Raw genomic sequence first — 72,089 nt, 5'->3', positions numbered from 1 at the left:
GAGCTCTCGCAGCGCTGTATGTACTCCACCTCTCCGAGAGGAATAGCTTGCAGCGCTGCGATTACACTGATTACACTGGCGCTTTACAGTGCTATACTCGCTGCGCTCGGGGGGGGGGGGGGCGTTTTCACACCCCTGAGCGCAGCAAGTTGCAGCGCTGTACAGCGCCAGTGTAGCCAAGGCCTTAGTCTCTGAGGTGTATGGCTCTTAAAAGCTGACATTAAGATACAATCCTAGCGCCTTCTCAGTGCGCTTACAATACTGAATGAGATATAGAGTCACAGATGTTAAGGCCAGAAGGGACCATTATGACTTTCAAGCCATAGATTTTCACCCAGTAATTCCTGCATAAATCCCTTAACCTCTGTTTGTGTGATAGTATCTCTTTGATAAAGAAATCTGGGCACTTTCAAAAATCTCACCCTCTATCTTGATTTAAAGACTAAGTAATGGAGTATCCATCACATCCCTATACAAGTTATTCCAGGAGTTAATTATCTTTAATAATTATTAAAAAATTGCTAGAGTTTATCCAGCTTCAGCTACTAACCTTTAGATCTTTTATGTCTTTGTCTATTAATTAAAAGTCCTTTACTCTCTGAAATCTTCTCTCCATGTAGGAACTTCAACACTTTTCTTGCATAAGCTAAATAGATTAAGCTTCCTAACTATTTCACTGAAAGGCTGGCTTCCCAGACCTTGAATACTTCTTGTGGCACCCTTCTGAACCCTTTTCAGTTTTTCAATATCCTTCAAAAAGCATACATTCCAGAACTGGACACAGTATTGTATGAATGGTGTCACTAATACAAAGATAACACCTGCTTCTCTATGCCTGTTTGATATTCCCCTGTTTATACCTCCAATAATCAAGTTAATTAGTTCAGTCACGGCATTGCAGTGGGAGTTCATATTCAATTCATTATCCATTGTGACTTACATTTTTTCAGTCACTACTTTCCAGGATACAGTCCCCCATCCTGAAAATATGACCTACATTCTTTGTTCCTAGATGTATGGCCTTGCATTTGCCTTTGCTAAAACACACTTGAATTAGTCCAGTTTACCCAGATATAACTGTTCTATCCTTATTATTTCCCACTTCACCAGTATAGGTCATCTACCAAATTTAACAGTGATTTGTATTCTCTTCCAGATCGTTCATAGATATTTTGAACACCAATGAACCAAGAGCAGATCCCAAAGGGACTCTTCTAGAAATACCTTCATTGGATGATGATTTGCCATTAACTATTACATTTTTAGATATATCAGTTAACCAGGTTTAATCCATTTTATGTACTACACTGATTTTGTTTAGTGCTGATTGTTTAATCAGAATATCTAAGGAACTAAGTCCAATATCTTCAAGATATCGAAGCATAGTATCCGAAGAAGTGGGCTGTAGCCCACGAAAGCTTATGCTCTAATAAATGTGTTAGTCTCTAAGGTGCCACAAGTACTCCTGTTCTTTTTGCGGATACAGACTAACACGGCTGCTACTCTGAAACCTGTCAGTATGTCAACAGTTATCTTTATCAACCAAACTTAGCTCATCAAAAAATAATAAATGAATGCAATGAGACCAATTTTCTATAAAACCATGTTGACTGGTACTAATTACCCTACCATCCTTTTTTTTTTACATATATAATTGAATGAATCATATTTCAACCACTCCATGATTTTGCACAGGATCAAGGTCAGGCTAACTGGCCTATAGTTACCAGAGTCATCCACTTACTGATTTAAAATACAAACATATTAGCTGGGGCCCTGAGCATGGCCTATAGTGAATGTGCCTTAGTGCAGCCCTGGAGCTACCCTCTCACAGTGACCAGTATAAGCACTTCGCTGCTGTTCAGTGTCTTTTGCTCAGTTAATAGGTGCTTCCCTTAGACCAGGGGAGGCCAACCTGAGCCGGAGAAGGAGCCAGAATTTACCAATGTACATTGCCAAAGAGCCACAGTAATACGTCAGCAGCCCCCCCATCAGCTCCCAGCCCGGCTCCCAGCGCCTCCCGCACATCAGCGCCTCCCCCTCCCTCCCCGCACCGCCCGATCAGCTCGTGCAGGATGCTCGGGGAGGGGGGTGGGAGGAGCGAGGGCACGGCAGGCTCAGGGGAGGGGGCAGGAAGGGATGGAGTGGGGGCAGGGCCTGTGGCAGAGCCGGGGGTTGAGCAGTGAGCACCCCTCAGCACACTAGAAAGTTGACGCCTGTAGCTCCAGCCCCGGAGTCGGTGCCTATACAAGGAGCCGTATATTAACTTCTGAAGAGCCGCATGTGGCTCCGGAGCCACAGGTTGGCCACCCCTGCCTTAGACAGTCGTAGAGTGAATGTGACACCTGCATTTTACCCCTTGGGCTGGGATAAGTCTTGTCCTGCAGGCTCCTCATTCCGGTCTGCAGATACAAGAGGGGAGCTTAGTGCACGGGGTGATGTTGGAGGGGGAAATTCTGTCACCTTAGGTTCCACTTCCTTACTCAGAGAAAATTCCTGTAAGGCCTAGTGTCCACTCAGGAACTGACCTGATTCACCCTTGGTGGCCAGGAATTCAGATGAACCTGGGCGGATTCCTGAGTGCAGGAATTGGCACCAATGAGCTAATCAGGGTTTACCCATAACAGACAGGAGTGCACCATTTATATGGAGTTTGGGCAGAGCTATCTAGTACAGTAAGGCACACCCAGGCCATATTGATGAACTAAGAACATTTATTCAGGTTGCCATGGGTTAAGGGGCATTTCAGCACAGGTAGGGAGCTGCCCAGAGCCAGCTGGGTTGAACTCGTCTTTTTGACCTACATTTTCTTCTCACTTTGTGCACATCTTTGGATCAGACGTGAATTTTCATCTCTGAACCAAATCTGCATATTTCACACCCAAGCAACATGTCCCTGTTCTCCTGAGCTGCTATCAATGTCGCACCTCAAGTCACTGTCACCAGTTTTTTGATCAGCAACCAGGCCAATCAGACATATGAAGATGATCTCGAAGGCTCAGTTCATCTGGCTGTGAGTGCTCTGGATCCAGTGTAAGGGTAAAACCGAGGGGAAATGGATTAAGACTACAATGATCCACTGAAAAAAATAATAATCTAGACATGTTCTATATCAAACCCCAAACATTCAGGGAGTGACACTGACTTCTGAACATTTTTGTCCTATTTTAAACTACAGCTTTTTTTTAAAAAAAGAGTTTGAGAAAGTTATGATCAGTTGACAAAGGCGTGGAGGGCCTGGAACTTAACATTAGCATTACAGCCCAGCGACGAGTTATAACCATGTACCGGGGCTAGCGTCGATTTCTTGAGCGTTGCACTGTGGGTAGCTATCCCATAGTTCCCGCAGTCTCCCCTGCCCATTGGAATTCTGGGTTGAGATCCCAGTGCCTGATGGGACAAAAAACATTGTTGCAGGTGGTTCTGGGTACAGCCTCACCCCTCCCTCCCTGCATGAAAGCAACAGACGGCAGACAACCATTTCGCGCCTTTTTTCCTGGGTGAACACTGCAGACTCCATACCACGGCAAGCATGGAGCCCGCTCAGCTCCAGACAGCAGTCATGAACATTGTAAACACCTTGCGCGTTCTCGTGGAGTTTATGCTGAGCCAGGACCAGAAAAACGAGGCGAGGAGGCGGTGGCAGCGCGAGCGCAGCGACAAGCGTGATGAGGACATGGACATGGACATGGACACGGACACAGAATTCTCTCAAACTGCGGGCCCCGGTGCTTTGGAGATCATGTTGTTAATGGGGCAGGTTCTATCCATGGAACGCCGATTCTGGGCAAGGGAAACAAGCACAGACTGGTGGGACCGCATAGTGTTGCAGGTGTGGGATGATTCCCAGTGGCTGCGGAACTTTCGCATGCGTAAGGGGACTTTCATGGAACTTTGTGACTTGCTGTCCCCTGCCCTGAAACGCCAGAATACCAAGATGAGAGCAGCCCTCACAGTTGAGAAGCGAGTGGCGATAGCCCTGTGGAAGCTTGCAACGCCAGACAGCTACCGGTCAGTCGGGAATCAATTTGGAGTGGCCAAATCTACTGTGGGGGCTGCTGTGATGCAAGTAGCCAAAGCAATCATTGAGGTGCTGCTACGAAAGGTAGTGACTCTGGGAAATGTGCAGGTCATAGTGGATGGCTTTGCTGCAATGGGATTCCCTAACTGTGGTGGGAAGATAGATGGAACCCATATCCCTATTTTGGCACCGGAGCACCAGGGTAGCCAGTACATAAACCGCAAGGGGTACTTTTCAATGGTGCCACAAGTACTCCTGTTCTTTTTGCGTGTTACTGTAGTGCCCTCTCATGGTGATACAGAGAAATACAAAACCCTCCCTGCTCACCTCAGTTTTCTTCATTCAGGGAAGCAGCTGCCTCCCCTGCAGTTTGGCAGGACCAGTACAGCTGCTGCCCTGTCAAAAGGAAACTGGGGTCTGAGAGACATCAGGGTTCTCACACCACAGTCCAGTTCTTGCTCATCATTTCCACCGCTTCCCCACCTCCACCTCAGTGAGATACGGCAGTGGAACGCCGCGTGTTTCTACAAAGCCTAATCGGTTCAGTTACACGGGTGTAAATCTACAGAGAGCTCATTATAGTTGTGCTGGCATAAATCTGGAGTAACTAAGGGAAGGAAGCAGCCCATATAGCTTGCCTACACATGAAAATTAAATCCAGAATAAGGCAGGGTGTGAATTTAAAAGCTATTAACTATTCCTGATGAAGTCCATATTTCGACGCTCTTATTCCAGAATAAATTAATTTGGACTAAGGCACTCTTAAAACAGTGGATTAAGCTACTTCAGAATAAGACACTCTTTTTCTGGAATAAAAGCATTCACACATGGAGCTAATCAGGAATAATGATTCCAAAATAACTCCCCTTGCAGCAAGCCCTAAATCTCTGTTATTAGAATGAACTTGCTCTGAAACAATTGAAATAAAAATACAATCCTAGCTCTTTATAAAATGGCTGTGGCACAGACTGCATTATAGCATAAGAACGTCAGAGCATAAGAACGGCCATACTGGGTCAGACCAAAGGTCCATCTAGCCCAGTATCCTGTCTACCGACAGTGGCCAATGCCAGGTGCCCCAGAGGGAATGAACAGAACAGGTAATTATCAAGTGACCCATCTCCTGTCGCCCATTCCCAGCTTCTGGCAAACAGAGGCTTGGAACACCATTCCTGCCCATCCTGGCTAATAGCCATTGATTGACCTATCTTCCATGAACTTATCTAGTTCTTTTTTTAACCCTGTTATAGTCTGAAGTTTTGTTATTTTGTTTTATTTCATGACATGTCAGTAGTAATATTGCATATTACGTGCTACAGTAATAAATAATAATCTCCTATATGCAAGGGCAGCCCTAAAGGGTGTGGTGCTAGACAAGGGGGATGGCACGTATCCACTGGGATTTTCTCTGCCTAGAGAGAATGTCTGAGGTCACAATCTTCTTCCAAGTTCTTCTTTTTTTAAAAAAAACAAATTCCTTCTTCCCCACCACACCTTCACAAAGAGTTTATTTAAATGACTCAGCCACTTCCAGCGCTAGAGAGCCCAGTGCATTCCCCAGTGCATATCTTTCAGCTTCCAAGCTCTCTCTCTCTGTGATACCCCATGCAGTACCATGCACATTGGAGCTTGTCCTGATTTCTGCTGGTTCCAGGCTATAGCATGTATGTCACTGAGTCGATAGACTCTCCTGGAAGGCACTTAGATATACTGCAGGGATGAGTACACTAAGAACTTCGACAGAATCGGCCTCTCTCTAAGCAGAGAGAGTAAACACTGTACATTAGCATTCAAGACCCACAGCCATGCAGGATATTAAAAGCCAGCATCCAAACAAAAATGATGAGCTGAAAAGAAAAGGAGAAACAGGCACATCTCTTTCTTTGTACAGTGCCTAGCTTGATGGGGCTTTATCCCGATTGGGGCTTTTGGGTGCTAACACAGTAGAAGTAATGAATAATAAAAACAACAAATCACATTTCAACACAAAGGAAGCGAGCTCCCCAGCCTGCCAGGCTGACCATGGCCCCCCTTCCTCTTCCCTTTTGGTGCACGTTGTCACGTCATAAACTAATTTTCATCTCTGAACCACAATTTGTATATTTCACACCCAAGTGACATCCCCATGTCGCTCTGAGCTGTTTAAATGTTCCATGCCACTGGCTATGGCTTGTTGATCAGCATCGGGCTACTCAGACGTATCAAGATGGTTTCACAGGCTCAGCTCATCTGTCTGTTAGTGCTCTGGATCCAGGGTAAGGCTCAAACCAAGGGGCAATTGGATGAATTTAAAGTAAATCATCCTTGAAAGAAAAAGCTCTAGGATTTTTATCTCTCGGACCCTAAATATTCCTAAGCGTTGCAGTAACTTTGAGTGTCTTTGTCACATTTATCTGCGCTTAGAGAAAGGGCATAAGGCCCTAAACCAAAACCCACTGAAGTTGATGGGAATCTTTCCATTCATTTAAATTGCCTTTGGATCAGCCCTAAGAGAGCAATTGTAAAAGGAGCTAGAATGAAAAAGCCATCTGAATCTCACCATTCACATCGCTGCCAGGTGACCAGCTAGGACAACTATGGAAAGATACACATGGGAATATTCATACAGGCACATTATTGTTTCATTTATCAACTGTGTGTGCGTGTGTGTAGATATATATATATTAACTCACATTTTATTTGTAAATTCATTCAGACTCCCAGGGGCAGATTGTGATGACTCAGACTCCAGAATCCCTGGCAGTGTTTCCAGGAGACAGAGTCACCATCAACTGCAAAGCCAGTTCAAGCCTTACAGATGATGTTTTTGGCATTGAGGATACTGGCATTGAGGATATTAGCATTGACTACTTAGCCTGGTACCAGCAGAAAACAGGGCAAGCTCCTAAGCTTCTCATTCATTGGGCTTCCACCCGGGAATCTGGAGTTCCAGCCCGGTTCAGTGGCAGTGGGTCTGGAACTGATTTCACTCTCACAATCAGCAGTGTTGAAGCTGAAGATGCTGGAGATTATTACTGTCAACAAGGCTCTGAAACCCCTCTCACAGTGATACAGACCAATACAAAAACCTCCTGTGCTGTTCAGTTCAGTGTCAGAGCTGCTCTGTAAACAGAGTCATCGTCTCAGGGCTTCTGCACTTGGAAAAAAGGGAGATGACCTGGAAGACCGTTTTAGTTGCTGGGTTTTGGATGAACTGAAAGGGGGTAGGTGAGTGTTCGGAAGGCCAAAGAGGGAAGAAGGAGATAGTAATTAAGAGCAGAGCCTTTCAGGGCAGAGACAAGCATTTTTCCCCACTGGACAGGGAGAATGGGAAGAACCAGAAGGATTTAGATTTGGCCCAAAGATGAAGGGAGGAAAGAATGGGGGAGCAGAACATGGTCACCAGTTGGGGGGGCTTGTTTAGTGAGGGGATGACAATACTGTCAATGGCAAAAAAGAATGGGGAATGTGGAGAGGACTTAGGAAGGAAAATAAGGAACTTGGTTCTAATCATGTAATGCTCAAGCTGTTGACAACAGGACCACCAAGACATTTTGTGACAGGCTGCACCATAGGTCTGGACTGAGGGGGACAGGTCAGGTGAGGATAAGATTTGAGAGTCATTCAGCATAAAATAGCTGGATCTCTGTAAGCAGATGAGGTTGCCCAGCAATGAGGCATACAGGAAGAAGAGGAAGGCACCCAGGACAGAGCCCATGGGACTCCGCAGAGCGAAGCAGCAGCAACCAAAGAGACCCTGAGGGAGATCAGAGCCCCAAAAGTCAGGTGAGAACAGGAATGCCAAGGAGAAGAGAATGATCAGGATTGAAAGCTGCAGAACATTCATGGAGGATGAGGCTGGAGTAAAGGCCTGGAGACTGGCCAGGAAGAGGCTGTCTGAGACCTTGGTGAGAAGAGTCTCAGGAGAGTGGAAAAGGCAGAACCCATTTTGGAGTGGATACAGGCATGATACAGAGGGAGGGAGTCAAGACAACAGTTCAAAATGAGGTGAATGGGAGAAGGGGGATGGGTTGGTTGCTGGAGACAGAGGTGGGGTCAAGGATGGGCTTTTTGAGAATGCCATTCCTGAACAATGTGGGGAAGGAACCATACGAGTGGGAGAGGCAGAGGAAAGGGCAGAGAAAGGAGTCCAGCAGATAGGAGGGGAGTAGGTGAGAGAACCCATGGTTGGTGACCTGAGAGAAGTGTTGGAAGAAAGACGGGTGAAGAGGAGAAAGGAGTGAATTAGGCAGGTGGAGAAGGGTCACATCTGATGGACTCCTTCAGCCAAAAGATTCAGCCTATGAGATCCCAGGCAGAGTGAGAGGAGACATGGAGTGGAAGGTGGCGAGTAGGAGATGGGCCCCTGAAACCAGGGGCCTCAATGAGAGTGAGAAGTACAGTTGATTAGTAAGGAAGGGGGCAGCTCTGAGGAGGGGGAAGAGGATTAATTCCTGGTGGAGGAAGTCCCCATGGTTCTTGGATTTCCCCACCGGGGTGTCAGCAAGTGGGAATAAGAAAGGAGGACATGGAGGTTGGGTTCAAGTTATGGATAGGGGCTGTGGGGCAGAGACTAAAGGAGTCTAGGGTGGGGAGAATGTGGAGAAAAGGGACAGTCACAAGAGGAGAGGACGGGCAGAAAGGGGGAACAGCTGGAGAGAAGGCAGAGATTTTGCTGACTCGGCAGCTTCTATGGAGACTTGAATGCAACTGAAAGCTGCCCACCTGCGGCAGGAGCCAAAAGGAGAAGGGAGACAGCAACACAACCTGCCCTCTCTTGAAAGAAATCAAGACCTGGGACTTTAAGGTAGAAAGGTTTTTTAGCTCTGTATTTGGCACTGGTGCAACCGCTGCTGGGATACTGTGTGCAGTTCTGATGCCCACAATGCAAGACGGATGTTGATAAACTGGAGACGGCTAAGAGAACAGCCAAGAGAATGATTAAAGGATTAGAAAACCAGCCTTACAGTGACAGACTCAAGGAGCTCCATCTATTTAGCTTAACATACCCTGCAAAGACTCAGAATCCCTGCCGGGGTCGCCAGCAGACAATCACCATCAGCTGCAACTTTTTTAGGCAGAATCTCTGGGGAGAGGCCTATGAAGGCAGCTCAGAGATGTGGGGAAGGGAACCAGTCCCCTTTCTGCTGGGCCTATGAGTAAAATCCAGTGGGAACCTATTAAATGCATCATGTACTTGCTCAGTAGAAATATTTCTGCTCCGTGAGTTTCTCAGGGTTATCTGAGATGTGCTGGCAGTGTCCTTGGGGCTGGACAGGTTACTACAATAAAGACAGGACCTGCCCCAAAGAATATTCAGCCTAACTGATAGACATGGATTACAGGAAGCATTGGGAGGAGCAGGGTTGGGATAACGTAGGACTTTTTCCATCAGGGAAGTCCCTCGTAATAATTATACAGAGGGCCATTCCTCCTGTGGGTATCATGCAGGAAGTGGCATTTAGCAGGGCGAGGTTGGTGACTGGGTTAAATGGGATAGAGTGGAGTACATGCATAGATGAAAAGCTTCAACTTGGTTCAGAAGCAAGGGGGAGCCAATGGAAGGATTCAAAGAGAAAAGTGACAAACAGTGTCCAATATTGCGATTTTATCAGCAGAAAAAGGTGACTTTCAAAAACACGCACCACAAACATAACCAGAGGAAAAGGCAGAGCACAACGGAGACCAGAGTGGGGACGAATTTTCTAGTGGTATTTTAGGTGTCTATGAAGAATGTTTAATACAGAAGAACCCACTGATGAGAGGAACTGATGTAATGAAAGTAGGTCTTTAAAGTTTTAAAATGCTTCTGACCATTTGTCATAATTAAATGGGCTATTTCTAATAAATACCCATTAGGGGAATCAACTTATTAGTAAATAAAGCACCAGGCAGCTGCAAATAGCAAAATCAAAATATAGTTAACCTTTAAATATACATATTTCTGTGCACAGATCAACCTGATACAATGAGAGATCAATCTACTGTTTGGATAACAAAAAGTGACCTGGTTAGCAGGTGTCTAAGGGTATCTGAGTCTGTTCTTAAAGCTCTTTTAAATAAATCTGTGTATGTTCACATTCAATGTACAGAAACAAACCAATCCAGTAACAAGGCCGAACTTCCAAATAACAGCCACCAAATGGCAACACTTAAATATATTGATGTACAGTAGACTTGGGGTAAGGAGGTGATACAATATGCATTTGAATACAGCTAAATGTAAATGAATCCACCTAGGAACAAAGAATGCCAGCTGTGTGTACAGGTTGGGGGACTCTATCCTGGGAAGCAGTGACTCTGAAAAAGATTTGGGGGTCGTGGTGGATAATCAGCTGAATGTGAGCTTCCAGTGTGAAGCTGTGGCTAAAGGAGCGAATGCGATCATGGGATGCATAAACAAGGGAATCTTGAGCAGGGGTAGAGAGGTCATTTTACCTCTGTATTTGGCACTGGTGTGATTAGTGCTAGATACGGTGTCCAGGTCTGGTGCCCACAATTCAAGCAAGATGTTGAAAAATTGGAGAGGGTTCAGAGAAGAGCCATGAGAATGATTAAAGTATAGAAAACCTGCCTTATAATGACAGACTCAGGGAGCTCAATCTATTTAGCTTCATAAAGAGAAGGTTAAGGGGTGACTCAATTAGAGTCTAAGTACCTACATTGAACAGCTATGAAATATTTGTCCGGTTTGGCAGAGAAAGAGATAACACAATCGAATGGCTGGAAATTCAGACTAGAAATAAGGTCTACATTTTTAACAGTGAGCGTAATTAAGCATTGGAACAATTTACACCAAGGGACGTGGTGGATTCTCCATCACTGACAATTTTGAAATCAAGATTGGATGTTTTTTCTAAAAGATCTGCTGGAGGAATTATTTTGGGGAAGTTCTGTGGCCTGTGTTATACAGGAGGTCAGACGAGATGGTCACAATGGTCCTTTCTGGCCTTGGAATCTATGAAAGCTAATACAGCAGTAAGATCACTATCCACATTCTGAAATAGGGCAAATAAATCAATTCTATGGGTTCCGTTTTCCCCTTGCAGGATGTGACTAACTCACTGAGAGTCGCTGATGGCTCATGAGGGAGAATCGGTCCTTATGTCTAAAAGCTGGGCCTATATTTCAGAGATAAACGTGAGAGTCTTGGCATAGTCATAACTAACTGATCTCTCCCTGCTGCTCTCTGCAGATATAAATGTCCCTCTGCCATTTAGGTTGGCCAAACCTGACTGTCTCTATGCAATAGAATAAATGGACACTAATCAGACATCAAGAATTATTACATTCAAAAACCAGTCGGAGAACACTTCAATTTCCCTGGACACTCAATAACAGACTTAAAAGTGGCAATTTTTCAACAAAAAAACTTCAAAAACAGACTCCAACGAGAAACTGCAGAACTGGAATTAATTTGAAAACTTGACACTATAAAAACTACTCTCTCCATACTAATTTCCCCCTACTGTTATTCACACCTTCTTGTCAATTGTTTGAAATGGGCCATCCTGATTACATTGCCCTCATTACCACTTCAAAAGTGATTTTTCCTCCCTTGGTATTCTTCTCTTGAGATTAGCCCACTTCCACTTTAATTGAATTGTCTCGTTACACTGACCCCTGACTTGGTAAGGCAACTCCCATCTTTTCATGTACTGTGTGTGTGTGTATATATACACACACACACACGCACACCTGCCTACTGTATTTTCCACACCATGCATCTGATGAAGTGGGTTTTACTCCACGAAAGCTTATGCCCAAATAAATTTGTTAGTCTCTAAGGTGCCACAAGTACTCCTCGTTGTTCTTATAAGTTCAGTTCATCTGGCTGTTTGTGCTCTGAATCTAGAGTAAGAATCAAACCAAGCAGGTAATAACTTCAAAAAGCAAAGTGTCGCCATATACAGCTTGACTTTACAATGAGACCAGTGACTTTTCTTATCTCCAGTTTTAAATTTATTCACATTAAGATGACAATATTGATTAAAATGTGACTATAAACAGTGAATGGAAACAGAGTAGAGTGAGTTTGTTTTTGCCTGAGGTGCATCTTTATTTGTACTTTCTATGCACATTCAGATTCCAGAATCCCTGCCAGTGTCTCCAGGAGACAGAGTCCCTATCGACTGCAAAGCCTGTACCAGCCTCAGCTTTGATGGAACTGACCATTTATCCCGCTACCATAAGAAATCGGGACAAGTTCCTGAACTCCTTCTCTATCATGCTTCTACCCAGCAATCTGGGGTCCCAGCCCAGTTCCGTGGCAGTGGGTCTGGAACGGATTTCACTCTCATAATCAGCATTAAATGCTGAAGATGCTGGAGATTATTATTGCCAGCAAGCTGCTCGCTCCCCTCTTTCAGTGATACAGACCAACATAAGAACCTCTCTATGCTGTGCAGTTCAATCTAACAGCTGCTTCCTAAACACAGTCACCCTCTCAGTGCAACCGCTACTCTGGCCCCGGGGATCCAGTGTTGAACAGCCTTTCGGTGCTTCACTGCCTGGGCCAGTGCTTCATTCCCCTGTGCTCCTCCTACTTCCCTTACTTGCAAAGCAAATAAAAATCAGGAGCTGGTCAAGCCAAGTTTGCTGCTAGAGAAGTTTCCTTCCTTACCAAAGGGACTGGACTTCATTTGAGCTGCAGGATCTTTTTTTTCCGGGCTTAAATGGTTTTACACCTTGATCCCCAAAACAGATTTCTTCCTGGCTGCCCAGAAGACTGTCAGAGCATTGCAGGGTTCAGAGAGAAACGGTCAGCCCAAAGCCTGGGAGGGCTGCGGAGGCCTGAATCTTCAATTCCAGAAGGGAAGGAAGCTCTGCAGCGACCCACACTGGAAGATACGTGGCACAGCCTCAATAGGCTGCCCAAGGAACTGCATCCCACCAATCTTCCTCTGCTAGCGGGAAGGTGGATGAAATCGGTGTCCTCTGAGGGGAGAGACCGGGTAAACACTGGTCAGGCCCCAGAGAAGGGTTCAGTGGGAAAACGGCAGATGCAACATTTTTCGATTGCATCACATCCACAGGGCAGCTCAGAGACATGGTGCAAGGATCTGGTCCTCTTTCTACTGGGACTATGAGCAAAACGCAATGGGAACCTGCTAAATGCCACATGTGGCTGCATAAAGGAACAGGGTCTTGGATTTTCAACAACTCTGACTTCCACCAGACTTTCTAGTGTCCTTCATGGATGGGGCTAGACACTAGAGCAGAGGACAGCAGCAGGGCAGACGATTAACCAATCACAAACACGTGGTGGTTCAACATCTCTCTCTCTCTCTCGCTCGCTCCTGACATTGTAAAGTCTTTGTTTGGGGGGAGGGGAGGCCTTCTGGGGGTTCGGTTTTACACCCGCTGTTGACTGCTTTGCCGGGTTTCCTTTCCTCCACCCCACTACGCTCTCAGCAGCCAGATCCCTCCAGAGCGATTCAGATGCCGAGACCTGTGGTAGAGCCAGAGGTTGAGCAGTGAGCACCCTCCGGCACACTGGAAAGTTGACTCCTGTAGCTCCAGCCCCGGAGTCGGTGCCTATACAAGGAGCCGTATATTAACTTCTGAAGAGCCGCATGTGGCTCCGGAGGCACAGGTTGGCCACCCCTGCCTTAGACAGTCGTAGAGTGAATGTGACACCTGCATTTTACCCCTTGGGCTGGGATAAGTCTTGTCCTGCAGGCTCCTCATTCCGGTCTGCAGATACAAGAGGGGAGCTTAGTGCACGGGGTGATGTTGGAGGGGGAAATTCTGTCACCTTAGGTTCCACTTCCTTACTCAGAGAAAATTCCTGTAAGGCCTAGTGTCCACTCAGGAACTGACCTGATTCACCCTTGGTGGCCAGGAATTCAGATGAACCTGGGCTGATTCCTGAGTGCAGGCATTGGCACCAATGAGCTAATCAGGGTTTACCCATAACAGACAGGAGCGCACCATTTATATGGAGTTTGGGCAGAGCTATCTAGTACAGTAAGGCACACCCAGGCCATACTGATGAACTAAGAACATTTATTCAGGTTGCCCTGGGTTAAGGGGCATTTCAGCACAGGTAGGGAGCTGCCCAGGGCCAGCTGGGTTGAACTCGTCTTTTTGACCTACATTTTCTTCTCACTTTGTGCACATTTTTGGATCAGACGTGAATTTTCATCTCTGAACCAACTCTGCATATTTCACACCCAAGCAACATGTCCCTGTTCTCCTGAGCTGCTATCAATGTCCCACCTCAAGTCACTGTCACCAGTTTTTTGATCAGCAACCAGGCCAATCAGACATATGAAGATGATCTCGAAGGCTCAGTTCATCTGGCTGTGAGTGCTCTGGATCCAGTGTAAGGGTAAAACCGAGGGGAAATGGATTAAGACTACAATGATCCACTGAAAAAAATAATAATCTAGACACATTCTATATCAAACCCCAAACATTCAGGGAGTGACACTGACTTCTGAACATTTTTGTCCTATTTTAAACTACAGCTTTTTTTAAAAAGGGTTTGAGAACGTTATGATCAGGTGACAAAGGCGTGGAGGGCCTGGAACTTAACATTAGCATTACAGCCCAGCGACGAGTTATAACCAGTACGGGAGGAGGCAGATGGAAATCTTACCACCACTGAAGATTATTTAGTTTAACTGACAATCCATACACAGTGGAGTCATTTATATTCTGCTGTTTCAGAGGACTCCAGGGAGAGGTTGTGGTGACTCAAGATTCCAGGATCCTTCTCTGTGTACCCAGGAGAGACAGCCACTACCAACTGCAAAGTCAGTTCTGATACTGGAAACTCCGTGGCCCGGTATGAACTGAAATCAGGACAAGTCCCTAAGCCCCTTCTCCCTGGTGTTTCCAAACGTCCCTCTGCAGAGGGTCTGGCATTAATTTCACTTTTACAGTCAGCAGGGTTGAAGGTGATCATACTGAAAATTATTATTGGAGACAAGTGCGCCCAATGATACAGACCAGGATAAAACCTGCCTGCTCTGAGCCATTTCTGCTCTCCAGTGTAACAGCTGCTTCCTGTACGAGGAAACATTAGTGCACCTGCTGTCCTCTCAGAAGGTAACGAATGGTCTGCCAGTCACAAGACTTCTCAGCCCACTGTCCAGTCCTCTCATTTCCAGTGTCCCCGAACTATCGGCAGAGTTGAAGCTGAAGATGCTGGAGATTATTATTGTCAACAGGAGAAGAGCTTCCCTCTCACAGTGATACAGACCAGTACAAAAACCTGCCTGTGCTGTTCTGTTCAATGTCACAGCTACTTCCCTCAACAGAATCACCTCCTCACTGGAACTGCTACACTGGAGGTTTGATCAGCCTTTCCGCATCTCAGAATTTGGGCCAGAGAATCCCCTGGGCTCTTATTACTCCCCCAATTGCAGGGCAAGTTTACGCCGATTGCCAAAAATAGTTCCCACCGGCTGCACTATGGAGACTGAGCATTTCAGAATGAAAATGTCCTGGTGGTGTATAGGCAGCACTACCATGTGAGGGACAGAACTGAGGGCTGGTTCAGAGATTCTCCATGGAAAGTATTTTTGATGAACGATGTCTTTTTGAACCATATGAACATTTTCATAACCCTTTTTTTATTCTGTTCTAATTTTTTTCTGAATTTTCAGAGAATCACAGAAATGTGGGGCTGGAAGGGACCTCGAGAGGTCACCTGCTCCAGCCCCCTGCACTGAGGCAGGACCAAGAACCAAGTATACCTAGATCAGCCTGACAGGTGTTTGTCAAATCTGTTCTTAAAAAACCTCCAATGACGGGGATTCCACAATCTCCCTTGACAACCTATTCCAGTGCTTAATTATCCTTATTGTTAGACATGTTTTTCTTCTACCTAACCTAAATCTCCCTTGCAGATTAAACCCATTATTTCTTGTCCTACCTTCAGTGGACATGGAGAAATATTGATCACTATCTTCTCTATAACAGCCCTTAACATGTCTGAAGACTTATCAGGTCTCCCCAAAGTCATCTTTTCTCAAGACTAAATGTGTCCATTTTTAAAAAAAATCTTTCCTTGTGGGTCATGGGTTCTAAATCTTATTTTTGTTGCTCTCCTCTGGACTCTCTCCAATTTGTCCATATTTTTCTTACAGTGTGGCACCCAGAACTGGACACAGTTCTCCAGCTGAAGCCTCACCAGTGCCAAATTGAGTGGGACAGTTACCTGGGATGGGGCAGAGGTGGGAAAAGGGGGGCGGGGTTTGGGGTGGAATGGGGGCGAGGAGGGGCAGGGGCGTGGCCGAGGCGGGAAGAGGGGCGTGGCCTTGGGCGAAGGGGTGGAGTGGGACAACCCCTCCTCCTCCGGCCCATGCCCCGCACCTCCCTAAGGACGGCCCTGATGACTTTAGCCTTTTTCACAACTGCATCCCATTATTGATTCATTCAATTTGTGATCCACTATAACCCCCCAAATCTTTCAGCATTATTTCCAGAGCGGGAAAAGGGGAAACAAAAATAGCATTGATAGATTTCTAGATGTGTGGCCAGAAGGCCGCATGATGACAAAATAGTCCAGTGGGTCTCAATCTTTTGGGGCATAGGACCCATCTGTAAACCCTGACAGCCTGTTGTGACCCAGTAAATAGATTTAATGCACTAAATATCTGGCTTAATAAATATTTCTTACCCACAATATATAGTATACACATTAACAGAATAAGTACTAAATGCTGCAAATACTAAAATATAGTACTTACCGTATTTGTTGTATAAATAGTAGGTTTGACTTAATAAGCAACCTGAGCTTGCTTCTTTTTGATGCGTTTATCTAAGTTTGTTGTAATTGTAGCCAGCACAATCCGAAGGTCATGCTCAGCATTCAGTCTGTTCCTGCTTTCATTTTTCAGCTGACAACCCTGTTTCACACAAGTATGTAGTACTGAATGGTAAAATAACTCATAGCATGGCTACCAAGAGTGGGATATTCACCTGCAGCGTGGCACTAGAACTGGAAAGGACTCGTTTCAGTACATTTTCTCTGTAGACTGCTACTGCAAGACAGCTCAGACTGCTGAGATTCTTCCCACATAGGCAGCTGTGTTTTCCAGCACTACTCCAAATGGATCATCTTTGAGTTGCTGATCTGGAAAGTAATCACAGAATCTAGTGTGTAATTTAGTTAAGTGATTACAGATCATTTTCTTCAGCGCTTTCCAGCAAGATATTAGGAAACGTGTCCATCCTACCTTTTGAAATGTTTGTTCCACAAAGTACATTGTTTTTTAATGCCACAATTTTGCCTGTTTTCTCAAAGCCATCATGCCTTCAGTTCTTTAAGGACAGATTCAGATCATTCAGTCCAACAAATATATCTTCCAGATATGCAACGTGAGTACGTCATGTCTCATTATTGAAGTGTTCTGCCAGCTGGGAATTTTTCTTCAAGAAAAGCGGCAAACTCTTTTGCCAGTTGGTATACAGAAGACAAGATTTTGCCAAAGAACAAAATTGAAAAGCAGGTGGACATGCTCACTACCCATTTCCTGACAGAAAACCTGAAAGCATCAGGAATTCTTGCCATTGTGTTTGATATAAATTACAATTTTCACAACTTCTATAAGAGCTTTGTGAAGCTCAGATATCATGTCTTTAGCGGATTACGCCTCCATGTGCAGGAAATTGTGGTTCCACGTTGCACTGGGTGTTTTTAAATGAATGCTTTGCACAGCTCTGGAATGTTTCCCCATCACTGAAGCAGCTCCGTTAGCTGTAACACCAACACACTTTGTCCAGCTCAATCCCACCGACTGCATGTGTAGTGACCCTCACCCTGGTACTAGCACCTGGATTCTTTTGTTCCTAATATACTTAAACTCCTCCATATTGTCCCTTAACTTTGCTGGCCATAAATTTCTCCTTTAGTCCTTTTTACTCCCCTTATCAATTGTCTACAATTCTTAACATCTCATTTATTTTCATTTTTGTTAGCTTCCCCTCTTCCTATTTGTTATATATTTTTACATTATTTATTGCGGCTTTCACTTCTCCACCGAGCCAGTCATTTTTTTAATCCAGTATAACCTTCATTCTTGATTGTGGCCTTTGGGCATATAGCAAAGTGTTCTTAAACTATTACCAATTATCATTCAAAAATTACCATGTTTGTCTTCATACATGGGAGCAGATTCTATCTGAGATTCATAAAGAAAAGTTAGATGCAAAGAACGACCTCCATATAACATTATGTTTCCGAAGCATTGTGTTTGAGAATTGAGTGAGCAGCTCCCAGGAAATTTGGGCTCAAAGTTCTCATTACATTATACGCATTCCAATAGAGTCTCTAGGTGAGAACTAATATAAAGGAGCAGCTGGGGAGAAGACAGCATTCAGCTACAGCTCCCCTAACAAAGGAAGATCACTGAACACTGATATCTTAGCAGTGATTTCTAGTAAAATAGTGATACTAACTAACATTCACTCAATAATCTTGTGGACACTTCACCTTCAACTACGATGACAACTGCATTTTCTGCTCTAGGTGAGGGAGCTCCCAAGGTCCAGTCAGATTAAATCTGACTCTATCCCTTTTAGAATCCATTTTGGATCAGAAGGGAATTTTCATCTGACCAAAATTTGCATATTTCACACCCAAGTGACATTTCTCCTGCTGCTCTGAGTGATAATAAGTGTGCTGTGTCACACAATAAGTCTGCTGAATCAACATCAGGCCAGCCGGACGTATCAAGGTGATCTCACTGGCTTAACTAATCAGGTTGTTAGTGTCTTTGATCCAGAGTAAGGATCAAAATAAGAGGGAAATGCCTTTATATAAATTCATCCCTTGAAGAGAAATGAAAAGATTTAGGAATTTTGACTCCTCAGAGAGTTGCACTAACTTCTGGGTGTCTGTCACATTTTGACTGCAATTAAGGGATATATCTTATTTGGAAACCATAGTCTTGATCCAAAGCCCACTGAAGTGAAGTGAGTCAGTGGGCTTTGGGTCATGCCCAACTGAAAAATGAGTTAGAATGGAAGAGCCACCTGAGGCCGAACGTCAGCATCACAGCCAGGAGATGAACTGTGGGAAAGATGCACGTGGGAATATTTGTAAAGATACAGTAACATTTAGTTTGACTGAAATCCATTTTGCTTGCATATTCAGACTCCAGTGGGCAGACTGTGCTGCCTCACATGCCACAATCCCTGTCAGTGTCCCTAGGACTCGGAGACGAGTCACCATCAACTGCAAAGCCAGTTCAAGCCTCACCTTCCCTGGCTGTCACTGCTTAGCCTGGTATCAGCAGAAATCAGGACAAGCTCCTAAACTCATTATCTATGGTGCTACCACCCTGCAATCTGGGGTACCAGCCTGGTTCAGTGGCAGTGGGATCCTTTAGTTTCACCGTCCATCAGCAGGGTTGAAACTGAAGATGCTGGAGGTTATTAGTGTCAGCAAAGCTACAATACCCCACGCACAGTGATACTGACCAATACGAAATCCTGCCTGTGCTCTTCAGTTCAGTGTGTCGGCTGCTTCCTAAACGTTCACTTTATCTGTGCCACTGCCACACTTCATACCGGGTCAGAGGTTTGGTCAGCACATGAACACTTTGCTGGGTGGGCCACAGACACTGCTGTTCTCCCACTGCTCCCAGCCTGCAGCACAGACAGGAAGAACTACACGGCCCAGATTTTCATTCCAGGTGTCAGGGATTTTAGCTCACCTGAACTAGATTCCTGTTTTTCCGAAGGGTCAATGATTCTATTCCCAAACCCAGCCAGTAACTCTCACTTACTGCCCTATAAACACTGTGCCAGCATTTCAGAATTAAAGGAGACACATGGTCGGCCCAGGGCTTCATTGGCAGCACTGCCAGGTGAGGGGAAAGCAGCGAGATCCTGAGCTCTGGGGCTGCCAGGGACTGGGAAGGCTGCAGAGGCAGCAAAGGAACAACTCACAGTGCTCCTAGCCACCCAGTGTGGCCGACACATGGCATGACACTGACAGGCTGCGTTAGGCATTGCATGCAACCTGCAGAGCCCTGGCTCCAGCTAGGAGTCTAGGGCCTGGCTGGGTCCCTGCCCCTGCGCTCTGCCTCTCCATCCCCTGGAGCTGGGGGAGAACAAAGGGGAGGGAGAGGAGACAACTCCCAGTACGGCACCTCTCCATCCCCTGGAGCTGGGGAAGAGAGAGTGGGGGAGAGGACACCGATGCCCTGTCTCCCTGCCCCTCTGTCCCCTGGAACTAGGGGGGAAACAGGGCATAGGAACAGATCAGGTTCAGCATGCTGTCTAGCTGCACTAGTGTTGACCCCTACGGGTAAATAAGGAGACACAGGGATTAGCACTGAGGACCTGATACAAAATCCCACTGAAGACAGTGCAAAAACTCCTACTGACTTCAGTCCAAAGTGAGGGAGGAGCCCAGGGCCTGAGGGGTTGAAGTTGCCGTTTCACCCAGGGTCCCTTTCTTTTTTGTGCACGTGTACCAATCACACGGATTTTCACCTGACCCAGATTTGCATATTTCCACCCAAGTGATATTTCCTGCTGCCCTGAGCAGTTATAAAACGTTCGCTGTCTGCTGTTATGGCTTGTTCATCAGCATCTGGCCAGTCAGACGTAGCAAGATGATCTCACAGGCTCCACTCATCTGGCTGTTAGTGCTCTGGATCCAGGGTAAGGATCAAACCAAGAGGCAACTGCCTGAATTAAAATGATTATTTTTAATTATTTGCACTGCAGTAGCATCTAAAGGACCCAATCAGGACACCTTTGTTCTAGGCGCTGTACAGACACCTAATGAAAAGATGGTCTCTGTCCTAATGAGGTAACAGACTGAGCTAATAAAGAAAATGTTTAAATCCAGAGAGGTTGCATATAAAACCGTAAGCTTTAACCAGAGAGCGTCACTAACTTCAGAGAATATTTGTCCTATTTCAACAGCCATTAAAAGAAAAAGAATATATAAGAAGCTGAGAACAATTGAAAAAAGGATTTAGAATGAAAGAGTTTAATCTTTAATACTATGGCCAGGTGATGAGCTACAGTAATTATATAAAGAGGCCAATGGGAATCTTTAACCCGGCACAGTATTGTCCAGTTTGATGGAGTGAATGCATCTCTCATGTATTAAATTACATTTTATTCATTAATTCAGATGCCAGCGGGGACACTGTGCTGACTCAGACTCCAGAATCCCTGGCAGTGTCTCCGGGAGAGAGAGTCACCATCAAATGCAAAGCCAGTAAAAGCCTTTCTTACCAAGGCAAGGAATACTTAGCCTGGTACCAGCAGAAAACGGGACAAGCTCCTAAATGCCTTATCTATCAGGCTTCTACCCGCGCCTCTGGGATCCCAGACCGGTTCAGCGGCAGTGAGTCTGGAACAGACTTTACTCTCACAATCAGCAGAGTTGAAGCTGAAGATGCTGGAAATTATTACTGCCTGCAAAGCTATGATGCCCCTCTCACAGTGATACAGACCAGTACAAAAACCTCCCTGTGCTGTTCAGTTCAGGGTAACAGCTGCTTCCTGCAGTCACCTTCTTAGTGACGCTGCTAAAATTATTTAAGGGCAAAGTTTAGCTCAGCCTTTCAGCACCACACGTCCCCTGTCCTCCCAGTACCCCCACGCACATATAAAATCCTGATGAGTTTCCGGCAAGAGAAATGTTCTTCCATACAGCAGGATTTTTACATCAGCTGGAACAATGTGATTTTTTTTCCTACCTAAAATAATTTCAGTCCCTCCCTCAGCCTCCCAACATGATTCTTACTGGCAGCCTCAAATTCTCTCTGTGTATTTTAGGATCAGAACAGAACGATGGGCTCAGCATATAATGGCAGCGTTGCCATGTTTGAGTAGCAGAACATTATCCCGAGGGCTAATGCTGCCAGGGCTGGACCGCCTGCGGTGGTGGCATGTCTGAACCCAGGAGGGAAGGAACAATGCATCGCACTCTATAGCGGCACTCAGTCTGACACACACAGCGTGGCAACAATGGCAGGCTACATGAGAAGTTGTGTCCTCTCCTGCTAGAGGGGAGGGAGCAGCTCTGTGGTGCATGTGGGTACAGGAGAGGAGGAAAACTCGGCTAGTTCAGAGCCATTCAAATAATCTAACACATTTCTTCCTTTAATTGAGGCCATTTGAATGTTAAGAGGATGGGTCAGAGCAGGGATTGGAAGTCTGAATATTCACAGAAACATGGATTTTAAGACCACAAGGGACCACAATGTTCATTTAATGATCCAACATCACACAGGTCTGGGAATCCACAATTTACTGATTCCTGCAGTGCAGGGAATAATTTTTTCCCCTCTCTCAATATGAGGATTTTTCCTGTCAAAATCATTATAGGAAAAATTCCCAGTTTCGGGCCAGCTTAATTTTGATTGTCTGTGTTACTGTAGTGCCCTCTCCTGGTGATACAGAGAAATAAAAAACCCTCCCTGCTCACCTCAGTTTTCTTCATTCAGGGAAGCAGCTGCCTCCCCTGCAGTTTGGCAGGACCAGGTACAGCTGCTGCCCTGTCAAAAGGAAACTGGGGTCTGAGAGACATCAGGGTTCTCACACCACAGTCCAGTTCTTGCTCATCATTTCCACCGCTTCCCCACCTCCACCTCAGTGAGATACGGCAATGGAACGCCACGTGTTTCAACAAAGCCTAATCGGTTCAGTTACACGGGTGTAAATCTACAGAGAGCTCATTATAGTTGTGCTGGCATAAATCTGGAGTAACTAAGGGAAGGAAGCAGCCCATATAGCTTGCCTACACATGAAAATTAAATCCAGAATAAGGCAGGGTGTGAATTTAAAGGGGATTAACTATTCCTGATGAACTCCATATTTCGACCCTCTTATTCCAGAATAAATTAATTTGGAATAAACAGTGGATTAAGCTCATTCAGAATAAGACACTCTTCTTCTGGAATAAAAGCATCCACACATAGAGCTAATCAGGAATAGGGATTCCAAAATAACTCCCCCTGCAGCAAGCCCTGAATCTCTATTATTAGAATGAACTTGCTCTGAAACAATTGAAATAAAAATACAATCCTAGCTCTTTATAAAATGGCTGTTGCACAGACTGCATTATAGCATAAGAACGTCAGAGCATAAGAACGGCCATACTGGGTCAGACCAAAGGTCCAGCTAGCCCAGTATCCTGTCTACCGACAGTGGCCAATGCCAGGTGTCCCAGAGGGAATGAACAGAACCAGTAATCATCAAGTGATCTATCCCCTGTCGCCCATTCCCAGCTTCTGGCAAACAGAGGCTAGGGACACCGTCCCTGCCCCTCCTGGCTAATAGCCATTGATGGGCCTATCCTCCATGAACTTATTTAGTTCTTTTTTGAACCCCGTTATAGTCTGAAGTTTCATTATTTTGTTTTATTCATGACATGTCAGTAGTAGTAGTGCGTATTATGTGCTATAGTAATAAATAATAATCTCCTATATGCAGGGGCAGCCCTAAAAGGGTGCGGTGCTGGACAAGGGGGATGGCACGTATCCACTGGGATTTTCTCTGCCTAGAGAGAATGTCTGAGGTCACAGTCTTCTTCCAAGTTCTTTTTTTTTTTTAAATCCCTTCTTCCCCACCACACCTTCACAAAGAGTTTATTTAAATGACTCAGCCACCACCAGCACTAGAGAGCCCAGTGCATTCCCTCTGCTGTGACTATCTTTCAGCTTCCAAGCTCGCTCTCTCTGTGATACCCCATGCAGCACCATGCACATTGGAGCTTGTCCTGATTTCTGCTGGTTCCAGGCTATAGCATGTATGTCACTGAGTAGATGGACTCTCCTGGAAGGCACTCAGATACTGCTCTCATCCCTGCAGTATAAGAACTTTGACACTGTAAACACTGTACATTAGCATTCAAGACCCACAGCCATGCAGCTATTGACTTGCCCACGTTTTAGTGCAGGACATTAAAAGCCAGCACCAAAACAATAAGGACGAGCTGAAAAGAAAAGGAGAAACAGGCACGTCTCTTTCTTTGTACAGTGCCTAGCTTGATGGGGCTTTATCCCGATTGGGGCTTTTGGGTGCTAACACAGTAGAAGTAATGAATAATAAAACAACAAATCACATTTCAACACTAAGGAAGTGAGCTCCCCCACCTGCCAGTCTGACCATGGCCCCCCTTCCTCTTCCCTTTTGGTGCACATTGTCACGTCACACACTAATTTTCATCTCTGAACCAAAATTTGTATATTTCACACCCAAGTGACATCCCCATGTCGCTCTGAGCTGTTTAAATGTTCCATGCCACTGGCTATGACTTGTTGATCAGCATCGGGCCACTCAGACGTATCAAGATGATCTCGCAGGCTCAGCTCGTCTTTCTGTTAGTGCTCTGGATCCCGGGTAAGGCTCAAACCAAGGGGCAATTGGATGAATTTAAAGTAAATCATCCTTAAAAGGAAAAGCTCTAGGATTTTTATCTCTCGAACCCTAAATATTCCTAAGCGTTGCAGTAACTTTGAGTGTCTTTGTCACATTTATCGGCAGTTAGAGAGAAAGGGCATATTTAAAAAGCAAGGGCTAAACCAAAACCCACTGAAGTTGAGGGGAATCTTTCCATTCACTTAAATTGCCTTTGGATCAGTCCTAGGAGAGCAACCATAAAAGGAGCGAGAATGAAAGAGCCATCTGAATCTCACCATTCACATTGCTGGCAGGTGAACAGGCAGGAGGGATAGCTCAGTGGTTTGAGCAGTGGCCTGCTAAACCCAGAGTTGTGAGTTCAATCCTTAAGGGGGCCACTTAGGGATCTGGGGCAAAAATCTGTCTGGGGATTGGTCCTGCTTTGAGCAGGGGGGGTTGGACTAGATGACCTACTGAGGTCCCTTCTAACTCTGATATTCTATGAACTATGGAATGATACATGGAAATATTTATACAGGCACATTATTGTTTCATTTATTAACTGTGTGTGTGTGTGTGTGTAAATATATATATTAACTTACATTTTATTTGTAAATTCATTCAGACTCCCAGGGGCAGATCGTGCTGACTCAGACTCCAGAATCCCTGGCAGTGTCTCCAGGAGACAGAGTCACCATCAACTGCAAAGCCAGTTCCAGCCTTACAGATGATGTTTTTGGCAGTGACTACTTAGCCTGGTACCAGCAGAAAACAGGGCAAGCTCCTACGCTTCTCATTTATGAGGCTTCCACCCTGCAAACTGGAGTTCCAGCCCGGTTCAGTGGCAGTGGGTCTGGAACCGATTTCACTCTCACAATCAGCAGCGTTGAAGCTGAAGATGCTGGAGATTATTACTGTCAACAAGGCTCTGAAACCCCTCTCACAGTGATACAGACCAATACAAAAACCTCCTGTGCTGTTCAGTTCAGTGTCAGAGCTGCTCTGTAAACAGAGTCATCTTCTCAGGGCTACTGCACCTGGGCAAGAGGGAGATGACCTGGAAGACAGTTTTAGTTGCTGGGTTTTGGATGAACTGAAGGGGGTGATGTGAGTGTTGGGAAGGCCAAGGAGGGAAGAAGGAGCCAGTAATTAAGAGCAGACACAAGCATTTTTCCCCACTGGACAGGGAGAATGGGAAGAAACAGAAGGATTTAGATTTGGCCCAAAGATGAAGGGAGGAAAGAATGGGGGAGCAGAACATGGTCACCAATTGGGGGGGCTTCTTTAGTGAGGGGATGACAATACTGTCAATGGCAAAAAAGAATGGGGAATGTGGAGAGAACTTAGGAAGGAAAATAAGGAACTTGGTTCTAATCATGTAATGCTCAAGCTGTTGACAACAGGACCACCAAGACATTTTGTAACAGGCTGCACCATAGGACTGGACTGAGGGGGACAGGTCAGGTGAGGATAAGTTTTGAGAGTCATTCAGCATAACATAGCTGGATCTCTGTAAGCAGATGAGGTTGCCCAGCTATGAGGCGTACAGGAAGAAGAGGAAGGCACCCAGGACAGGACCATGGGACTCTGCAGAGCGAAGAAGCAGCAACCAAAGAGACCCTAAGGGAGATCAGAGCCCCAAAAGTCATGTGAGAACAGGAATGCCAAGGAGAAGAGAATGATCAGGATTGAAAGCTGCAGAACATTCATGGAGGATGAGGCTGGAGTAAAGGCCTGGAGACTGGCCAGGAAGAGGCTGTCTGAGACCTTGGTGAGAAGAGTCTCAGGAGAGTGGAAAAGGCAGAACCCATTTTGGAGTGGATACAGGCATGATACAGAGGGGAGTCAGTCAAGGCCACAGTTCAAAATGAGGCAAATGGGAGAAGGGGGATGGGTTGGTTGCTGGAGACAGAGGTGGGGTCAAGGATGGGCTTTTTGAGAATGCCAGTGCATTCCTGAACAATATGGGGAAGGAACCATAGGATTGGGAGAGGCAGAGGAAAGGGAAGGGAAAGGAGTCCGGCACATAGGAGAGGAGTAGATGAGAGAACCCATGGTTGGTGACCTGAGAGAAGCGTTGGAGGAAAGAAGGGTGAAGAGGAGAAGGGAGTGAATTAGGCAGGTGGGGAAGGGTCATATCTGATGGACTCCTTCAGCCAAAAGATTCAGCCTATGAGATCCCAGGCAGAGTGAGAGGAGACATGGAGTGGAAGGCAGCGAGTAGGAGATGGGCCCCTGAAACCCGGGGCCTCAATGAGAGTGAGAAGTACAGTTGATTAGTAAGGAAGGGGGCAGCTCTGAGGAGGGGGAAGAGGATTAATTCCTGGTGGAGGAAGTCCCCATGGTTCTTGGATTTCCCCGCCGGGGTGTCAGCAAGTGGGAATAAGAAAGGAGGACATGGAGGTTGGGTTCAAGTTATGGACAGGGGCTGTGGGGCAGAGACTAAAGGAGTCTAGGGTGGGGAGAATGTGGAGAAAAGGGACAGTCACGAGAGGAGAGGACAGGCAGAAAGGGGGAACAGCTGGAGAGAAGGCAGAGATTTTGCTGACTCGGCAGCTTCTATGGAGACTTGAATGCAACTGAAAGCTGCCCACCTGCGGCAGGAGCCAAAAGGAGGAGGGAGACAGCAACACAACCTGCCCTCTCTTGAAAGAAATCAAGACCTGGGACTTTAAGGTAGGGAGGTTTTTTACCTCTGTATTTGGCACTGGTGCAACCGCTGCTGGGATACTGTGTCCAGTTCTGATGCCCACAATGCCAGACGGATGTTGATAAACTGGAGACGACTCAGAGAACAGCCACGAGAATGATTAAAGGATAGAAAACCTGCCTTACACTGACAGACTCAGGGAGCTCGATCTATTTAGCTTCATAAAGAGAAGGTTAAGGGGTGACTCAATTACAAGTCTTTAAGTACCTACATAGGAACAAATATTTCGTAGTGGGCTGTTCAGTTTGGCAGAGAAAGGTAGAACACAATTCAATGGCTGGAAATTCAGACTAGAAATAAGGCGTACATTCTTAACAGTGAGCGTAATTAAGCATTGGAACAATTTACACCAAGGGACATGGTGGATTCTCCATCACTGACAATTTTGAAATCAAGATTGGATGTTTTTTCTAAAAGATCTGCTGGAGGAATTATGTTGGGGCAATTCTGTGGCCTGTGTTATACAGGAGGTCAGATGAGATGGTCCCAATGGTCCCTTCTGGCCTTGGAATCTATGAAAGTTAATACAGCAGTAAGATCACTATTCACATTCTGAAACAAGGCAAATAAATCAATTCTGTGGGTCCAGTTCTCCCCTTGCAGGATGTGACTAACTCCCTGAGAGTCGCCGATGTCTCATGAGGGAGAATTGGTCCTTATGTGTCTAAAAGCTGGGCCTATTCCAGAGGTAAAGGTGAGAACCTTGGCATAGTCATAACTGACTGCTCTCTCCCTGCTGCTCTGCGCAGATATAAACGTTGCGTGTCACTCTCCGTAGTTAATTGATCAGTACTGAGCGGTTCAGACACGTCAGAACGATCTTACAACTTCAGTTCATCTGGCTGTTCATGCTCTGAATCTAGAGTAAGAATCAAACCAAGCAGGTAATGACTTAAAAAAGCAAAGTATTGCCATAAACAGCTTGACTTTACAATGAGACCAGTGACTTTTCTTATCTCCAGTTTTAAATCTATTCACATTAAGATGACAATATTGATTAAAATGCGAGTATAAACAGTGAATGGAAACACAGTAGAGTTTATTTGTTTTTGCCTGAGATGCATCTTTATTTATACTTTCTATGCACATTCAGATTCCAGAATCCCTGCCAGTGTCTCCAGGAGACAGAGTCATTATCAACAGCAAAGCCTGTACCAGCCTCAGCTTTGATGGAACTAACCGTTTATCCCGCTACCATAAGAAATCGGGACAAGTTCCTGAACTCCTTCTCTATCATGCGTCTACCCGGCAATCTGGGGTCCCAGCCCAGTTCCGTGGCAGTGGGTCTGGAATGGATTTCACTCTCATTAAATGCTGAAGATTATTATTGCCAGCAAGCTGCTCGCTCCCCTCTCTCAGTGATACAGACCAACATAAGAACCTCTCTGTGCTGTGCAGTTCAAGATAACAGCTGCTTCCTAAACACCGTCACCCTCTCAGTGCAACCGCTACTCTGGCCCCGGGGATCCAGTGTTGAACAGCCTTTCGGTGCTTCCCTGCCTGGGCCATGCTTCATTCCCCTGTGCTCCTCCTACTTCCCTTACTTGCAAAGCAAATAAAATTAAGGAGCTGGTCAAGCCAAGTTTGCTGCTAGAGAAGTTTCCTTCCTTGCCAAAGGGACTGGACTTCATTTGAGCTGCAGGATCTTTTTTTTCCGGGCTTAAATGGTTTTACACCTTGATCCCCAAAACAGATTTCTTCCTGGCTGCCCAGAAGACTGTCAGAGCATTGCAGGGTTCAGAGAGAAACGGTCAGCCCAAAGCCTGGGAGGGCTGCGGAGGCCTGAATCTTCAATTCCAGAAGGAAAGGAACCTCTGCAGCGACCCACACTGGACGATACGTGGCACAGCATCAATGGGCTGCCCAAGGAACTGCATCCCACCAATCTTCCTCTCTAGCAGGAAGGTGGATGAAATCGGTGTCCTCTGAGGGGAGAGACCAGGTCAGGCCCCCAGAGACGGGTTCAGTGGGAAAACGGTAGACATAACATTTTTCAATTGAGTCACACCCACAGGGCGGCTCAGAGACATGGTGCAAGGATCTGGTCCTCTTTCTACTGGGACTATGAGCAAAATACAATAGGAACCTGCTAAATGCCACATGTGGCTGCATAAAGGAACAGGGTCTTGGAGTTTCACCAACTCTGACTTTCTAGTATCCTTCATGGATGGGACTACACACTAGAACAGAGGGCAGCAGCAGGGCAGTGTCTGCTGCTGTACTGCTCAAGAGCTGTTGGATAAGGGCAGGTTTTATTTCTTTCCCTGGGTCTGACTCCAATTTCCCTTTAACAGACTAATTAACCTGGTGGAGCACAAACACGTGGTGGTTAAACATCTCTCTCTCTCTCTTTATATCCTGACATTAGCAAAGGTCTTTGTTTGGGGGGAGGGGAGGCCTCTGGGGGGTCGGTTTTACACCCGCTGTTGACTGCTTTGCCGGGTTTCCTTTCCTCCACCCCACTACACTCTCAGCAGCCAGATCCCTCCAGAGCGATTCAGATGCTGAGACCTAAAACAAGGAGAAAGCCTGGCTCAATTGCAAAACAGATAGAATCTAAGAGAGAGAGATGGATTATGGAAAGCACATTGGGGGGTAGATTTATCCATATCTTACCCCAGCTATCCCCTGGCAGCGTGAAGTCCACCAGGGACCAGGTCACAGGTGCCCAAAGCAGCTGAAACTTCCCAGTCACAGGGAAGCTAGCACAGCCCAAAGCTGCTGTGGTGCTGGGCCAGCAGAGGGGATGGCCATGTAACATGCTCCATCAGCACCTCCCATCAGTGGAGGTCTCATGAGACCCCAGGCACAGCTAAAAGCTGGCCACTGACGGTTAGCAGGAGGCGCAAACAGTGTGTGTGGGGGGGTGGCCACACATGTGCCCTGCCCAAAGGGACATGAAGGACCTGTCTGTGCCCTGTATTTATAGGCCCCTCCACCACCCTCCCTCAATCTGCACCTGACAGTTTCCCCCGACATTTTCAGTGCTCTTCGTATCACTGCTAAAACACTTCCAAGCTCACGCTCCTCCCAACCCAATTCTCTGCCCGTATTTACTGGAACACTCCCCACAGAAATCTGGCACTGAAGCCAAACGTCCCAGACTCCAAATGCCAGCCTGTCTCTGTGGATGTCTAGTGGGCTCCACGCACTGCGGAGTGGTTAAGTTAACAGTGACCTGCATGCTGGATACCCAGCTAATGTACAGATGGACCTGAGAAGATAGGAATTGCCACACCTGACCAGATCCATGGTCCATCCAATCACGTTTCCCATCTCCAGCAGAAGCCAGCAAAAGCTGCTTCAGAAGGTGCAAGAAACGCTGCAGTAGCCGGGAGGGGATAATCTGTCCCAGGGACAGGTTCCTCCTGGCCCCTAGTAGTTAGCGGTTGGTTGAAGCACTGGTACCGAAGACTGAACGCTGCCGACACTCCTGTTTTATCACCACCCTTTAGTATTTACCATTATAATTCTGGGCAGACTTGTAATCTACGGAAACGTCCCATTACCTTTTGAATCCTCCTCAGCCTTTGTCCTCGGTAGGGGACGGATCTGCCTTGATCTATCAGTGCAACTCTCCTTTGCCTCCATAGGAACTGAGTTCCTAGACCTCCCCCTCTACACAGCCCTTCAGCTCTGTACAGAGACACAGGGAAAGGGCATTTACACCGAGTAGCTGCTTTGCATATTTCCACCCGAGTGACATTCCCCTGCACGTGGGAGCTGTTATAAATGTTACCGTTACACACTCGGCGCTTCTGAGCTCCGTATCTGTCACGCTAGAATTAACAAGATGATCTGGCAGACTCAGCTACTCTGGCTCCTGGTGCTCTGGGTTCAGGGTAAGAACAAACAGTGATTTAAAAATCATGGCAGTTAGCATACAAGACCAATACTATTCTCAGTGCACACAGGCCTGGAATGTAATTCAGAGGGTTAAACAATACTACAGACTAGATTCAGCTTTGATTTGTTACACCTTATTTCATTCAACGGATGGTATATTCTTCTTTTGGCTATTGTCCCCCTCCCTTCAGGCTCCAGTGGGCAGATTGTGATGACTCAGACTCCAGAATCCCTGGCAGTGTCTCCTGGTGACAGAGTCACTATCAACTGCAAAGCCAGTTCCAGTGCTGACGGATGGGTGGCCTGGTACCAAAAGAAAACAGGACAAGCTCCTAAGCGCCTTATCTATGACGCTTCCAGCCGTGTCTCTGGGATCCCAGACCGGTTCAGGGGCAGTGGGTCAGGCACTGCCTACACATTCACAATCAGCAGAGTTGAAGCAGAAGATGCTGGAGATTATTATTGCCATCAGTACAACAGTGCCACTTTCACAGTGATACAGACCAGTACAAAAACCTCCCTGCTCGGTTCAGTTTCTATTGCTCACTGTCACAGCTGCTTCCTCCCTGTACAGTGTGGTAGGGTCAAGGCTGTTGCTACCCTCTCCAGAAGCAACTAGGGGGTGTCAGGCCTTAGGCTCCCCAGGCCACCTCTCTGATCCTTTCTGGAGTTCCCAACACCCATCACTGTGGAGAATGGAATCCCCATGGGGCAGTCATTTCTTTATGCTGTGCCGGTTCACTTCTCCCGCACCGAGTCCCTGCTCAGGGACAGCTGGTCAGAACATTTTAGTTCAAATGACACTTCAGTGAAAAGGCAAAAACTGTTGAATGAGGAAAGTGGGTGAATTCTTCCCCATTTTGTGACCTCTCCTGGGTCACCTTTCACCCCAACTACTACAACGTTCTTCTACTCGGGCTTGCTGTATCACATCCCTCCCGTTCTCCAAAGAGCAGCAGACAAAGCCATCTTCCTCCTGCTGCTCCAACCTCCTCTCCCCCGTCCCTTGAATCCTTTTGCCAGCCTCCATCCCTCGTCCACATTAAGATTAAGCTCTTCCTACCTTCCACAGTACCACCCCCATCTCTCTGCTCTCATCTGGCCCCATCAATCCTCTCTATTATGTGCTCTCCTCAGGTCCCCTCTCTGCTTTGCACTTCTTGCCATGCTGTGCCGTATATTGTGAACAGCCTCTGCTCACAGTTGTCCCTCTCCACCTTCCAAGCCCTTTTTTTACGCCCACTTCGGTTCTTTTCCCTTTCAGCGCAGGGGCTATAAGCCCAATGTTTTGTGACTGGCAAGAATTGGTGGGAATGGTTCAAGTACTTTAAAAGATCACGAACCCCCCACCCTGGGGAAGGAGGGGGGGCGAGGGAGAAAATCATTTGCTCCCTGTCTCCTATCAGTTCCGCCCACATGCACCAATGCCATCCAGGACCATCACTCACTTGCATCCAGCACTGGACACTAGGACCACCCACCAGCACATGCCTGCCCTGAGAGCTGGGATGGGAGGAGTAAGGTGCGTGATGGGGAGACAAGTCTGCTGTGGCCTGAGCTAGCAGCTTAGCATGCCAGCCCAGGAACCAGCCAGTCTGCCCAGTACCAAAGTTAAGCTCCTGTCCTAGCGCTGCTCGCTCCCAGCTCGCCACCAGTGCCATCTGCATAGTGTTGGTCTGAACTAGACTAATCTCTTCTCGGCAGGGACCTTTCTGATCTATTTGTACGGAGCCGAGTGCACGTATGGGCTCCAGAAAAAATACTCCTACTACTCAGGGCTAGGAGCAGCTTCCTGCTGATGTGGCCATGTCATTACCATTGCATCAACTTTACAATGAGTCTGCAAAACAGGCTATGATGCAGGAGCACTGCCCTGCACTTGTACAGAGAGATTCTCTGCACACAGCAGCCTCTTTCCCTTGTAGCCCTTAAAGGTAAATGAAGGTGAATTTCCACAAATTGCCACCAGAGGGCATTACACACACAAACGAAGGGCTAATCCAGTGGTTCTCAACCAGGGGTACCCTTGGGAGTACACAGAGGTCTTCCAGGGGGTACATCAACTCATCTAGGTATTTGCCTCATTTTACAACAGGCTACATAAAAAGCACTAGCGAAGTCAGTATAAACTCAAATTGCATACAGACAATGATTTGTTTATACTGGTCTATATACTATACACTGAAATGTAGGTACAATATTTATATCCCAATCCATTTATTTTATAATTACATGGTAAAACTGAGAAACTGAGCAATTTTTCAGTAATAGTGTACTGGGACACTTCTGTATTTTTACGTCGGATTTTGTAGCAAGTAGTTTTTGAGTGAGGTGAAACTTAAACACAAGACAAACGGATGCAGTAGTCTGGAAACATTGAAAGCCACTGGTCTACACAACACTAAGTTTGCCGCAGGCTGCCTACTGTGCACTCAGTGTCTGTATGTCCCCTGTTGCTGCAGGTTAATCTACAGCCGTTTCTATGCACTCATCCTACACATCAGGGCACCTGAAGTTCTGTTACTAGAGAGTATTCTAAGAGAGTGCACCCTGTTATCTTCACCGAGTACTTAACTAAGCACATTGTTATAAGCCAACCAGATCAGTTCTCTGCTTCAATACAGAGGACACCCTCCACACACCCTGCCCCTTGCCTGGGTTCCTCACATGCAGGTGATGATCAGGGCCTTTTTTACTGCAGCCTCACATCTGAGCTTTCATTCCCACGGCTGCTAAGAAAGTCAGAGTGAAAGTTCTGACCCCTGTGCAAAAAGCCAACACCAGATAGATGGACCACTAAAGCCACTAAATGGTGTGTGGGTCTTATTTCAGCCCTCTGTGGGGGTGCTGAAATAATAGCACCCATAGCAAATAATAGCAGAGAAATTAGCCCTGTCCAGTTCCCCTATGAAGGGGTGAATGCAGAGAGATCACCCCACTTACTATTTGTCTACTCCACACGATCATTAGGACACAATGAGCTGATTTCACAACACAAAGGCCAATGAGCTGATTTCCTGTAGGCAGGTATCTGGGAGGGGATTTTGAGTGTGATAATAACACCACGTTAGAGAAATGTAAACCGAAAGCTGAGGACATTCGTTCCCATTGATTCTGACCAACATCGTTTCATTGCCAAGTGGGAAAGCAGCCCTGCTGTCTTTCTACTTCAGTGATGTTCCATTTGCTCACTTGATTCTTTTGGACTTAGTCTGAATCACATGTAAATTTACACAGAGCAGCTGCTTTGCATCAGCTATCCCCACATGGTATTTCTCTGTCCCATTTTACTCCAATCAGCTGTCAGCCAGCTGAGATGTATCAGGATGATCACACAGGCTCATCACATCTGGCTGGTAGTGCTCTGCATTATAGGTAAGCCGAAATAAAGGAGACACTAACAAGGAAATGATCCAAAATGAAACCAAGGGGTGTATATATTTTGGGTCAGAACCTCAGCTGGCGTGAATCAATTTCAGTGGCACTTTGCCAATCTACACCACCCGAGGATCTGACCCATTACGCTTTGCTTTATCAGATCATTTGCACTCCTCAGGTATTATCTATACACACACTTTTCATGTGATTGAAAATAACAAGGCATGTGACACTGAAATTAAATAAAATGTGGAAAGATCCTGTCACTATTTATAAGGCCCAATACAACTGAGATTTCTAGCCTGCGCATATATGTATATTATTTTATATTTTGTTTTATTCTCAGGCTCCACGGGACGTTGTGCTGACTCAGACACCAAAATCTCTGTCAGTGTCTCCAGGAGACAGTCACCATCAACTGCAAAGCTAATTCAGACATTAGTGACAGATTCATCTAGTATGAACAGACACCTGGACATGCTTCTCAGCTGCCTGCACTCTGGGATCCCAGCCGGGTTCAATGGAGCAGATCGGGGATTGATTTCACTCTCACAATCAGCAGCATTGACACCAAAGGAGCTGGAGTTCATTGTAGTCAACAGGGCTCCTGCTCCACGGTGATACAGATCAGTACAGAAGCTTCCCCGCTCTCCTTAGTTTATGCTGCTCAGGGGAACAGCTGCTTCCTAGAGACAGTGTCAGTGCTTCAGCAACATGTGATTTGAGGACAGGGCTTGGGTCAGACCCTGGGGCCCATCCACACCACAGCTGAAAGCATCAGTTTCCCTTATCAGTGTGTAGGAGGAGGCTTTTTCCTTATAGCAGTGTTACAAATCCAGCTGGGACATACCTGGGTGAGTGTCTACAGCCCCCTCCACACAGCTAGCTCATCATGCCCATGAAACAGGTTAAAACACAATAGAACCTCCACCACCAGTTTGGGTTTGCCTGTGGGGCAGGGCAGAGCCGTTCCCAGAACCCTGTGCCCGACCAGCCACACTCACTGGCCCCTCTGGGTCTCTGGAGGGGCAGCACAAGGCAGCAAGCACTAGGAAAGTTGCTGCTACTGTCTGCAGTCTGCCCCAGCTGCCAGGGACCCATCCCCACCTCCCCAATCACAAAGCTGTGTGCTGGAGATAGAACAACCTCTAAAAATACTACACTTCCCACCTTCCCCCTCACACATACAGCACCCCAGGGCCTAGAACCCTTATTCCTCTGTTCCCCAAAATAAAGCCCTTTAAATAAAAAAATTAATGGAGATATCCTATCTCCTAGAACTGGAAGGGACCTTGAAAGGTCATCAAGTCAAGTCCAGCCCCCTGCCTTCACTAGCAGGACCAAGTACTGATTTTGCCCCAGATCCCTAAGTGGCCCCCTCAAGGATTGAACTCACAACCCTGGGTTTAGCAGACCAATGCTCAAACCACTGAGCTATCCCTCCCCCCGACTGAGCTATCCCTCCCCCCACCACCTGGGCTAAAAGCTTCCCTACAGGCACAGACTGTGCTATCTTTGGTGCCTGTGTAACAGGCTTGGGGAGAGCACTCTGCTAATGTTAAGGATAATCAATCTTTTCCTGTACCTCAGCTAACCCCTCTGCTGGGGTACAGGCCAGAGTTGAAGCTTTTCAGCACTTTGCTCTACATTCTAGTGAGTTAAATCTCGGCGAGAACAGAAGTGACACAAACATCTCTACAGGAAAAGCATTTACTAAAGCTAGATCTATCTTTCCATCCATTATTTATAACCCATGAAACAAGCGTGACTATTATCAATAACTTGACAACACTTTTGTGGGGTGGTGGTTCTCCAAGTTTTCATACTTGTTACTGCCACAAGTTCAAATGTACCATATAATTAGGTGCATGCACATACTCACACTCCTCTAGGGCTCTTTCCTGGGAGGATTTATCCTTCTCTGTTTGTGTGGAATAGTGTCCAACCTCTCTGCAAGGCACACCAGCTCCTTAGAGCTGGGAAACAAGTGTTCGTTCTACAATCTCCTTCAAACTCTCTTTGAGTCTTTGCAACAATGGTCTGCAAGTTGCACAGACTGCAGCAATTCCAGTCTTCTTCTTCTCTAGTGGGGTGAGAAAACTGGCAGCTTAAATCCAACAAAGCTGGCAAAGTCCCTGGAACACCATCTATAAAACACCCTGGTTATTATGCCACTCCATTGCTGAGCTCTTCAGTTTGATTGACTTCAACCCCTATTTATAAACTCCTCCCCTTCCCTTTGCGTTCTCATTGGTTCCCTTCTCAGAGTGGCACTAGGTATGCCCTGCTCACAATGGAAATTGCCTAAATAGCTTCAAACAGCTAACAGGCATGCCCAGTGCCTCCCACACCCAATTTCTGCATGATTCCGGCCCATCCAGCAGAGTCTCCCTGCCTGGCTCGGACAAGTCTGCAGGTATACAGAGTATCCTAAAACAAGAACTGTACCCTGCACACTCTTTCTTCCCATACAGTGCTGCAATGCGAGCATGTGGGTCACATTTGCATAGTACTGTACCCAGTCCATTGTAGGTGCTACTGGAAATCATAATGATAGACACTAGTAGCAGGTCCCTTATTTAATCTGTGGACCAGCCACTAGAGGGCAGTATCTCTCTCTCATTCACACACACATACCGACTGCACATTACAGGGAGGCCAAATCTTGTTATAATACTCTGGTAGGGACACTATTATGTTACAGCCCCAACCTGGTAGATATGACTGTACAGAGGAACCTGCTATCCTAGCTTCTTAACTCAGCTGCAAAAATCCCTGACCAGGGAGCCTGTACTAGAAAAATGCTAATTGTTTTTATTCTGGCTGCTGCTAGCACAATTTTTAAGTAGCATAGGGACTAACCAGGCAGCCTGCCTGCTGCTTCTTTCTTGTACTCTCAGTAGCTCCCCCGGCCGGGGGGGGGGGGGATGTCTAACCGCTCCATGGACAGACAAAACCTAGTTCTCCTTTGATTCTAAAACTAGTCAGGTGCATTCAATAGCAAAGAGGGTGTCAGAATGGTCTTCCCTAGGCTGGGGAAACTTTTTCTTAAGAGTCAGTAACACTATCTGGGGAAACATTTCTTGTAGGCAACATTTCAAATATATTCCTTTGCTTTATCCTGGGCCTGATCCTGCTGTCCTTGTTCAGGCTAAGGAGACAGTGGACTCATTTTTTTCAAAGGGTTTTCTATTTGTTAAGATAGTTAGATTCATTGCCACAGGGATCACTGACTAGCTGCTAAGTGATCACTTTAAACTAGGTTTGTAACCCTTTGGGCAGATTTTCCTCAAACCAAACAATAATATTCAATGCCAAAATCTGGACAACACTAAGGTCAACACAAGCCAATGGGACTATACACTTGCTTAAAGTTGCACATGTGCCTAAAGAACCTTCCTGAATCGGGGCCACAATTAAGTACTGCAGTTCATCCTTGTTGCCACCAGAGGGTGTCAGAAGCCTTATGCTGAATATACTGCATATGAATATTGCAAGTGGAAATACGTTAATACTTCCTGCAACAGTTTAGACAAATCCATTCTTCAGTTTTAAACACTAGAACCATAGCGCACACCATCAGCTTTGCAGCGATATACCTAAGTGATGCATCCCTGCCATCCTGACCACTTATAATTGCTCCATTTCACTCTTTAGTTTTACATGGAGTTTGTTGATCAACATTGGCCAGCTCAGATTAATTGAGTAATTTTGCTGGTTCATTTTATCTGGCCAAGGCTACAAGGTAAGTACAAAAAATTAGACAATACATTTAAAAATGAAAATCGAAATTGTGGCTTAATCCCACAACTATAACTTTATATATTATGTTAATACCGTCATGTGATTAAAGAAATTAAGGAAATATTGTACCAAAATAAACTGGAGACATACATGACCAGTTGGTGTAAATCAGGGTAACTCCCTTGAAGTCAAAGGCGTTTACATTAGCTATGGATCTGGCCCATACAGTGTAATATTGTTGAAGTCGTTGGCTCATGTAATGGATTAAAATATATGGAGTGGATTTGGGTTTTGTTCTGTTTTTAAAATAATATTTGGAACATTTATAATGGTTCAGAACCGCCAGTGTGCATCACTTGGGTATAGAGATGCAAAGCAGATCGTGTGTTTTGGATACATGGTTTAAAAATGCACAATAGATTTGACTGTCAGAACATGCAGAATTGGCATTAATTGTATTACTATCTCCAATCGTCACAATCCTGTACTGTATACGGGACTGAGGCTTAGCTCTCCCCCTGGTGGCGAGCAGAATTCTCTGCAGTGCTTCCGGCCTTGAAATATGGGGAAGGCTTGAAACATTGGACATTAACAACTTAGTACAGGAAAAATATATTTATTTCAATGAATAAAAAAGTTCTGCTAAGAAAACATACTAATGAATGTACAGCTTCAAACCAGACATTCATTACCCATGAAATATACAAACTGAGGCAATGCCAGTTAAAATAACTAAGCTTCCCCATTTATCACCATTTCTCAAAACAGAAACCTCAAATTTCCCCGCCAGAAAAAGCCTTTGTAAATACAAGAAACACAGCACTTTTTCTGGCGAGAATACTTGAGGGTTTTTTTTGTGGAGTGGTGACATATAAGGGAGGTTGAGTATTTTTATTGACTCATCTTGTAGAGATTTTTTTGTGAAGATTTCATGGTTTAATGCTGTACATTCATTTAGAATATTTTTCTGATCAACACATTTTTACAAATCAAAATAAAATATTCCTATATTGCTTGTTAATATGTTTCCAACTGTGACAGTCCCGTAAATGGAGCACTGCACAGCATCCTGATTACCACTAGAGGGAGTCATAACAAGCCTTATGCTGAATATTGTAGATGATGATAAATTAATTGCAACTGAGTATGTTCTGAGATGGTATCAAATGAACTATTGCAGAGCGTACTAATTGCCCCCAGAGGGAGGCATAACACAGTGTACTGTATGTATTGTGACCGTTACAGATGGTAAATACATTAGTAGTAACCGCTGCCTCGTGTATCATTTTGATGATCTGTTCAATAGATGTTTGCTCACGGAGATTCCGTCTTTTATCAAGTCATTTCCAGCTCGATAAACAGAAACTGTATTCCTCTCACAGGCCACTGTCGTGATCTGTTTCTCATTGCCTCTCTGTAGCTTGGTTCAATAAGCCTGATCCGCAGCCCACTGGAGTCAATAGAAATCTTTTCAATTGCCTTCGAATCAGGTCTTGTCTATGGTGTTCACAAAAACCCCATCACTAAAGTTAGGCACTGGTTGTTTGGGCTTTTGGTTGGTAGTGAGTGTTAATTTTTACCCTGCTATTCCGTCATCCCATTATTTTAATGTGCTGATGCTTGCAGCCTGCTGGGAGAGGATTGGACACACAGCTGAAAGGTAAAACCTTTGCACAGACATATTTTTAAGCTGCTTAAGGTTCTAAAATGCATGTAAAGACAAAAGAAAGCAGCTCCTGCACCTGCCAAGAGCTGAGATCAGGGCTTTGCATTCCCCCTGCAAAGAGTTGAGGACATCACAACCATTCAGGGCCCCATGCTGTGTCCCCTGGGCCAGATCCATTCCTAGGTTCCCCCAAGGGAAGCCAGGCAGAAGGTGAGCCTGCCTGGGGTAGGAGCTCACTGGCACAAGCTGCCTGCAGCCCTTCTCTGTCAGTGGGCCCAGACTCAACCAGTGTAGCCCTGAAGGTGGATGAATGTGAACGGGGAGTGGCCAGGCCACCCAGGAGATGCCCGGAGGCTATGAAGCAGCAGCCGCAGCCCTACTCCCCTTGACAGAACCTGTGAGGGAATGGGATGCAGTACTGCCACCTGCCCTTCATCAGGGTGAACTCAGCTGGGAGCTCAGTTCCCCCCACCGGCGCCGGAACTAGGGGGGCCAGGGGCCATGGCCCCCCCACTTTTTAACAAAAGAAACATAAGTGCAGAATTCATGTCCCCCGCAGATTTTTTTCCCCTCACAGAATAATAGATTCTGCCAGGGAGGCACTGCAACTACACCTTTTGCCCACCAGGGGCTGCTGTGGCACCAGAAGAGAGGGCAGCTGGCTCACTGCCAGAGCAGCCAGCCAGGGAGAGGGGGCACTTTGGCCTTGCCCCCACCCTTCTACAAAGGTTCTGGTGCCCTTGCCTGCAGAAGCAGTGGCATAGACTCAGTGCCCACAGTATTAACCAAGCCCCTTGTGTGTAACTTCTGTGGAAGTCAAAGGGGGCCTCTCGCAAACAGAACCCCTCCATTGCAAAGCCAGAGCCTAAGGTTATCGCCCCTCACTGTGTTGATATTAATTATCCCAGGCAGAGTAAAGACACCCTGATCCTTCTTCAATAAGAGATGACAGGCAGTGTCATGCTGATGGCTGACCATCGCTAGACAACTGGTACCTCCGGGTTGGAACACATGACAGGGACAGGGTGGAGGGAAAGAACCATGTGCTGAAAATGCTCTGGCAACCAAGAGATGTAGGGAAATGAGATGACTTACCTGAAATGCTGGTTCTGCGACTGTGTATGCGCACAACCCATCCACGCTGTGGGGAACAGGCACCATACACATGGCTGGCAGGAGTTCCATAGCCTAGAGTCCACAACAGGGCAGGGCTGGCTTGCTCCTGCCAGGGTCCCTCAGGACCCCTAATGCATCCAACTGTTGCTTCCTTTCTAGCAGCAAAAGCCCTGTGTGTGGAGAGGAGAGGAGGGGACATCTGGGTGTGGCTGCCAAGGGAGGAGGGGGCTGCCTGGTGTGAGGGACTGGCTGTATGCAAGGAAGACAGCGTGTGTTTCAGGGGGATCCCACTGCCTGTGGGAGAGATGGCACTGCCTCTGGGTGTGTGTGTGTGAGGTATCTTATGGGGGACTGCCTGTGTGTGAGGGGCTGACTGTATGTGAGGTGGCACTGCCTGTGTGTAAGCAGCTGATTGTATCTGCGGGAGGATTGCCTGTGTGTGAGGGGCTGACTGTATGTGAGGGGACATTGCCCATGTGTGAGGCTGATTTTATCTGGGGAAAGATTGCCTGTGTGAGAGGGGCTGACAGTATGTGAGGGGACACTGCCTGTGTGTGAGGGGCTGACTCCATGTGAGGTGGCACTTGTGTGTACAGGGGGACAGCTTGTGTGTGAAGGGATTGACTTTATGCTTGTGTGAGTGTGAATCTGGAAGAGAGCTCTGTGTGTGAGAGAAAGGGTGTGCGGAAGAGAGAGAGAGCGATTTGTAGAGAAAGCAAGCTCATGTAAGATATAGGGGACTGGGAGGGGACGTGACTTTTGTGGGGAGTCAGGAGATCATGAGCAAGGGTTTTTTTGCAGGGGAGGGAGGAGAGTGTGTCTGTGTGGTATTGTCTATGCCATGTAGGATCCTGGGTGTGTGATTTGTGGGTGGGAGGCAGGAGAGTCTGTGGAGCTGGGAAGAGTACACAGAGGCTGCCTCTACACTATTAAATGTGATGCCCACTTTTCAGTGTCCTGGAGGATGCTCTGGGACTCCCAATGGCGCAAGGACTAGTGGAGGCCAGGCTCAGGCATTTCAGAGGAGGGCTTTAGGACAAAGTGCTGACAATGTCTGAGTCCAGTCTACACTTGCCCTTGTGCTGGTGTAAGCAATGGGGCAACGTCACATTCCATTTGCTAGTGTAGACATGGCCCGAGAGTGAGAAAACGGAAGGCGGGATTAGTAAAAGAAGCAAGAGGCTGTCAATGTGGGTGAAGGAGGAAGAGAACACCACACATAGAGAGCAGAGGAGAAGGAGGCAAGGGAGGAGGGAACAGTTACACCCTCTATAAAAATATTAATGATGGAATATAGACTCTGATAAAGATGGAAGCAAAGACAACTGAGGTGAAATTCCCCTGTGGTCAACCCCGGCCAGCCTGCCTCGACCTCACAATTTTAATTGTCTTTTTCACACTGATCAAAATTCTCCCTCCTGGTCCTGCCCTCTTTTCACAGCTTTTAAGGCTGGGGGTTCAAAAGAGCCTAAGGGAGTTAGAGGGCAAAAGTCAATGGGATGTGGGCACCTAAACCCCTTGGGCTCCTTTGAAAATCCCACCCTAAAAGCAGCTGCCCTTCTCTCAAACGGGCCAGTGGAGAAGAGCTCTCATCACTTGTTCCTCCAGTTCCTCATTTGCATTTTCAGATTCAGTTTCCACCGTAACATTTTCAGATTCAGTTTCTACCGTAACATTTTCAGGTTTAGAGTCCGTTTCTTCGCTAACCTGGTCCCTGTTTTCATCACCACCCCAGTGAAAAAGGGTAACAACTGTCTTCCTGAATATGTACAGAGCCACTGTCCATTTCAGCTCTGTGTCTATTTTCAAATCCATAATCTAATAACACCTGGCGGGTATGTCTCTCCATTGACCTAAACCAGGTACAAGTCCCAACACCTTGATTGCAACATCTTTTCCCTGCTTCCTTCTTCCCCTGTGACTGTGAACCAACACTCTTCTGTTTAGGTTCTAGGATCCAAGCTCAGCGAGGTACTTAAGCACATGCCTAACTTGAAGGATGTGGATAGGCCCATTGAAGCCAACGGGACTATCCAGGCACACATGCGTAACGGCTTTTCTGAACGGTGGCCATATTGTGTGACAGACCAGAGTCTTTCTTAGGATATGTCTGCACTGCATCTGGGAGTTTAATTCCCAGCTCAGGCAGACTTACACGTGCTAGCTCTGCTGGAGCTGGCGTGCTAAAAATAGCAGTGTTGCCACAGCAGCACAGGCAGTGGCTTGAGCTAGCCACCTCAGTACAACCCTGCCCAAGATCCTAGCTTCATACTCGGGTGGCGAGCCCATGCCACCACCCAAGCCACTGCAGCCACACTGTTACTTTTCACACGCTAGCTCAAGCAGAGTGAGCGTGGGGACATCTACCTGGTCACACCTGCCAGCGGCAGGGCAGAGATACCCTTGCTGACTGTGGCTCTCTCTTGTGATAGTGCCACATCATAAACCTGGTGCCAGCCCATGTTCATGACTTCTGTGAACAGCATTATAAATGCCCCATCTTTCCCCTGCAGGAGAATCTGAAAACCAACCACTTTTCTTCCCGAGCTCTCATTCTTGCCTAGGAGGACTGGTAGTTTCTGATGCAGACGTGAAGCATCAGGGTTAATATATTCTCCATCCTGATGCATCCCGGCATCTAGAAACACAGGCTGGGGCAGGGCAAGCTGAGTCTTGACATCTTTAGCCGCTAGCTAAGACCACCTGGAGCAGCAGGTTCTCACAGTGGGGGTAGGAGATGTAGCAGAGCTATCCCTAGGCACAAGGGAGTTGCGTTCAGCCACTTTGAAGACACCTAGGATGGTTTCAGTGTTGGGCTCAGGTCCTTCATCATCTGGCCTGGGTTAATACAGTCAGGGCTAACCTTTCTCAAGGTACTGCATAACTTTGAGCTGGGAGTGCCTTTTGGTTTTCAGCCTAGATAGAATGGTCTCAGGTACCCTGGTTATAAACAGGGGGGAAATTGGCATCTTTGGAGGAAGTTGGTAGCCTTTATTTATTTTGTCCCCATGGGGATTAGAAGTTCTTCTAAAGAACCCTACAGCTCATCAGACTCATTCAAGAAATAAGAGTTATTCTCCCCAACAACCCCATCATCCCAGGTGTCTTATTCAGACTGCAGAACAGACCTGGCTGTTGGATGCCTCAATAGCAGGAGAATAGGTAGGCTGCATGGAGATCATTGCCACAGAAGGCCCCAGTGATAACGATGTGACAGCTGGTGCTGTGAATGTGATGAAGGAACTGATAACTGGCATGCAGCCAGGTCCCCCAAACACAATCTCACCTCAACATCTCTCTGAGCTGTAGGTAAACGCCACCTAATTTGGTAGTGTTTGACCACCAGCTGAGTTCACTCTCAATCCTACTCAGCTAAATCATGCTAGATCAGCATTCTATGCACCATGGCAACTTTCTGTCATCCCTTAGAAAGTTCCCAGCTGCAGTGTTTTGCTCCTACACAAACTGCATATGTCCTTTTCTATGCAAGAATTTCTAGGCCCTGCATCCTTCCTTGGCCTGGTACAGAAAATATCCAGCAAGTTCCATGCTAACACTGGTGGTATGACTCCATTGATCTCAATGAAGTAACTCCTAATTTATACCTACATAAGGGAGAGCAGAATCAAGTCCATTGCCCATTTGTTTGTGCAAGTATTTTGTCAATGTATGGTTTGCTGTATGTGAAATAAACTCTGCAGCTCATGCAAAATCTGGGTGGGGTGCTCTATATCACATCTACATTTTCTGGACTTGGGCGTGAACCAAAATCCTGCATCTGAACATCCTGAACTTTGGAAAAGTTTGAATCAGGATCCAAACTTTGCACTTGGACCCAGGTCTAATAGTTTCAGCATTTATGCTTTCAAGGTAATACAGCATGTGACTAGGGTTACAATATGTGTCAATGCGGATGTGGGAACAGAGGGACAGGAGAGAAGATAGGATGTATTGATCTGATCTTAATTCTATCTAACTTCTTGACTGTTTATAGATAATGAAACCAAGGTCACTCGACCTAGCACTGAATTCTCAGTTTTGCACAATGGAAAAAAACATTTTTATAGGGGAAATGAGCTTTAGCAAGTGAACCGAATGCCCCTTCCCCTTCTGCTGTCAGGTTTTTGTACGGCGAGGCGATAGGAACTGATCACTGTGGTGGACGTTCGGTAAAGGAACCAAGGTAGAAATAAAACGTAAGTACCTTGAAATGATTCTGTTTTCACTGTCTATTCTGTCTTTAAATTTGTATTCATTAATACTGTCGAATTATAATGTGAATATCTGTTGGTGTTGGAAATTGCAGGTAAAGGATGGTTTTCAGGGCAGATGTAGTTCAACTGTAATAGAAAAGAGATTAATTTGAAGAAAGTAGGACTTTGCTTTTCATTCCAGACCAGTGAAATTCAGTAAATGTTACATGTCTGGTAGTGGTCAAAAATATTGTTGGCCAGACCCTCAGCTGACGTTAATCACTGCAGTATTCCACATTCTCAAACATCGGCGTTATGCCGATTTACACTAACAAAGGCTCTGGCCCCATATTTCTAAAACATACTGTACCACTGATGCGGCTAATGGCCTAGGTTAGGAGGAACTGAGGTTTTTGTAGAGGGAACAGGTAGCAAGGAAGCACTGTGGTACACTTTCGGCAAAGGGACCCGGGTAGAGATCAAACGTAAGTACATTTTTCTCAATGCTCTTCAGTTTTCTTTGTCACATTTGTCCATTTTCATGTTTTTGGGGGGGGGTTTGCATTGGGGTAATTGGTGATATGAGAATGCTAAGAGACTTACCGGGAGATGAGACTGGTAAAGTGTATAAAATAAACGTATCCTCGAGGAAAGAAAACACCTCTACCTCCTTAGGTGGAATTTTAGAGCTAAATTGTTACATATTGTATGAGATAGCCAGCCTACTGAGGGCTCACATAGCTACACAGTAAATAGGTTTCTGTAGGAGAGGAAGTTGATAGGCAATCACTGTGAGTCACTTTTGGCAAAGGGACCAAGTTGGAGATAAAACGTAAGTGCATTTTTTACTCTCTTTCAACTCTCTTTGTCCAGTTTGCCTATTTTCACAATTTTTTTGGCAGGGGGGTGTCTGCAATTTGTGAAATATGAGTGCCGACAGAATTGCTCTCATCATAGATTTGTAAAGTGTATGAAATAACCCTGTCTTTGAGGACAGAAAATTCCTTCACCTCCAAAGATGAAATTTGGGCTAAATTGTTATATTTTACATAAATTGACCCACTTAAAGTTGACAGCCCATTTAGTTGCACAGTAAAAAGGTTTTTGTAGAGGGGGAAGTTCACAGGCATTCACTGTGGTTCACTTTCGGGAAGGGGACCAAGTTGGAGATAAAACGTAAGTGCATTTTTGAACTCTCTTCAGATTTTCTATGTCCAATTTGTCCATATTCACAATTTTTGTCTGTAATTCATGAAATGGGATCGCTGACAAAATTACTGGGGCTGTAGATATGTGAAGTATTTATATAAAATATACCTGTCCTCAAGAGTGGAAAATACTTCCACCTCCCTAGATGGAATTTGGGCTAAACTGCTCTATTTTACGTAAATTAACCTACTTACAATGGAGAGCCCATTTAGATGTGCAATAAAAAGGTTTCTGTAAAAGAGGAAGGTTATAGACAATCACTGTGGCTCACTTTTGGCAAAGGGACCAAGTTGGAGATAAAACGTAAGTGCATTTTATTTGTGATCAATCCCCTTTGTTTTTGCTTGATTTAATGCACAAATTTAGAAAAATGCTGTTTTTTCTCTCTGTCCCTTTCTTTGCTGTCTCACCCCATTCCCAGTCGTTAGTTGTCAAATCCTTACGTTTAATTGCAAGGATTAAAAATCAACTGGGAATGTTTAAAGAAAAGGCTAATTTTATTTCCAAACAAGAATATGATGGCTGAATTGTAGGCTAGTGACAGTGTTGGTCCTGGGTCTTCATCTGAGGATATCAACACTGTTAGTAAAAATTCAGCCATCCTCTTGTCTATAGATTTTAAGTGGAAAAATCCCAAAGTTTCATAACAAAGGTCATGATCCAGCAGCCACTGAAGTCACTAGAAATACTCCCATTGACTTCAGTAGGACTTGGATCAAACCATATACAAGTGTTTTTGTTTTAATTGCGAATTTTGGCAGTACATCTCATTAAGAGAAACTGGAAATTGTCTCTCAAATAATGTAAGCGGTGTGCCCAGATACCACAGTGATCAACATACTGATGACTGATTAAACAGATTAGATTGGACTAGATTGATAAAATAGATTAGACTGATGTTAACAAGAAAAGTCCAGTTTTAGAAAAAAATAGTTTAAGAAATGAAGAGAAAATACTAAAAACCTACCTAAAGAGCAGACAAACATTCCTGTTAAAATAATAACCTGCACAAAATAAGTTAATTGGAAGCCAGCAGCACAAATGTGGAGGAAAATGTAAAATAAGTTGTAGTTATTAATTGCTAGCTGTAATCGATAAGATTTAAGTTAGCTGCATCTAGTCATTGTTAGCTGTATATCTATCCAACGCATCTCATCATTGTTTTAAAGAATTTAATTTTAAGACCTACAAAAATAATTTTGACATTTGTCATATCGACTATAGTAATGTATCTATGAAAGCAGATGTAGCAGCAGTGTATGGTATATTTTTATTTTGCACTAGGGAAAAAATTTGATAACTCTTCTAAAAATATTCTGATGATAGAAAAATGCAATTGATTCACATATTTTAAGTTTTTGTTTTATTGATTATCTTACAAAAGATTTTTTTCAGTAGCTTTGACACAATGCTCTACTCATATATATTTTGAATTTTAAAAAATATAGTGATGAGGCCATTGTGGAGGACAATCCAATTAAATGATTTTTTTTCTTTTCTTTTTTTTTCTTTTCCAATTACTGTTTTTCACAAACAAGTCAAAAATACTTTAAAAAATTGTTTGGGGCTATATATCGTTTGTAGCATAATATATAAAATGTGTTGTTATTTCAAATGTGTTACAGAGGCTATCAAATGTATGGTATCTATATGTCCATAGATATAGATATAGATATAGATATAGATGGCATGATTCTCCTCTCAGACTGGTGTAAATCAGGTGTGACTCCACTGAAATCAGAAGTGCTCTCACTCCACCGCTGAAGTTAGTGGAGCTATGAAGTTATACCACTTTAACACTGGTTTAAATGAAAGGAGAATCAGGTCTATTATCTTATACTGTTCATTTGCTAAGATAAGTGTAAAAACATATGAGTATTTTTCTGGAATCCCAAGACATTTTAAAAGTCTGGGCTCCAATTTTGTTAGATTCAGTGCTTAGACGTTATTATTTTAGTTTGTACAGTAGCAAAGCAGGAGACTGAGTGAACTGAATGATTTTGACTTGGTTTTCCAAGATGTGATCTATGTTATGTTTTCTTCAGATCTTTACAAAATTAGTACTTGATCCTGCAGTCTTTGCTCAGACAAAACTGCCATTGAAATCAGGGGGAGTATTATCTGGGGAAGGATTGCAAGATTGGGTCCTAGTTTTCAAGAGTCTGAATATTGACATATGGGGAAAGATTTTACTCAGTTACATCAGATTTACATCTGTCACCAAGATCAGAATCTGGCCCATTTAGTGATTATGTGACACAAAGTGAGATACACGAACACTCACTCCAAGTTGCTATGCTAAAGGTCGCCACAGTCTTAACTTCATGTCTTTCTCTAGCTGCACACTGACTTTTTTTTAAAACAGATCTTGAGTTTTTAGTTCTAGTCGTATATGACGGTTGCAGTAGGAAAAATATTAATAATACTCTGTGGGTCTGGAGCCTGATTCTCTTCTTATTTCCACCTGCATACAATGGGTCCACTCTACTGAAGTGAATGGAGTCATGCAGGTGACTGGTGTGAGAGGAGAATCAGGTTTCTGATTTGAAAAGTACTGAGCACCTGTATCTCCCATTGACTTTAAGTGGAGGGACGCGTGCTCAGCACCTCTGAAAAACAGGCCCTAAGGAATTAGATGGCTCAGGGGATTGGCAATGAGAGAGATCTGGAGTGAAATCCTGGCTCCAGTAGAGTCAATGGGAAAACTAATATGAACTTCAATGGGGCCCAGATTTCACCCCTGGAGCCTTTCCCCTCTAGGTCACAGCTTCCAGTGGAGAGAGGGGTTCATGTTGTCATGTACATGGCATCAGTTAGCATCCTGGTTGGCAATCTCAGCAGAGAGACCCAGGGTTGAGTGGGAAGTACCTTCTCACCCTCTGCGAGCCTTCCTCTAGCTCAGGATTGAGGGATATAGGCATGGTGGTGGGAAGCTTGCACTGCTACTGCTACATGAGCTGTATCTTGTCTGTCGATAAACAGGACTTTAACCTCCAGAGCTGTCACACTGGCATCTTTCCCTGGTATCTCTTGGGTGAGGCCATTTTCCAGGGCATTGCATGTCTCTTACACTAATATCAAAGGCTCTCGCATCACTCAGGGCCAGGTTGAGCAGCCCTTCCTCACATGGGGAAGCACTTCCACACACAAATAGTGCCAAGGTGGTAAGCAAAATGAAACCGGGTATGATGGGGCAGATTCTCAGCGGGTGTCAATCCGAAGAGCCCATTAGAGTCCATGGAGCTGTGTTGATTTACACCTGCAGAGGACCTGGCCCTGTGTTTTCTTAAACCTGAATTGATATCCTATATGGTCTATGTACACTGACTCCCTCTGTATTCTGACCTGCTGTGTCACTTAACCGTTCCGTGCCTCAGTTTCCCCATCAATAAAATGGGGATAATGATGATACTTCCCTACCTACCAAGAGTATTTGGAGGATGAATTAGTTAATGGGCCAAATCCAGCTTGCCTCAATCACACATGGATGAACTACTCACATAAGTAAGGCAAGAATGATTTGGCCTGATAGTTGTGTACGGCTACATCCATGCTCGGTGTTACTATGTACTCCTAGGTCAGTTGTCATTAACACCGTATTCTGTGCTCTCCTTTTTTGCAGGTAGAGAAAATGCCAAGCCTTCGGTGTTCATCTTTCACCCATCAGCCGACCAGCTGTCTGGGGGATCAGCCACCTTGGTGTGCCTGGTGAATGGCTTCTACCCGAGTGGCTTGAATGTGGTCTGGAAAATGGATAAGGTCGCCACCACAGCTGATGTCCTCACCAGCACGAAGCAGCAAGATACTTCTGACAGCACGTACAGCCTGAGCAGCACCCTGACGCTTACAAAAGCTCAGTACAACTCGCACAACGAGTATAGCTGCGAGGTGACGCATGAAACCGTGCAGAGCCCTATTGTCAAGAGTTTCAAGAGATCGGATTGTTCGCAGTAGGAGGCTCCCAGGGAAAGATCCCTGCCTCCTCTTTGCAGCCTTTCTTATGCTTTGTTTATGTAACTATCAGTCTTATTCATTTTTTTTCCCTCCCAAAATATGATGACAGAGATCTTCCAGGTCTCACCTCCTGCCTTACCCCTTGCTAACAGTCCTGGATAACCAGGCCCTGCCTGATTTTACCCTGCTGCCCAATGAGGTTTCCTGCTTTTATCATGTTTCAACTTCAAAAATGAATAAATAAATGAAATGAATGAAACCGCATCTGTTCTCTCACGTGTTTTTAATGTGACGATTGAAATAAAGTGAACTCAGATGGAGTAAATGAATGGAGTACTATGCAATTTACTGTGGGCAGTGGGAGGGAGGATGAGCTCTTAAAAGAAGGTCCTATCTTCCCTGGAGGGACACTAATATCCCATAGCACTTTTCAAATAAGACTCAGGGTATCCATGGTTAATTTATCCCCTCCCCTTCCAGCAGGCAGTGTGCAGAATGCTACTGCCCTACCACCCCAGAAGTACTACAGGTAATTAGTGTGCCCATCCTGCAACTTTTATCCATTGACTTCAGTGGAACTACTCACATGAGTAAGGACTGCAGGACTGGTGAACTAATCTGGGATCCATCAGGATACAAGGAGTATATGATATTATTATCTCAGCAGCATTACAGCACCCTGCTGTCTATGGGTCACACAACCATGGTCCATGTGCCACCAGAACTGACCACATACTCTGTGCTACATATAAAGGGTCTGATTCTGACCCCACTCACACCAGTATAAATCAGGAATGAGTCCACTGAAGTTAATGGGAGTTGAGGATGTCTCCACAGCTCTGAAAATCTTTACACAAAGGCTTAAATACGGATTTGAGTGCCTACGTTTCAGCCTCCAGAGTTGAACATTATCCTTGATTTCTAAAAACAAAATCCATTTTTCACCAGTGCAATGAAAAAATGTCACTTCGTTATTGTGAAATGTGCCACGTGATTAACCCCTTTAGGTGAAAAATGGCATTTTAAAATGGTACTGCTCGCATTTAGCTACTAATTAATCATAAGGCTCACATGCCGCTCTATCCTCTGCAGCAATTCACACTGGGTCAAATTCACCCTAGGGCTTAAGCAGTCCATAGATCTTTTGCTGGCCTTCTGCACAGCCGTGAATTGCATCCATGGAGAGCATTGCTAGCTACTGCTACGGGTCCAGCTATTCAATCATCCACTCTGCTCACTGATGCTGTGCCGTCTTTCCCATCTATTTGAAAAAACAATAACCCAAACCCTACTTTTAAACTCAGACTTTTTGAGACTCTCTATGTCTTTAAACCCACAACAAGCTGTCACCAATGTTCTCAGAGGACAGGCTGATCTAGGCTGGGATTTTCAAAGGAGTTTAAGGAGCTTAGGTGCCCAAATCCCACTGAAATTCAATAGGCACCGAACTCCCATAGGCTTCCTCAAAAGGCCCAGCCCTAGTTGTTGAAGCGCCGTATTAAGCTGTAGGACACTTGGGTTCTACGCTGAGCGCTGGGACTGACTCACTGCGTGGCCTTGCTGAAATTGCAAAGGCCAAAATTGTGCAATACATTTGGGTGCCTCCATCATTTTTGGATGTCCAGCTTGAGATGCTCATGGCCTGATTTATCTAAGGTGCTGGGCAGTTCAACTCTGACCTCCAAAGGATCTCAAGATGTCTTACGTGGGGCAGCCAATCTTTAAGGCACCTAACATGAATGGGCTTTTTGCAAATGTTGGCCTTCATCCCTCTGTGCCTCAGTTTCCCCATCTGCCAAATGGGAGTAATACTATTTCCCTGCCTGACAGGGGTAATGTGAAGCTTAATCAGTTAAGGCCAGATTCTGATCCACTCTCCCCTTACTCACACCCTGAGTAGCACCTTACTTTACAGATAGTGACATTGAAATCATTGGGCCGACTCCTGGAGTAAAGTGCCCTTCATTGTGAAGAAGGGGACCATGGCCTTCATATTGATAGAGTGCTCTGAGATCCTTCCTGGAGGAGGCTACATGGGCTCAATCTGACAAGGTGCAGAGCACCCAAGGAAATCCATGGGAGTTGCTGCCATTGTTGCGAAGGGATGTTCCTCTGGCCTGCATATCAATGTCCTTGGTGAACCTAGTGGTGGGCTGGGACTGTGCCATCATTAGGTGATCCCCACAGCCAAGACAGAGGCATGGGCCTGTTGAACCTAGTCCTTAAACCTGACCCTGTCAGGTGCTCCTGTCCTCCTCACAGCAGGGCTCCTCGCCATGGCAACACTGTTCAGCGAACCCCTCCCCCACAGGCTCTGCAGGTGCGGAAAGGTTACCTGCCGAAGTTGCTGGGATCGCTTCCACAGGTTTGCCAGATTAGGTTAGACAGATAACAACCGCCCTGAACTATAAGACATTGCCCTGCCAAGGTCAACAGCTTTAACACACTTCCTTGGTGCCCCTCTCCAAAAGAGCCATGCCATATGTTTGGCTGCAATCAGCGATGTTCAAATGCACAAGCTTTTGTGCATTGGGAGAAAGTATTGTCTAGTGGTAAGAGCAAGAGACTGGCAGTCAGACTCCTGGGCAACTGATTCCCTGTATGATCTTGGGAAGTCACTCAACCTCCCTGTGTCACAGTTTATCATAATAATACATGCCCAACCCACATGATTATTATTTAGATTACTGTAGTGTAATATCATTATCACATGTCTACAAAATAGCAGTCAGTAGACAGTGTCAGACGTATTTCTCATGAAAATTTTCAAAGGCAGTGAAAATTTTATTTCAGTTTGTTTCACAGAAATGTTCTGGGGGGTTTTAGTGAAAACCAGGGTTTTTTCATTCTTTTAATCAAAAATAGAAAATTTTGAAAGAAACTATAATTTGTCATGTAAATTTGAATGTAGAAAAAAGGCCGTTTTTGGCTGGGAAGCATTTTTGAATGAAAATTTTCCTCCAGCTCTAGGGGCCAGACATTAAAGAGCACAGAACCAAATGACTAGCCTTAATGTCTTTGAGAGAACTTGAAACTAGTTAACATGAATCACGCAGGCAAAAAGGACTAGCAAATAACTCTCCATGAGTGTCCCAACTGCATGTTCATTACGGTAAAGCTTGTTCGTGGAAATTGGTATTCTCAAAACAGAACCAAAACTCACCCTTTGTGGAAAACAGAGACGCTAGAACCTTGAACTCTCTTCTGTGCAACTTTCATGAATTAAGCTTCACAACACCCCCATGAAGAAGGATGCTAACTACTTTTATCTCCCTTTTACATATGGGGAAATGAAGGTACAGTAGGGTTAAGAGACTTGCCCAAGGTCACGCAGTGAGTCAATGGTACAGCAGGTTACAGACCCCAAATCTTCTGACTCCCAGATACCTGTTCCCACAATTTCAACTCATTCAGGGCTGGTTCCTGTTCCTATTGAAGGCTACGTGGTAGGATCAGGCTGTCACTCCCCAATCACAAAAAGAACCATCCTTTCTAGCCATCACATGGCACAACAAGGATGAAGTTCACCCCTCCCTACCCAAAGTCCAAGTGATCAAACATTGTGTGGTTGGGGGGAGCTGGAAAGAAAAGCCATCCCCTAGCCACCAATATACAGGCAGTGTGCAGCACCCTTGCTAGCTGCTATCCCAGCCTATCTACTGAAATTCCATTGCCTCTGTGCTGGGTTTTTTGGACACTGGAGCCATTTAATCAAGAATTCCATATCTCCTGCCCTGGCCCACCAAATTCAGGGCCAGCACAGAGACCCCCTGAACTTCACAGCATACAGAGACCCTTCTGCATGGCCATCCCACCCACACTTTCCTCTCTGCAGTATTACCACGGTGTGAAGAGCCTTACACAGACACCCAATAGGTGAGTGAACCTCACCCATGAGAATAGCGCAGAGAGAGGTGCCTGAGGGACTAGAAACAGAAGAGCCAGCTGTACTATTGAATGTAGCAGCTGTACTGATCTGTCTGCTCTGAGTCCTGTTATCAAGTGGTATCTGCACTTAGATGTTAAGGGTGAAAACCCACCCTGTGGAAAACAGTGGGAGTTTTACCATTAACTTCAGTGGGGCCAGGTTTGCGCATTGGCCTGCTAAACCCAGGGTTGTGAGTTCAATCCTTGCGGGGGCCACTTAGGGATCTGGGGCAAAATCAGTACTTGGTCCTGCTAGTGAAAGCAGGGGGCTGGACTTGATGACCTTTCAAGGTCCCTTCCAGTTCTAGGAGATAGGATCTCTCCATTTATTTATTTTCATGATCCTGTGGGGCAAATGACAGGACACAGATATCACATTTTATTCTTCCTAGACAGTAACCACAGAATTGGTTTGTTTGAAACTAACATGTTAGGACATGAAGTAATGGGCTTAATCAGCAGCAAGGGAGATTTAGGCTAGATATTAGGGGAAATCTTAGAACTATGAGGATAGTTACACACTGGACTAGGCTTCTAAAGAAGGCTGTGAAACCCCCATCATTGGAAGTTAAGAACAAGTTAAACAAACACCTGTCAGGGATGGTCTACATTTATGCGGTTCTGCCTCAGCACCTGGTGCTGGACTAGATGATCTCTCAAGGGCCCTTCCAGGCCTACCTTTCCATGAATCTATGTAACAGTGTAATAACTGCATGCTCCTGAAGATTCCTCTCCATTAAAAACTCTGTTGTGAAATCCTTTACAAGCCCAAGGCCAAATGAATTTTCAGGACTTCTGTGGCTTTGTGCAGGAAGCCCTGGAAGAATTTTAATGAAACCGGCACTTTTACAATTGCTCTCTGTAGCTCCAAAAAAATCACTATGGCATGTGATGTGTACTCTGATAGAGAAGATAGCAATGTCTGTGTTTGCTTTCCCTGGTTCTCTAAGTCATTAAATGGCTGGCATTTACCATGGACGAATCATCACATGCCATTTCTGCCAGGCTGAAAAGACGTGTTGCAGAGAGCTTTACAGTGAATCTGGTGCTAGTGAGAGATGCTAAACTGACAGCCCTGGAAACTGAATTTCTCCAGTTAGCCTTTCAGAAGTCAGGAATAATAAAGATTTTTAAAGAGGTCATCTTTCTGAGAAGCAGCATGGCCCAGTGTGTAGGGCACAAGACTGGGAATCAGGAGACCCTGTTTCTGTCCTACTGTGTCACCTTAGGCAAGTCACAGCACTGCTCTGTGCCTCAGTTTCCCCATCTGTAAAGTGAGGATAATGGGCACTTCCTCGCCAAACATTTTTTTGATCCAGGATTGAAGAATGTTACATGTCACTGAAGTCAATGAGTCTTTCCATTGACTTCAGTGGACTTTTGAACACAGACCTATAAAAGTTAGATGTTATGATCCTGAGTAAAGAACAGGAGTACTTGTGGCACCTTAGAGACTAACAAATTTATTTCAGCATAAGCTTTCGTGGGCTACAGCTCACTTCTTCGAGAATTATCCAATACTCAGCCTACCTAGTTCTCAATCTGTCTCTTCTTTTTTCAGATTCATCATAACTAGATAGATAGATAGATAGATAGATAGATAGATAGATAGATAGATAGATAGATAGCATTTTTCTTCCTCCTAGGTTAAATAAATACAGTAAATATCTCCACTACGAACACAGAATTTATTCCTCAAAGCAATATGTGTGAGTGTAGAAGCATGAGTTGCTCTTGCTAAATCTGAACAAATATGAATTCTCCTCTCCTTGAGGAAAAGCAGACTTTTCCCACCAAACAGATGAATAATACAGTCTGTCTCCCACAATCAGCTAAACCTTACGTCTTAATCACTTCTCTGGGGTTAGTCAAATGGAAAGCTGAAAAGAGTTTAGGATTCTCAGCTTTCTTGTTGACTAAAAATACAACTAGGAAAACTGGGTATTAGTCCAACCAGCCCTCTTTCTGCTTTCCAGCAGCTGTTGAAGAAATATCCAGAGTACCCAAGCAGTGATGGACTAGCTGGAGATTTTTTGACCCCTTACAGCCAAAATCTTCAAACATAGATGCCTCAGGATAGGCTCCTAAATCTATATTTAAGCATCTAAATCGAAGGGGTCTGATTTTCAGAGAAGCTGAGCATCCACAAATCCCATTAAAGTCAATAATTTTAAAAAGGTTCCAGATGTGATCCTGGCAATTAGAGGCTGGGAAGCCTAACTTCAGTACCAGGCAAATTGGTTGAAACTATAGTAAAGAGCAAAATTATCAGACACATAGATAAACACGACATGTTAAGGAAGCATCAACAAGGCTTTTGTAAAGGGAAATCATGCCTCACCAATCTGTTAGAATTATTTGAGGGTGTCAACAAGCATTTAGACAAGGGTGATCCAGTTGATATAGTGTACTTGGGCTTTCACAAAGCCTTTGACAAGGTCCCTCACCAAAGGCTCTTAAGCAAAGTCAGCAGTCATGGGATAAGAAGGAAGGTCTCTCATGGATCAGTAACTGGTTTAAAGATAGAAAACAAAGGATAGGAATAAATGGTTGGTTTATGCAATGGAGAGAGGTAAATAGTGGGGTCCCACAAGGATCTGTACTAGGACCAGTGCTGTTCCACATGTTCATAAATGATCTGGAAAAGAGAGTAAACAGTGAGATGGCAAAATTTGCAAACAATACAAAAGTACTCAAGACAGTAAAGTTCAAAGCAGACTGCGAAGAGTTACAAAGGGATCTCACAAAACTGGGTGACTGGGCAACAAAATGGCAGATGAAATCCAGTCTTGATAAGTGCCACATAATGCTTATTAGAAAAAATAATCCTAACAATATATACAAAATGATACAAAATAGCTGTTACAGTCAAGAAAGAGATCTTGGAGTCATCATAGATAGTTCTCTGAAAACATCTGCTCAATGTCCAGCAGCAGTCAAAAAAGCTAACAATATGTTAGGAACCATTAGGAAAGGGACGGATAATAAAACAGAAAATATCATAATGCCACTATATAAATCCATGATACGCCCACATCTTGAATACTGTGTGCAGTTCTGGTCACCCTACCTCAAGAAACATATATTAGACCTGGAAAAAGTACAGAGAAGGGCAAAAAAAATGATGAGGGGTATAGAACAGCTTCCATATAAAGAGAGATTTAAAAGACTGGAACTGTTCATCTTAGAAAAGAGATGACTAAAAGGGGCTATGATAGAAGTGTATTTAATCATGACTGGTGTGGAGAAAGTGAATAGGGAGGTGTAATTTACCCCTTCACATAACATAAGAACCAAGGGTGACCCAATGAAATGAACAGGCAGAAGACTTAAAACAAACACAAGGAAGTACTTCATACAACGCACAGTCAATCCATGGAACTCGTTGCCATGGGATGTTGTGATGGCCAGAAGTATAACTGGGTTCAAAAAAGAATCAGATGAGTTCCTGGGGGATAGGTCAATGGCTATTAGCCAAGATGGGCAGGGATGCAACCCTGTGCTCTGGTTGTCCCTAGGCCTCCAACTGCCAGAAGTTGGGACTGGAGGACAGGGGATAAATCTCTCGAAATTGCCCTGTTTAGAAGACAGGATACAGCTAGGTGGACCATCGGTCTGACCCAGAATGGCCCTTCTTATGTTCTTCATGATCACTTTTTAGGTGTCTAAATATAAACTTAGGAGCCTTACTTTAGACGCTTGTCCTACAGCATCTGTTTCCCTTGAAAGCTGATTCCATAACCTACTAACAGTGAGTGATGATGTTCTTCCTAATATCCTCTTTGAGCCTCTTTTCTTAATTTGTGTTCATGGCCATAGGCTCTGCTAATATCCTGTCACCCAGGCAAGTTCCCATTTCACTCCGGGTCCCATATGGATTTGTATCTTGTTATTAAGTTTCCTTACATCATTCAGCTAACCAGCTATCAGGTTTAATTGTAGGATCAACGATAGCTTAGGAAACTAATAGTAATGGGTGGGGGGGAGGAGAGGCTCACCCTTTTAATCACAAGGAGACAACATCATGATGGGTAATGCCCTTTCCAGGTGGGAATAACTTAACGGTGGAAACTAAGTGAATTTTTTCTGATGAGCTTGTCTTGTCTTGTTTCAGGAATCCTGTTTATTCCCTAAACAGTTTAGTCTTTTCTAGGAAAAATCTAAGCTGGACAGAACCTCAGAGAAAACAACCTCAGAGTACGTTCTGTTAGACTGTAGAATAATCCCCAAGGTAAATGATGGAAACTCCATTGTTTGAGTCATTTAAAACTAGACTGGATAAAAGCACTGGCAAATATCTTACAGTGACAGAAGAATGGACAAAATAACCTAATAATCCTTTTCCCTCTCTAATGTCTATGGGTCCGATTCTGATACTGTTGGTCATATTACACGGTGAATTTAATGGGGGCACTCTGAAGGTACTATGTAATGTAAGGACATCAGAACGTGGCCCTAAGGTAGTACCATGGGCAATGCAATCCTAAGAAAACAAGCCCAAGAACTGCTGTGCTAAAACACAAACGCATTTTCAGAAATATACATGTTTAAAACCTACATATATCTCCCCATGTAACATGGCAGATACAGCCCTGGAGCCTTAAAAAAATGACCACCTGAGCTGCGAGAAAGAGGCGTTGGGTTTTTTTTTACAGGAACTCAAAGTGAATTCCATTGAACGTCACTGAAGAGCAGGAATTGCCCTTGCAGGACAGCTGGAATATTAAGGAGCCGGGACTGTATTTGATATGAGTTCAATTAAAATACGTGGCAAAACGCTCCTGGTGCCTCCCAGCTGCACTGTTCTGATGAGCCACGGCAAGCCGACAACACTGAGAGTAAGAAGCCTGTTTTTTTTTAACGGCACTTTCAAACTGAAAACATTTTCTGTTGTTGAATGTTTCATGGTGACTTGTTTTAAAAGCTATAAAAAGCAACCAGAGCTGTAAAGGGAGAGCCCCATCGACCAATATAGGTGTTGTCAAGGCAACAGTATCAGGCCATGCTACATTTTTGAGGAACTGAAAACAAAACCTGCCCTGCACCTGCAGGCGTCTTAAGTATCAAACACGTCTGCTAACCTCGTACCCTGAATAGTTTCCATCTTAGGAGAGAGAGAGAAACTGCAGCTGAACTACTGAGATTCAGCTTCCCAGAATTGCTAGTCGAATCAAGATGGGGAGATCAGCACTGGAAACCAGTCCCCAGAACGCAATAAACTGGGGAGAATAAAGCGCAGTCTTTAAAATATTTATAGCAATATTTTATACCCTAGAGGAAAGGGAGGCTAGGGGGGAAAGAGAGGAAAGAGGTCCAATGGCCACTGAATAGAAACTCACATGGTGAAATTATGGCCACACTGAAGTGAATGACAAAACTCCCATTGATTTCAATGGGGCCAGGATTTCACCCCGGGTCACTTCCAGAGGGATTGTATACCAGACAGAACTGGGGGGGAGAATGAACCAAACAGCAATTGGTAACAGAAAAAGGGGAAAGAATTAGAGGAACCTACTTAATCAAAGCCACCCATTTCTATTCAAGTTAAAAAACAAACTTTAGTTGGAAATAACCAAATATCCATCCATGTGAAAAGACTGTCTCCCCCGGATTTATACAGATACTCAGGAAGTATGGCTAAATTAAGGAAAGATTCACCAGTCTTACCAAATGACATTTAAAACCAGGATAGATTTTTAAAATATTTTTTACACTGACACTATTGCTTGGCTTTCACATAGACTGTCTAACATGAGACACAAGTAATATCAGCTAAATTCCACTCTCAGCTGTACTGGTGTCAATCCAGAATAATACCATTAAACTGAGTGGAGTCACTTCAGGTATACACACACCGGTATAACTGAGAGCAGAATGTGGCTCTCTACATACCTATTTAAAAATCAGTTACTCAAGAGTAGTGAACGCAGTATGGATGAAGTTCTGATCTCAGTTACATCTTCAGTTTGCCAAATACCAGTAGTGATTATTAAATGTTTCCCAATTCATTTTCTTTTGTTCATTCGGGTCTCAGATTACAAACATATCATACTCGTACATCTCAATGTTTCTGCAGCAAATATGCATTTACTGTAATCCATCATTTATACTCTCTCCTGAACCAAATTGGAAAATATGCCTACTCCCTACTAAAGTGATCAGTATCCTGCTCCAAGCATAGGATACAGATACTGAGATGCCTGCAATACTCTAATTCTTGGCAAACAACATGAGCAAACTCTGGCTTCTTCTGTCACGTGTCTCAAAGACAGGGGAATAAGATTCTCCTCTCACACTGACAGAATTCTAGAGATACATCATTGACTTCAGTTGAGTTACACTGGATTTACATGGATGTAAGTAAGATCAGAATCTGATCATGATCTTGTTTCCCCAGTGGACCCATTGTGGGACTAAAATATAATATTAGTTAGGCTTTGTTCTCAGTGGCGGCTCCAGGCACCAGCGCTCCAAGCGCGTGCCTGGGGCGGCAAGCCGCGGGGGGGCGCCCTGCCGGTCCCTGTGAGGGTGGCAGTCAGGCAGCCTTCGGCCGTGCTTGGGCAGCAGGACCGGGAACCGGGACCGCCCCTGCCTGCCTTGCTTGGGGCGGCAAAAAAGCTAGAGCCGCCCCTGTTTGTTCTGCACTGCAGAAGTAGACTTCCTAGTCAAGGAATGTTTGGGGCTATATATATAAATCCACGATTCATTCACTGTCAATCCTAGTAGTTGTTGTGGACATTAACTCATGTTATTTCCAATGTTTTAATCCCAGCAAGTGATTAAAATTATTCCAAAGACCTGATGTCTACCAGAGATCAATGAGAATTTGCATTCATGGATTAGACTCTGAAACACTAACATGGATTAGACTCTGAAACATTCATGGATTAGACTCTGAAAACTCTCCGCTGGAGAAAAGAGATTTCACCAGGGTATATCTGGCCATTTTTAATTGCTGCAGAAACGTGTGACTTTTTTCTGCTGATAAAAAAGGCCTGTTAAAAAAGTATAGTAGGAAGGCCTCTCAACCGTATCAACTAGATCCCCATTCATTCCCTGAGACATCCACAGTTTGACAACCAAGAGGAAGATTTAAAACCATGCAGCCACAGCATCCCACCATTCCAGCAGCAATCATGCATTTACGGTACTCCATTGTTTATACTCTTTCAAGAACCAAACTGAAAAATCTGCCTAGTCACTGCAAAAGTGATCAGTAGCCTGTCCCAGACATAGGACACTGAGACTGAAACGCTTGCAGTACCCATCAATTTCACCATAGCCTTTGCAATTGCTGCAGTACAATGAACTGGCGTGGTGTTGAAAAAGGGATAACGTTAGATCCCAGCTCCTATTAGCAGTAGATACCGTTTTTAGACAGAGGTAAAAGTGATTTCCATGCAGTCAGGCAAACAAATGCAGGGAACAGTCCCATTGCACTGAGGTGTGAAACCAGCCTTATGAAAATAAATTAGGAGCATTTAATCATAGTAATATTTATTGTCTAGCCAACCCCCTCCATCCACCAACAGTTTGAAACTCTGGAGTCTAACAGGTGTGCCTCCTGCCTCAAGGAACAAGGTTTTCTCATATTGAACCACATACAGCGTTACCACTAAAAGGAGAAACATTAAAGGCTGTAGAAAAATCCATGGGAGATGGAAACTCCTTAAGGTTTCCCTTGGGGAGTTCTCCCCAGTCATTACATTGGAGGAGAGGAGGGGGCAATTTATTAGTGCATCCAGGGAATCCACAAGAGGCACAGGGCCATGCGCAATAAGATTTTGCAACACCCAGACTGACTCCGTGGCCCACTGCACCACCTTCCAGGAAGCTAGTGGCACAGTCTTGTGGAAATGCACTGCCAGAGACCCTACTACCCCAGACATCCCTGTAAAGCACACAGCAGAGAGTGGGGAATTAATGCAGCCTAAGGTGCAAGCAGTTGACTCCCACAGTCTGCACAGGCAGCTCTGAACAAAGAGCTCACCCTTAGTGCATGGGACTATGAAGTCAAACCAGTCCCACCTGTTTATGGTTCACAATGGCCGTCAGCGCAGCAAATCCAGTCTGTGAAATAATCAAAAGAACAAGAATTTCCTCTTTGATTGTCCCCTTAATTTGAGGATCTCAAAGTGCTGTTCAACCAGTTAATGAAGTCTCACAAGTATAACTGTATGCATTTTGTTAGCAGGCAGATAGATACAGAAGGCAAGGCTAAAATTTCAAAGCACTCAGCAGTTCTCAGTGGATCCACCCTCAGCACCCCTGGAAACCAGCCCATTTATTCCATTGCTTTCAAATAGATTTAGGTGCCTCGCTGTAACCACACACATATGAAAAAGTTGGCCCAAATAACTTGTTCAAGATCAAACTATCAGTCAGCCTCCATACACAGACTCCATACTGTAAGCATAATAGCCAGGTTAATGCTTAGATACCAGAGAGATTGGGTGCTTTAGAAGCACATAGACAGAGTTCTGCATACCGATAAACACACAGAAAATGTAGAGTCTTGGCAAAAACACTCAGTGTAGAGGGCAAAACCCTGACAACAATAAATGTGTGTATTGCTTGAGCTCTCAAGCAAGGAGAGAGAGAAGCTTTCAGAAAATCCCATGACCCCACAGTGTAGCTGCGATGCACACATGCCACCACAAGATAAGACTGCAAGTGACAAGGGTCAAATGTAAGTGGATCTTGTAGCAAAGAAAACAACATCAAGACCTTAGCACAACATGGAGTAAAGGGGAGTTAGCTAAAATGTGCTGCCACTGACCTATGGCCTTATCAGATGTGGTTCCCAAGGCACAGCTATGGAAATTGGCAGAATTAAGAGACAGGAAGCTAAACAACCAATGTGGAACACAAACTGTGTGCCGTGGAACTTGGAACATAATTTTAAAAATGAACACGTTGTCTGTTTATTGCAGGGGGGTTACTCTTAGTGCTGCTGAAAGATCTACAGCAAAGGAGACTGGGCAATAGCAACAGTGCCAACTTCCCCACACCAGTGCACCGCAACCAGGATCACCGCTTCAGGCCCATCGGTCATTAGCCTCTCTGCTGGGATGAATGTCCAAGCTGCCAGTTAATGCCACTTGCAGCAGTGAGGTTTGTGATGAGAAGACTTGCCTACTAGAAACTACTCTGAGACCTACCGATTCATTTTGCCCAACAGCCATGACAACTTTTGGTCATAACTGACCTGGGCTGAACTCAAATAGTTTCAACGTTTGGAGTTTCAGTGAGAGGTTGAAATGCCGAAGCAGAAAAACACCGTTAAGATAGCAGCATGATGCAAGAATGAGATGCATTCTAAACATAGATGAGACCCTGCAGTTTCGCCAGGCTTAAAGTTTAACTGCGTCACCCCGCAAAGGTCATGCATGCAGCTGGCAACCCATTGCTCAGTGTGCCAGCAAGCTTCACCCCAAAAGAGGCAGTTTAGGTTTAGAAGAAGCAGCTTCCCACCAGCCACAGATAGAAAGACAATTTATTAGTATATCCTATCAGCTCTAATGTCTCAGTTGTGCATAGGCTAGCACAATTCCATACAAGGGTAAATGGGTGGAATTCTGTGGCCTGTGATATACAGAAGGTCAGACTAGATGATCTAATACAGTGGTTCTCAACCAGGAGTCCAGGAGTCCCTGGGGGGTCCGCGAGCAGGTTTCAGGGGATCCTCCAGGCATGGTCAGCATTAGACTCGCTGAGGCCCAGGGCAGAAATTCAAAGCCTCACCGCATGGGGCTGAAGCTCGGGGCCCTGAGCCCCATCATCCGGGGCTGAAGCCGAAGCCTGAGCAATGTAGCTTCGCAGGGCGGGGCGGGGGGGCGGGTGGCCTGTGGCGTGGGACCCCAGGCAATTGCCCTGCTTGCTACCCCTTAATGCTGGCTCTGGCTTTTATATGCAGAAAACCAGTTATTGTGTGACAGGTGGCACAATATAGCATGTTGGGGGGGGGGCTCAGAAAGAAAAAGGTTGAGAACCTCTGATCTAATAGATCCTTCTGGGCTTAAAATCTATGAATCTGTCAAAGATTTGCTTTCTATTACATGGATAATTTTTTGTACAGCGCCTAGCACAATGGAGTCCTGGTCCATGACTGGGGTTCTGGAGTGCTACAATAATACAGCTGAATAATATGTTTGTACATTGATAGTACATCGTCATAACAAAAAGTACAGCATATCAAAGAATGTAGGAACTGAGCCAAAGCCCATTAAAGTCAATGAGAATCTGACATTCTCTTAATCCCCGACACTAATTGGGATGTATTTCACAGTCTTAGTAATGAATAAACATATGAAAGGAGAAAAAAAATCAATCCAAAATGAAAGCCAAATAGCTGCTTTGGTTCTGAGCGTTAGACTAAAAGCTGATCATACATTAATAGAATAGCATCAAAAGAAACAATGTGATTGCTGCCATGAATCAGCTAGTTTTAATTGTCTGACTTTCATTTCATGAGTAGGAGACTTTTAAATGAACATAAAACTAAAAACAATTTTGGATACCCTCTTATCCTGCATAACGTTAACCTTGAATCTACTCAAACGCTTTATGTATAAGAGAGCCCAGAATAGTTTGACTGTCCTTCATTGGCTATGAAATTGATTTTAATTGTATGTTCACTTTGAGGTTTGGAACCAACATTCTTGTTCTTTAGATCAATAAACCTGAAATGTTCATCAGTGTATATCCCTCTGAATAGATTTCTTCATAAGATTCCACGCCAAGATCAGCAGTTTAGCCTGCTCTTCTTAGACATGTTTTGTTTGTAATGGAACGAGCCTGTTATTGAAATGAGGCATTTACTGTAATAAGGAAATTCAGCTTTATAGCTCTCAACTTTTTTGCTAGCACACAACCAGAAATTAAACAAATAATGAAGAACAAAGCAGAGTTTCTGAGAAGGGAACTCTGAGAGTTGCAATGGGGTGTTCTGTGCTTCTACAAAAAATAAATTTTAAGTAATATTATTTATCTGCTTTGTGGCTGCCAACCCTGAAATGTGGATGATGCAGATGCCCTGTAGATATCAACCTCTATTATCGATCTGGAGGGTTGGGAGAGAAATGTTAGTCTGTAGAGTTAAATCAGCCCAACGTTTTTCAGTATTGTAAAGAATTTGAAGGATTAAAAGTTAGCTATTGTGTTTTAGCCTCTTTGTTGAGATGATACAATTCTCATTAAACTACACAGAAAAATACAAAAAGAAAATCAAAATTTCATGTCCCAAGCATCTGAGAAAAAGGCAGTTTACATCAGAATTAGAAAAAAGGCAGCATCTTTGCACCAAGGAATTAAGATGGTGAGAAAGGTAACTGGCATCTAATCTGTTTGAAAATTGTGCTGCCTAACTGGACAGAAAGGCTTCTAAAATTAATTTGTCAAAGCCAAATGCTTTAAACTGGGATTGAAATGTACAGGTTACAAGTAACTGGTTACAAAGTGATGCTGTCAAAAGTAAATCAGTTACATGCTGCTAGAACTTAGTGTCTGGCTTTGAAAATGAGGAGAATTAAAGTTCCATTCATGATTTATATTTTCGAAGGACTCATGTATGGTCTTGTATAGAGATTATTAGAAAATGTTTACAATATATGTTCATAAGCATAAAAGCTGTTTTGATCTTAGCAAATATTTGATTTGGTTTGATTTTTTTAAAGGATAGTTTAACACTGGAAGATCTAATCGCAATAGGATGTTTTAAATTCACAGCTACATTAAAAAGGGCATCTCTGACTAATAAAAACAGTTCAGCTATAGTGATATTTTTGCACAATACTGAGCAAATTAATTCATATACATATTAACACTGTTAGCAGTGTTTAAACCCAAAATTATCTGGAATTATGTAAACTTCATATTTAGAGTACTAAACAGGATTCCTGGTGCAATACCAAAAACTAGTCCAGATATTAAAGTGCCAGAGTGTTTAGATAATTACTCTTTTAACGTCAATCAACTACATTAGCTGCTGCTTCGTACAATCGTCATTAAAGGCTCACTCCCGTAAAGTGCTGAGTGCCTTCCATGCCCACTGACTTCAATGGGAGTTGAAGGTGCTCAGAAACTGGTAGGATCAGATCCTGATTAAACAGTGCACTAGTTAATGTGCTATCAGGTTGAGATTGTCAGAAGTGACTTCTGAGTTACGGTGCCTCATTGTGGGGGGCCCAACGTGAAACACTTTAAAAGGGCCAGATTTGCACAAAAGTGCTGAGCACCCCCAGTCTCTTTACAGTGTCTTGGGTGCATACCCAAAAGTACTAATCATTTTGCTTTATCACATATGGAATTCCATAATTTATATGAATCATCATCTTCTTGTAATTTTGTAAGTGAGGAGCTCAGTGTGCAATGAAGAGATGGGGATTCAGCTGTATTTCACAAAGCATGCAACATCTCTAGAAAGAAAACGTTTTTGTGAAGGGTTGGGAGGGGTTTTTACACATAAAAAATAGTAATTTAACCTGATTTCTTATCATAAAAACTACCCGGTGAGTCACTGATCAGTACGATGGTTTGTTCATTTCATTTACTTGGATGTTCTGAAAATGTTTAAGCATGGTTGTAAGTGTAAATTAAGGAAGTCTGAGAGCTGCCTGTGTCTGTATTTTCAAGGATATGAAGAAAAAATTCTATTGAATTGCAAGCAAATTAAACATTTCCTAATGAATTCATTATAGAACTGATATTATTATAAAGGCAGTCTGACAGAAAGATCGCCAGGGTTTTACATTAATTTAATTAAAATGTTGTGTTGGGAGATAATCCATTATAGGATTCAAGATGTCTGTAACAAGTTACCAGTGAAGTTTTATAATTAAGCAGTGGTCACTTATTAACTGTTTGATCTTGACACGTTAATGAGATATAGGCCTGATCCAAAGCCCCTTGAAGTCAATGGAAAGACTCTCATTAACTTCCGTGGGCTTTGGGTCAGGCCCTATGTGAAGATGTATAATAGATTTGGTAGTTTTATGCACAAAATAGTGACACTTAAATACCAGCACAAATTCATTTTTAATCTGATTTGTTTTGAATATAATAGCATACATTATAAAGAAATATGTAAGGTAAGAGTCCACACTAAGGGTAATATTTGTAAGAGTCCATGGGCTATAACAGATTACCCCATATACTGAGTCTCAGTGAAATACTCAATCACCAGATGTCAGCTATTCTGCTATGCAAGACAAATCACTCTATTTAGCCTGCGAGTGTAGATTCTTCTTTTATTCTACAGTTCAAATGTAGATTCTTTTAGTACAGATAGAGTGGGTAAAACACGAGACTCAAGAAGCCCTAGAAGGATTCAACACCATGATACTTGCTAAATAACATTTGGGAAAAGTCACCTAGAAAAAGGAGGATTTCTTTGTTTTTCCTCAAAATCACTGACAATTCTACAATGTAAGATCCTTTGCAAACTCTTGTAAAGAAAATGCTGGGGTCAAATCCTGCTCTCAGTTTCAACTGGTGCAAATCTGAAGCAAGTCCCGTGACTTCATCCCTGACTCCCCCTGGAGTCCATTATGCCTCCAGATTTATACAGGTGGTTACTGAGAGCACAATTTGACCATCCACATGGGCCTGATTCCACTCCCATTAAAGTCCATGAAAAGGCTTTCACTGAGGAGAATAGAAGTTGAATCAGAGCCTGTGTTTTCAAGGCATAATTCTCATTCCAGCTGATTCCTCTAGTCAAGATGTTTTTTTTTCACTATGTAGTTAAGTTGTGTTGATTTTCTTCTGATTATTTTGATTACACTAAATTACCTAACATACAGGTTATGGACCACCTCTGCTGTTTAGTTACTTTCATCCCTTTTTATGCCAAGTTTCTCAGAAATGCTATCAGATCATAAAACAAGTGCTATCATGAAAAGAATATGAACACTATGGTAAAATATATATATATATACACACACACACACACTTTAGAATAGGAGCCTGAGGAATTATTTATTTGACTTTACTTAATTTAAATTAAATAATTTAATTTATTAATGCTAACATTTGGCTTATTGATGAATTTTTCATTTATTTTATTGAAAGTAATTTTCTGACTTTATTTTTTTGGGTTAAGAGAGAGAGATTTTATTTTATTGTTCCTGCTTGTTCATTTCAGTGCAATTATTGACCTTTCTTGAAATGTTTACGTTTACGCCAAAATAAAGTCAATCTGCAAGTCAGTGTTAAGCACATTATGTTATGGGCAAGATTTTTTTTTTTACCCAAGAGTTTATGTGCAGGCGGCGGATTATCATTGCACACTGTGGTAAATGTCGGGTAACAGGAACCTAATGGACTAGAAAATTCTGAACGCTGCACTCTGTGCGCCATATTAGAAACCCCTATATACTAAAAAAACCAAACCAAAACCCCACAACACTCTACTCCACGATTTAGCTGGGCTTTTCCTTCCAATTCTTCAGAATACCATCCTTCTAAGAATGTGTCCAGGGAATTACCTCCATGCTGTAATGGGGAATAGTGGAATAGAAATGGAAGCACCATTTCTGAATGTGTTTTGAAGAGTTCCCTTCTAGAGAAAGACAATGGCAAGTATTGTAACCCAAGCTGGCCGGGCTGTTATGATCAGAAGATGTTAAGAAACACCAAGAACCAAGGATAATAATCCAGAGAAGTGAAATCAAATCCCAAAGCCACTGAGAGAAGATTATTGGGGTGGATGGCACTTGGTAAATTATGGAGAAAATCTCCTGAGATAATGGAAAATAGAAATATTTGTAGTATATGATCCTACTTGAAATGTAGCTATGATGTGCTTTGCTGTAGAGAGTAATGCCTCCGAAAGGTGTATCCTGCAATCAGAGTGTTCGCCATAGTAATTTGGGACTGACGTTACAATGGGTTATAAATACTCATATAAAGAGTTGGAGCCTGTTCATCTTTGCTGGCTTCATTTGAATCAATGTAGTTAATTCACCTTTCTCTAAAATGTGGCAAAATTGTATCCTTTCTGATGCAATAAAATCTGAGTCACTCTGCATTGGAGTTAACAACTTAGTCACTACTATGGAGAAGGAAATATAAAGAACAGATTCTTTCCAGCTGCCGGTTTTGATTTCACATACACGTTGCTTTTCAGTAACAACATACACGTGTTGGACTCACAGCTGCTTTTCCCTCCTTCCCCTTAGACACGTATGAAGTTGAGAAGCAGGATGAGGTCAGTAACGGAAGAGAAGCCCTTTCAGGGTGGCCCAGCAACACCATTGCAGTGAGGGGTCTGCCATGAAGAATCAACCCATGAACTCCCAGACTATGAGCTGGTGGGGGCTGCATGGCTGGGGGCTGCATGTGCAGACTCTAGTGACCAAGTTATGCTATTTTGGAGCACCCCCTGCTGGCCTCTGCAAAAACAGGCAGCAGTTAAAAGGGAGCTGCTAATGGACACATGGAAACAAATTCTGATCTTGGTTACACTGGTTCAAAATCAGAGTAACTCCATTGAAATCTGCTCTGAATTTATGCCAAGGTTAATGAGAGCAGAATTTGGCATGCTTAAACTTTTGGGCCCTGGGCTAAAGGCGTTGCTTTCTGGCTCTGTGGGAACAAACACGTCTCTGTTTAATAAAATTAAAATTTAAAAAACACTATGAAACGGTGGGAACGAACTACAGTCCCCACATAATATACACCATCTGATCCCTCCTCTTTACCAGGGGTGAAGGTAGACAGGGCACCTGCCCCTGAATGCTTGCACAGAAATATCAAAAGGGATAGGAGAGAAAACCATCTAAAGACGTTAATCATGGTCAGGACACAGAGCATTTCAGATCAGGATTAGCTCTCCTGCCCTACTAAGACACAAGGTAAAACACCCCGGAACATGGCCCTCTGTCTCTTCCAGTGGGTATTTATAGCAAGGCTCACACAGTCTCCTGCTTGGACCGTTTACCCAGATTTCATCCCAGTGTTGATTGGAGCTTTTCTATATAGTCCAACTTTCGAAGCCAGGTTCTGAGCAGCAATAGTAATCCACAATTCTGAGCGAAAGGTCACCTGGAGGAGCCACATCCCCTCCCCACACCCACTGTGCTCCGCAAAGAGCTGCCAGAAGCACTACAAGGGGAGAACGTCCGTGGGTGGGATGGGACAGGGGACAATGAGCTCAGATTCCTAGGGAGGGAAGTTCAGTCATGCATCAGTGACTCTTGAAGATGTCATTTAGGAGGGGCACTTGGTTAAGGCATCAAAGGCCCCAGCAGCCTTCTCTTCCCAGTTAAACTAGTGCCTGCGTGACAACCAGCAAAAGGGAAGGGACTGGGGAGACCTTCTGGTGTCCCAGACAAGTTGTGCTAAGATTCTGAACTGAACTACAAAGATCACTTGATCCGTGGTACTTACATGGCCCCCAGGGTCCTAGCATCTGAGCACCTCCCAATCTTTAACAAATCTATCCTCACCACATGCTTATGAGGTGCTATTATCCCCATATTAGGGTGGAGAACTGAGGCAGAGAAATTACGACTTGCCCAAGGTCACAGGAACATCTGCCGCAGAACTGGGAATTGAACCCAACCCATGAGAGTCCCAAGCTGGCACCCTAACCCTGGACCATCCTTCCTTGCAAACAGATGAAACTTCTCTCAAACCCAGAACATCAAGGCATGGGCAGCTGAGTTAGGTTTAACTCCTACTAAGGCGACTGTGCTTTATATTTTCTGGATAGCAGTGTCAGCGTGGCCATGCAGGGTGGTTTAGATACAAACAACAGCAGGCATGTGGTGATGCTTTTCTCTGACAACTGTACTGACCAAGCAGGTTAAACCCAGATGCAGAGCATATCCATTTCCACCTGTGTGCAGTCTGAGCCAGACCAGATCTCTCATCTGTCTGAGCAGAGCCTGAGCATGGACTACTCGGGCCCCCGTGATGAGGGACATCAGACAAGTTTATCCTCCACAAAAAAGAAAAAAAGGGGGAGGGAGAAATACCTGTGCTTAGCTCAAAATTTCCTTTCTTCTGCAGGAAGGACCCACAGATCCATTGCATTGGTCTACAGCCTGTTTGCAGCTCCAATGACAGAATAAAACTAGAAAGGACCCATGGACCTTCCTACGCAGAAGAATGTGTTAGACGTTTTAAATATTAGGACTCTTCTCAAGGAAAGAGCAATATGTTCTGCAGACTCCCCTAGCTCACAAGCTACCTATCAGATCAGCCCTTCTTCAAAGGGCTTCTAGAACTTGGCTAGAAAACTGCCTCTCCAGAAAACTTCCTAGAGACTCAGTATTGTAGCTTGAATTTCCTCTATTATAATGGCCTGATCTAGAGACCTTCTAGCCTTAGGAGAAGGCTCCCTGTTTCCCTTAGTCTATCCCCTACTCGGCAGTGTATAGTTTAAAGAGTTCTGGAATGCTTTGGCTAGTGCGGTTGGACTTTTTAAGGAGGAATTCTTCCTAGTTAATTCACACTTGCTGTTCCCTTGTTTGGGCCATTGGTAAATACTTTGCTTTTGTCTCCCATTTCAAGCCACTGCCTTCTGCCAGTCCCTCAGGTGGAGAATGAACAATGTTTCTAGCTTTCTCCCATTATACAAGAACAAGGGATGCTCCCTCAAAAGATAACAGCCAGCAGTTATAAGCTAGTACATAAAAAGGAAGTCCTTCAGACCCTGTGCAGCTGGGCCTGTGGATTCCATTGCTGCAAGGGGTCAGAGTCCAATTTTAAAAAGGGCTGGATAATTTTAACAGCAGCTGCCTGGTCACTGAGCACATATCACTATGCGGACACTGATAGGGACAATTGAGTCTCAACATTTTAGGGTGTCAAAAGGATTGCTGTGGGAGCCAGGGAGATTTTTCCACCACCGTGGAGAGCATTGTGCAAGTACCCAAGGACTTCAACCCTACAAGCTACTGTGTGCCCTCAACACCCACTCAGACCAGCCCCAGTTCAGCAGGATACTTGAGACTGCACCTGAATTCCAGCACATGACAAGTCCCATGGGAGGAATCATGTAATGAAAGTTAGGCA

General features: G+C 44.6%; 1 gene segment (V, D, J or C); it reads left to right on the top strand.

The window, feature by feature from the left end:
* Positions 1-24,248: 24,248 nt before the first annotated feature.
* LOC135879351 (Ig kappa chain V-III region MOPC 321-like) lies at positions 24,249-50,405 on the top strand. The segment is given in 4 exon segments: positions 24,249-24,325; positions 24,951-25,257; positions 46,114-46,154; positions 49,810-50,405. Coding segments are annotated over 4 exon segments (729 nt in total).
* The last annotated feature ends 21,684 nt before the right edge of the window (positions 50,406-72,089 follow it).

This window comes from Emys orbicularis, chromosome 5 (genome assembly GCF_028017835.1).
Source record: "Emys orbicularis isolate rEmyOrb1 chromosome 5, rEmyOrb1.hap1, whole genome shotgun sequence".
In the NCBI taxonomy this organism is placed as follows: domain Eukaryota; kingdom Metazoa; phylum Chordata; order Testudines; family Emydidae; genus Emys; species Emys orbicularis.
The sequence above is the reverse complement of the archived record's forward strand: the minus strand, read 5'-3'. Positions and strand labels throughout refer to the sequence as shown.